This window comes from Haemaphysalis longicornis, unplaced genomic scaffold (genome assembly GCF_048455015.1).
Source record: "Haemaphysalis longicornis isolate Haplotype H1 unplaced genomic scaffold, Haemaphysalis longicornis Haplotype H1 scaffold_6, whole genome shotgun sequence".
In the NCBI taxonomy this organism is placed as follows: domain Eukaryota; kingdom Metazoa; phylum Arthropoda; class Arachnida; order Ixodida; family Ixodidae; genus Haemaphysalis; species Haemaphysalis longicornis.
In genome coordinates, this window is record NW_027526407.1 from 45,793,495 (window position 1) to 45,854,442 (window position 60,948).

Sequence of the window (60,948 nt, forward strand, 5' to 3'; positions counted from 1 at the left end):
ACCTTGGCATTGCAGAAACATTGAATACAATTACAGGTTTTGTTTGCATGCCAGCACACACCAACGCGCACACTTACTTCTCTCTGCGCTCTTCACCGAGGAGAGTGAGGAGGGATCATTGTAGATCACGATGCAGATCCTCATTTTGTTAAGTGTCGATGTCCTTTACGGTGAAAGGTGTTGTGACAAAAATTGTGAAAAAGGACAACATTGTGTCATTACACCTCATAATCTACACACTCACCCCAGGAAGGTACCCTCATATATTGTTATCATCACGGTAGCGATAAGGAGAGTGGGACGAAAAAGGTGATGAACAGGCAGTGACGTACATTGCTGGTCAGAATTTTCTGGATCACGCTAAAGTTTTTAGTGCCACAAAGAATTCAATGCAAAAGCTTTACGTTCAACTGCATCCAAATTATTTTACCCCAGTAAGAAACAAATGTGTTTTTCCACAGCTTCCAGGCATAAAACGTTTGAGCGTCGCTCGACAGGTAAGCTTGTACTTCGAGTTTTTGTGGCTTAGCACTTTGACATGGTCAAGAAAGTTTTGACCAAGACTACACCTAGCTATGGACGTACGGGCGTACTAACGGGTAAAGTTTTGCCTGGTGCTCTAAATGCCACATTGTGTTCTAAAACCAGAAAAAAAAGTTATACAATGACCCCGAAGCACTCTTTACGATGCAATAAAAGCGAAAGCATTAGTTACCAAGTGCTGATACTGTCCTCCCGTTATCACTCATCAGACTCCAATTGTCAAATGTACATTCACATTATCATCATCACCCTTTTTGTTTTAATCGTTTTGTTTGTTTGTTTTTTTTTTCTTCGCTCCGTTAGAATGACTCAGAATTTACCCGCGTTCGCATTCCTAACAAGAGACGGCCGTTCGCGAGAATGTAGTTCGCTACTTTTTATTGGCTACTTCTTTTTACCATGTTCAAATAATTATGTAGGCCTCTGCCCGTGTCTGTAACACACGCTTGGAAGTCGGGGGACACGACAAATTCATCAGGTCTCCTATTGCTCAGGTGACATCAGCGATTTTGGTGAGTCGAGGATGCGAGGAAGTTTCGGGAGTGAGCTTTGGCGAGGTGAGAATGCGTCTTGGTGTCGATACCTGGAGGCTCTTTTTTCGATTCTTACACAGATCAAAACCAAATTTTACCATTTCTTTCTTTAACTCAACTACTTTACTTAGTTATCTCGGAAGCGACGACGCCGTTTTGTCGACGTGCCGGCTTAACTAATGCTTTCGCACGGAAAGCATGACGCACTGGAAAATCGAGTTACGCAGAATAGGGTGAAATTCACTTTTTTTGTCTATTCAAAGAAAAAAAACTACCGCAACTGCGCAGCTTTGCCACATAGAAAGAGAGCAGAACAATTTCGCAGCAACACTTCATGTACATCTTGGCACTTCTATAGGATATTACAGAAGGGTCCTGCTGTTTGGGTACGTGGGCTTCGTCGTTGCTTAACCCTTTATTCACTTAGCGGCATCGTTGTCTGAGCTGGCGACCCCGAGTTTTCAGCATCAGTTTCTAGTTTTTGTTAGTTTTAAGCGGGAGTAATTAAAGCATGGATAACTTACTACGTAAATGACCGCCCAAAATTGACTCGGTCACTGACCGGTGCTTCAAATATGCTATCTGATCAGATGGTGTGCCGCAAAACCATCCACCTCTGCTTTACAAGAAAATGGATAAAAAGCTAGAATTTTCGGGAACAAGGTTCTATTGTCTTATTTACACTTCCTTCATAAAACTTGAGACCCCTACCACATGAAGCACTATACAGTAAAAGCTCGTTAACTCGAACTCGAAAGGGACCATAAAGTTTTCGAATTAAGTGGAGTTCGAAATAACGTGTGGGTGTTAGAATAAATCCAAATCGCACCACACGGCGCAGGCGCAACACAAAGAAGCCACCTCTGGACTCTTCATTGCGAATTAGACCCAATACAATTTTGTTTGAGGTGATTTCGTAAGTAATGTTCATGGAGCTTAAACATTGAATGGCGCCATTGGCGCGGCGCCCACTGCGGGAGCTAAATAAGCTGTCGTAGCAGCGTAGCGCGCACGCTACGCTTGTTTTTTTTTGTTTTTTTTTTTTGTTTTTTTTTTTGCATCTCTAGTAAATTTGGTTTGGTTTGGATTTGAAACACATTGTAATCACTCTGGGCCGACTACTTTTGCGAGGAGTGACAGAAACCAGAGGATCCCAGTTCGAAATACCTGTTCTGGATACCGACGCGTTCGAATTATAGGGAGGTTTTCCGCGTTTAAATATGCAGGGCTGTGCGCGGACCATGGCATTAGTTCGAATTAACCGCAAGTTAGAATTAGGCTGTGTCTAGAGTGCCGTCCGACGATTTTATAAGTACTCCGCTATATCGACGTCCACCGGCGTTTTATGACAAAATTGCCGCGTTTGGCAGTACATCGCTCTAGATAACATAAAGCTAGGCAACCTAACCTAAACATAACATAAGCTAACCTAACGCACACAAAGAAATCATTTAAAACATCAAAACTAACCTAAGGCACAAAAATTACACTTCCAATAAATAATGAAAAAAAAAAACAACCGAGGCAAGAGCCGGTGTCGAGCCACCGACTCGGGGATCAATAAGCTAAGTCGGATCCTCTACACTACCACGACTTTTTTTTCTTTATTGTATACACTACAACGACTAGCACCGCCCAAAAAGTCTGTCGTTGTCTACACTACAACGACAGACTCTTTGGGCGGTGCTAGCCTAATGCTAAATATTTGAATGTCGTCGGACGGCACACTAGCCATGCCTGTAGGGATCAGCTAGAGTGCCGTCGGACGGCACTCTAGACACTGCGTTAGAATTAACGACATTTCACTGTAATGCTACAACGCAACGTTCTCTACTCTAGATGAAAGGCGGAAAACTGTAAGCCATTCACTACGCATGAGTTCGCGCAGTATTAGAGCCCTAAGAATTCTTCATATTTCCGGTCACCGCTTGTGAGCCGTCGACACATCCCAGCGAGTGAACAAAAATTCCCCTGAGCACTCTTCTCCATGAACAACGAAGACAAAAATTCATCTGGTATAATCTTCAGCGTGGCTTATACTGCGCCGCTCGTACGTTTTGCCATGAGCCTTCCTTTACCCTAAAGCAGATTACATACAGCTTATTACTCGGTGACGGTTATACTAGAAGAACTTAGCGTGGCGCGTTGCTATAACGCTATGCTCCAGCGCGCAGCAAGCCGTTAGCTTGTCATCGATCGGCAAAAATGGCGCGCCATTAGCTTTCACGTCGCGCTCTTACGATATCAAGCAACGCTCCCACAGTCGGCCTACCACGTTCCGTTATCTCTGACGTCACTCATCGCGCCTCATTCACCGCTTCCCAAGGGAAAGCCTGGAGGCAGTCAGCCGCCAGTTTGCCTAACACGGCTTGAAAGAGCTGTGGGGTTAATGACACCTCATCTACAAGCTGTGTTGGCCGAAAAAGCAATAAAACATGATAAATGTACCGAAAACCTTTGACGTGTAACGGGACTCGCCTCCGCCGGCTGAACGCCGAAGCTGTAAAGCTCTATTCGCCTGTAATTATGGCTTTCCTGTACTTCTTATGATAGCGGTACCCTTCGTTCGTCACGAGCTGAGTTGCGAAACAGCTTCGAACTATTTTCGCACCACGTCGTTAAGTTAGTCCCCCGCAGTGCTGTGAAACATAGCGAACATTTTGTAAGCCTCAAATGTCAGTTAAAAAGCATTGTGACTGATGTCGGTATTAAGCATAAGGTACATGTTTACATTGGTTATGCCTGATTGCGCAATTTAAACCAAGACTTTTATAGCCGAGCTTTATATGCCTAGCTTTTCATACATTTTCCCCCATGCCCAAAACCACCTCCCTAATAAAACTTCCGAAGCTCCGCGTTCCTGCGAAGTGCGAGGAGCTCAATAAGCCGCAGCGTTCCATAGCCCGCGTTTTCACTCCGCAGTAGTGAATGGTAGTCGTCAATGTCACTACACCTCACTCACTAGAGAACAAACAGGCAGCAAAATACGCCCTCGTTGTCAGACTTTCCCAATAAGGAATGAGCAGGGGTGCAAGGCGTAGACACAGATCGAAGCCATTCGAAAGCGTAATGATGAAGCGGATTGCGAAGCAACTCGTGTCAAGAGGTAATAGGACGAAGCCTATTCAGAACGCCGGGTGGAAGCAAAGTATCTCAGCTTTTGAATTAGGCACTAATTCTTTCGAATTCAGACCCTTACGATGTTTCAGCTGTCCTCATAATCTCTTTGGACCATGGGTAAGGTGAGAGGACATTACCCCTACGGCAGTAGTCGGTGATCTCAAAGTGGATTTGTCGGGACCGAAAACGGAGTGGTTTACACGTTTCGTTGTGTAGACCTTTCGCGTCCGCTTCCACACCGATCGTGCCCAAGTGACCCCCCAGCGGCCGACCCACATCGCTTTGGCATTAGTCACGAATGCGTCTTCACTTGCGAGTTTGCCGATCAATGTTATCATAGCGACGACAAAGTCATTGTGACCGTCGTTACTAAGTGACAATAAGTGATTCATTTTAATCTTTACAACCACCTTTTCTTACCACGAAGTTAACAGTTCCACTGGTTGTTCACTTCTGTACGATATAATGGCTTTAATTATTTAACTTAGGTGCAATATTAATTCAATCAATGAAAGCTAACTATGAGGAAGGGCCACTAGTTTTATGACATTCTCCATGCTCTACAAACAAAAAATTAAAGCCATTCCATTCAATGTGCAAGCTATCGGAAGATCAGAGCAGTGATTCGACATAATGGAATGTAGCACCGTTATCCTCTCACTACTACCACCCAATGCAAATCAAATTTCCCGCCTTCGCAGAGCTCGCGCGCCCCCTGCCTGAAACTGCGCCAGCGGGAGTTTTGTTCTTATTGTGCTTGCTTTTCCTCCCGCACGTGCCGGCGTTGCACTGCCACTTTTTTAGCTTACTATCGTAAAAATCAACCCAACGAGCGTTCCTAACTAAATGAACGCCAGCGCTGCCCGTTAATTACGTATATTTTGCCTCAAATGTACCTGCAGTTTTCTGTGCGCCAAACAACGGGGAGATGTATGACAAGCGCCAGCGGTTCACGAGTTTCGAACGCTTATGACTATATAAGCCGCTTCGATTTCGAATCCTCTGGGTTACACCGCGACGACCGCGACTACGACGGAACTCCGGCTCTACTTGGGTACAGCGAGCAAGCTACGACGACAAGGCCTGGCCCTAAAGTGCCCTGAACTTAAAAAAAGCTATCACTCTGATCTACTTCCGAACATTGTTTCCGGTCTTTAATCCAAATGGTCTAGTTATGTTTCAATCCGATCTACCAAAGTAATGCCGTACATGGCAAACAAAAATCATTACCGAAGAGAGAACGCATGAAAAATACACTACAGTAGTGTTTTATCCGCGAGTCGTTATGTAAGTGGTCATACGCCAATTAGACACGTCTTTTTATTCTCTGGAGTTATTGTAACGCTCGCCTAACCTGCAACTCCAACGTCACATTCACTATTGCAAAGCGCTGGAAAATTTTCAGAGAGGTGCTCAAGGCTCATTACGTGTCCTACCTGAACGCTTACATCTTTATTTCATGTTGTAAGTACGCCCATATAAACTGGAAATGAGCTTGTGACGCAGTTGTCATAGTGATGGTATTTCCCATGAGCGCGTATGTGACAAAAGGCATGAGTATGTTGTCATCTCAACCAATGGGTTCTGTGGTACATCACAATCAAAACGACGATGCCAACGCTGGATTTTGAGGCAACGGACCATCTTGGAGAAGTCGCCTTAAAGGGACAGGCAACCGATTTTTGCGGAGTGCATGTCATCTAGCTCATATAGAAGCCATAATTTTATATACTGGTGTAACCGCAAGAAATTCTTAAATGAACAGGCGGAAATAATTTTAATTTGGCACAAAAATTGCTGAAGTCTCAAAGGTGGCGCCATGTAGCTTCTACAGTGCCATGACATTATGTTTCCAAACAGTTCCATCAATTTCAACGCGTGATTCAAAAACCGAATGAAGTAATATAAAAAGTTACACATTGTGGTTTTTTATGCGGGGATAAGTTTCTAAGTAAATATTTTATTCTCTCGTGCAGTTAAACTTGTGTTGCACAACTTCTTCCTGTCATGGTTGCCAGCATTCCTTTTTACGGAACACGTATTGCTGGTATATCTAAAAATTCCGATTTTAAAAGCTCTAGGGCGCTGTCGCCAAAACCGTTTCTGATTAAAGTGTTTCTAGTGGTGCCTTTTCATTTGGGATGACAAAAATATACGCGAAAAAAAATCGGTTGTCTGTCACCTCAACATGTCTCCTGAAGCACCAGTCTCGGCAGGCTGACTCTAACACCAGATTTCATGCATATGCTCAATTGGTAAGAGCTTCGTTACGCCACCCGCATTCCTTTAATCAAACCAATTTACAAGAATCTGACCAAAATAAAGCTGCAAGGTTCATTCTATTGTCACATGTTCGGCAGCGACATAGCTTCTCTAGTAACACCCCGTCCCCTTCCGCCTTTCACCATGCGCAAAAAGTTCTTCAGGCCGTGATACTCTCACGCTTGATATCCACGTGACCGCTCATTTTCACACCTATTTATTCTCCAGCTCATGTCTCATCTCACATTCATAAAAAGATTATCAATTAAGCGTATATTTATCCAATGTTCCATTTATTTATTTATTTATTTATTTATTTATTTATTTATTTATTTATTTATTTATTTATTTATTTATTTATTTATTTATTTATTTATTTACAATTCCTGACAGGCTCCTCGGAGCATTGAGTAAGGGGGGGGGGGTGTAAATACAAAACTATTTGCAAGACCATTAGAGTAAAATCAAATGCTAAAGACAACGTTGTACCGAAAATCAAGAGGACATAAATCTTTATGGGCATTATTACAGCGGATACAAGCATATCAACACGGGGTAATGAACACAAAAAGAAAACGAAGATTTCTACAATTTCAAATAAAAAAAAATAAAAATGGCCCTCAAACAGAAAAATGAACAGCCTTTCGTGCAAGTAAAAACGCAAACACAATCAAAAACAAACAAGGCACCAAATGTGACCAGATTGCAAAGTTGTTTTGTGCGCCATTAAGATGAAACATGTCGACGAGCATGTTCCCGAAATCTAGTACTGTCAGCTATGGAAGCAATGGTATCTGGAAGATCATTTCACATGAAAATTGTCCGAGGCAGTGCTGATGAATTAAATGCACGTGTGTTGCCATAAATGCGGGAAAAACTAAATTGATTATGAAGTCGTCTCGACAGGCACACCGTTAGTTTTTGGCATAACTAAATGAAGTCGTTCATCATCATCATCATCACCAACCTATCTACACCTACTGCAGGGCAAAGGCCTCTCCCATAGATCTCCAATTATTCCGGTCTTGTGGTAACAGGGACCAATTTATCCCCGCAAACTTCATGATCTCATCCGCCAATCTAACTTTCTCCCGCCCCCTGCCACGCTTGCCTTATATAGGGATCCACTCTGTTGCCCTTGATGACCAACGGGTTATCTTGCCTTTGCATTACATTCCCTGCCCACGCCCATTTCTTCTTCTTAATTTCTATGTCCTTAACACGCGTTTGCTCCCTGGCCCACTCCGCCCTCTTCTCGTCTCTTAATGTTACACCTATCATCTTCCGTTCCATTGCTCGCTGAGTCATCCTCAGTTTAAGGTGAACCCTTTTAGTGAGCCTCCAAGTTTCTGCCCCGTAGGTGAGTACCAGGAAGATGAAGCTGTCGTACACTTTCTTCTTCAGGGATAATGGCAAGCTGCCATTCATTATCTGCCATTCAAATGAAGTCGTTACCCAAAACTAACTAAACTCTAACGCCAAATGTTCAAACTTCCCATTTATCTTTACTCACAACAAATCATTTCTCATGCGTTTGCTCTTTTAGGCTGATTCAGCCATTTTGCGCCTTTATTCTTTTTTTTCTACGTTGAGATTGTTTCTGCTTTTTACACCTGTTTTTTTTTATTCTACCTAAAGTATTGTTAAGATGACTTTTGTGTACAATGACGCCCCGCATGTAACTTCTCAGGGCCCTTTTTCTGTGTATGCAGATGAATAAATAAATACATAAAAAATAAACCATTGCTATATGTAACCCTTGTAGTGAAGAAAGTTAGTCACTCCCACACTGCTTATTAGCATACGTAAGGTGTGTAAGCTAATCTCATGAATTAGTGCCTAACATACGCAGCCAGTCGAGCAAAGAGAAGCCAAATAAGTACACGGCTTAATATTGAAATACCAGAAACACATGGTTCGGTATGAACGTGCTGGCGCACAACTATTCAGCGCTATCTTTTCTAACCATTGCAACTAATTATAATCTAAATGTCTCAAGTTCTAAACGCGGTATATGCGCGTATGAGGTCTTGCGACCTAGGCATGCCCAAGTTAGTGTAATCGCAACGGCTAGATAATTAATGGCACTGGGTGCAAACCCAAATGCATCCGAACTTTTTGAAGCATTTCAGTAACTTCTGCTGAGTTTGCTAACCATATATGCATTGGAAAATGCTGCGCTGAGCTATAGACTAACACTAGCCATTGGCCATTCACAGAGTGAAACGCGCAGTTGCATAACGTCCAGTTGTTGTCGATGTGCTAAACCACAGCATCCAATAACTTCGGCAATGGCATATGGACATACGAACATTGCGCGAACATTCGACCATAAAGATGCCTCACTAGTTTGTGTACGTACAGGGATCCCTGGTCGTCTGTACACGCATTTGTGTCAGGATCTGGCATTGGCGTAGTGTCCCATTCCCCTGTAGCGGAGTCCGAATTGGGCAGTCATGCTGAACTAGCTGGCTTTTTGTTTTGTTTAATTTTCGCAGCCGGGGAAGCCTTGGCGGAGCGCTCGCTGCCGTGTTCTCGCGAGCTCTATAGCCCCCTTGTTTCCCCCATAAAACGGTTGCATCGCGTGTTTAACTTTCTGTTTCTTTTTGCAAGTAAGACTCCAGTGTGGCGCGGCTCTATCCAATATTTCGGCGAGGTTTTGATACATTGCTTGCTCGGCAGTCATTTCGAGTAGTGCTACGGCAGTTACACCCCTAACAACCTCTTATTGCCTAGCACATGCGACGTACTTGCACAGGACACTTTATTTATATTCCCGTAACGGCGGCATTAGCGCATTACCCGTGTCGTTGCATCGGCAATTTAGGAATCGTTCCCCAGTCTCGCGCGCTCGGAGATTCAGCAAGCTGTTTCCATAATTCTCGCTTGGCTCCGTTATTCAACAGATTGAAGTTCCACAGCTTTTTGCAGTGTTTCGGTAATGCGTTTTTTTTTTTCAATTTGTTCCGTGAATAACAATTCTGCAGGTTTCTCCGATTATTCAGGGGCCAACCGTGCATTTCCTTGTGGCATCAGTGCCACTACCTCGAACCCGGCGCGGTGGTTCAGTGGCTAAGGCGTTGCGCTGCTGAGCACGAGGTCGTGGGTTCGATTCCCGGCCGCGGCGGCCGCTTTTCTGATGGAGGCGAAAAGCAAAAATGCCCGTGTGTTCGTGATTTCGGCGCACGTTGAAGATCCCCAGGTGGTCAAAATTAATCCGGAGCCCTCCACTACGGCGCGCCTCATCGCCTGCGTTGCGTCGGCGCGTTAAACCCTACAATCAATCAATCAATTCTTCGGTAACTCTGTGCGGTGCTTTGGTAAGTGGAGGGTGCAGCGGTGTTATTGTAGCAGCGCAGATTATGCTTCCTCTCCGTATGTAGAGCTTTGTAAACACCGACGTCCTTCCTTTCGGGGCGAGGATTATTGTTCCACTGCTATGTAATTCCCTCAGTATGTCGCCTATTTCTTTCACCTGCCAATGTGGCCTTTGTAGCCCAGGTTTTATTCCGGGTCTTCGTTTTGCACTTCCGCATGGTCACTGTTTGCTTGCTCCACGTACTAGGGTTTTTGTTTATTTGATTGATAAAATCTATTACGCTAAAAAATGGCTGATGTCTCGGCGAGGGCCTGGGATGGCATAGGCAAGCGTTCAAGGGAAAACAATGACTGAATGCCGTACAGCCATTTAGAAATGAAACTCAATCACGAAGATATGAACCAGAACACACAATCAGCGCAATTTCTTTCCATGGAGGTCAAATTGTCACGTGGCTTGATAACAGTAATAAAATTGAGAAATGTGGCTTTCCAACTATGCCAGTACCGCATCATTATTGGACCTCCATAAACAGTGCTTTTCACTTTCGCTTGCCCTGGTTCGTAATTTCGTGTTGGCATTTCATCTTTCCGTGACTGTATCTTGTTTCAGCGGCTTGTATCGTCGTTTTTCTACCATCATTTGCTTTAGGTTCTGCGGTTTTTTGTTTTTTGTATGGGTTACCTAGGTTACCTCTTCGTGGATTTGTGCCCGGCCTATGAAGGCTTCTGATCACTCGCTTCGTGATTAGCGTTTTCTATGCTACTGATGACGCAAACTGGTGACAAAACTTTCACTGGCACGGGAGAGTGCTGAAAGATGAGGTTGGACACAAACGGCTGATTCCTTTCTGCTAATTTTAGTGCCCTTCAAGGAAACGTATTCGGAAGCACATGCTTCGGTACAGGGCAGTTAGCAGTTATTCATAGCAGTTATCATTGACAAGACACTTGTACACTAAGGAGAGAATATCCCTGCCTGCTTGCTGATATACCATACACTTTACGGCAGCAAACACCGAAACGAAAGAGTACTGTTTCCACGTATGTCCACATAAGTGTGACCACTTCGCAACATGCCCACTTGTTGCCGGTATAGCCTGTAAGGTTTCTCCAATGTATTCGCAACACTCGACAGTGGCTCGTATTATCGTGACAAAACACTGTAGAGCATCAAAATGGATCTACAAAAAAGTTCTCCACGGGAGACGAGACACCCTACGACGCATAAAAGAAGGAAATAAAATATATTACCACCATTTATAGGTTAGTTTGTTGATTGTTTTCTTGCATCAGGAGGTGTTATCCTGACAAGATGTTCCGGCAATAATTTTTACTCGCATGTATAGCTTTGTAATGTCGTTTTATAACTATCGTCACACTGCGCTTATACGTGCCAATATGGACTGTTAAAGTTTAGTACTATGACCGTAGTGTTCTTCACCCTGTATACAACGAAACCCCAGCTATAAAATTTCTGAATACCTTCTACAAGTGCCTTCTGTATCTATGCCCAACATTCTTGTACATTATGAATGCCTCTATTTGATACGTATATGCTGTAAATTTGCTGAAAAACCTCTACCTGTGCCTTCTGTTTTGATGTCAGATATTCTTGTAAATTATTTATTTTTTGCATTTTTATATCTGGGTATTAAAAGGCCAAGCTAGGCCGGTTCCTTGTGACTTTTTCTTTGTGACCCAGCATCTGTAAAGCCAATGCTGAATAAAGTTTCATTTGGTTTTATTTTATTTGTAATAACCAGCAGTGTCTGTGAAACCAAAGTAGGAATCGCAGCTCAATATACGAGTCTCTGGTGTCGAGGCTGAACCCTTGTTTCTGGGAACTACATTGTAATAAACATGCTGACAGAGACCATTGCTAGCAATCTTAGCACCCAGCGTGCGATCTTTTTTTTCATTTTCCGGTAGTTTTGATCCAGCCATTTTCACTTGCATACAGTACTTTCAAAAAGGATTTCTGCATAATTGCAGTGTATTGCTGCTAGCGCACCGACGACGAAATCTTGCAGCATGGGGAGCAATCCCAAAAATAGTCCTTGTTGAGGAGCGCATTCAATGTACTAGACGTAGTTAAGTACTGTGCTCTGAAGAAGAACAAATCAACGTTTTAGTGTGAGACTATTTGCAGCGTGGCAATTTTCATTCTGTGAATGATATATTGAGTTAGAATTAAAAAAACCTATCTACAAACGGTAACTTTCTAAGGATGAATCTTTGCATGCACGCTCGAACAAAGCCAGTGTATCTTTGGGTGCCGCGAAATATGGGCGTAATAAGATTGTCTCACTTTTTAACACTCACAAATAAGCGAGTTCCCCATTGGAAAATCGCCTTGCAAGTTCTTCTTAACTTTATTTCAGGTTATAGAAGCAAACAAAGTAGGATTGGTTCTTCATGATTTCATCACGGTTTGGGAGCTTCCATTTGTATCCTTAACTTTGCTTCCCAAAAAAATCGTCAATTACTTGAAATTATAATCACTGCCATTTCTTCTCATTTCAACGTGGGGAGGCCGATGATCCAACAGGAAGAACTAAGACATTGTTCAGGCTGCCCGACATTTTGGTTCCTGAAGGCGTTCTCTTAGACTCAATTTTTTTGTTCAAAAAGACTAAAAAATGTTGGTAGAAGCCCTGATTTTCCGCAAACTACATCGTCCAACAAAAAGTAGACACCTCGATTTGAATGACAATGCATTGACAAATGCACCACAGTTTATTTCGGCCCCTGTAGCAGGCATTTGATTTGTCCGTAGGTCCTTTTTAAGCAGCTGCTAGTCTTGGCATATCTTATACCCGAATGTCTACACGTACACCAAGCCGCATGCGATAGCCAAACGGGAGTTCAAACGCTTGTCCTTCTAACAGCGGCCCCACTCCACAAGGAGTAATAGCGCAACTCCACAAAGACCACTAGCTCAACTCCCCAAGGAGTACTAGCACGGTAAAACACCTTTTAAAGCAAACCCGGGATAGGCTAGGCTCTGACCAAAACTGTGTGCTTTGGTGAACAAACGCGGTTGCGCGAAAAAGACAGCACATGCAGGAGGGGCGGGACAAGCGCAATCGAAAGACATGTAAAAAGTTAGGGTTCCGCGCAGGTGCAGCGACACAAAGGCACGGAAAATTCTAGCGGCCCATCATATAAGGAAGAAGGGAGAAGATCGTGTAAGTGACACATGGGTGTTCCTTCACAAACACGAGCTCCTGTATCTTGACCCGTGTCTGTACAAATGGGATTGAGCTGCTTTCACAGATTGCTATGGTTTGTATTAAGTGCGCATTAGCGACATGACAATAACTGTGCCTATGTGTGTGTGGTCTGTCCAATAAAAGTTAGTTGTGAGTTTACGCGTGTCCCGTCCTTCTTGTATGTGTTGTCTTTTTCGTGCGAAATCCCGTGTTTGTTCCCCAAAGATGCTCCAGTTCGCCCAACAACCAGTTCTTCTAAAACTGCGTGCGTCCGAAGGAGGTGGGGGTGGGGGGGGGGGGGGGGGGGTAAAACGTCGCGTCGACGAAATTGAATCTTGCGGCTAAGCCAACTGCCTGGTGAATGATCTGTAGCTCCCGATCTAATGCAGGTATTTAAAAAAACTGATGCTGAAATTGGCCGCTAGGAATACTCTATTATTGCGCCGAGGTTAATTTGCCTGCCACAAGTAAGTTCAAGTGAAGTTTTAAACATTGCAGAATAGCCGGCAGCTGTCAATACGTGGCCGTGTACGGAGGGAGTAAGACTCCAAAAAACGGTCGTAACTCTTGTTTCAGCAAAACTATCCTGAAACAAACTATGTAAAACATTAGCCCCTAAGACGACTCTAACATTACGGTGAGTGTCATTTACTTCTTGTAATTATATACTTAACCCTTTCGGTCCCGGTGATTCCAAATGAAATCACATTGCTGTAGTCACTCTAGTGTATAGCGAACAAAACCAAAACTGCTGGTTTTGGGGGGAGAATTGTCCTTCAAGGGTGAGTTTTACGATATACATCCCCATTGTAGAGTTTTAACGGAGCCGGACGCTACAAAGAAGATAAAGCTCCAGTGAACACGAAATTATGATGTCAAGGCTAAAAAAACCAGTGGTCTTACTTATATTCCCAGGCTTGTAAATCTGTAAATATTTGCACTGTGGAGCTCATCTTTTGCTTGTAGGCTCATGGTGTAATACAATTTAGGAAAACAGCAAAAAAAAAACTTTTTTCTGCTCAAAATAACATTTTCAATTGCCAGATTTCTTCAATTATTGGCCTCATTAGAAATCAGTATTTACTTGCACTACCACCTCTATTTTTAGTTTATGGGCTTAGGGGAGCTGTAGAATTTAGCAGAACACAGAGAAACCATTTTTGTGCTTGATAAAAAAAAGTCGGGACTGAAAGGGTTCAGAGTGAAGCTGTCAACATTTTGAAATTTTAGTGTGCTCTCAATACATTAGTTCCTACGGGCGGGAAACGTACAGCCCCATGTTTGTCCACTTGAATAAAACTCTAGTCTTTCCACGTTTCATTGAGCTAAGAAGTACACTGAATCATGCATTTAAAACAATGTGTTTGATTTATCCGCTAGGACTGCGCCCAGCTCCGCTGGCGACCCTTCTTCACAGAGTGAGGGGCGCCAATTTGTTCTTTATTTTTTTATGGGGATGCATGATTGTTTCACTTCGGAAACAAAGGGGAACACGAACCCTTGGTTCACGTACGTGGTGTGACATTAACGTTCCTGCGTGTTTCTCTGCCGCATCCCTTTCGCTGGAACATCTCCTCAAAGCGTGTGACGTATACCGTCCCTGAAACTGAGGTAGCTGCTACAGTCCCTCTGGCTCACCACCTAGCCTTGATGAGTGGTCATGGCCTAATTTGATGCATTAGAAACCATTCCTTGCGCAGTGACAATAACAGATCTTTCAACGTAAAAATCTAGCGATTAAAAATCTGTCAGTATTTTCCCGCGCACGACAATATTTCTGGGCCGCCAAGATATTACGCACAATCTTAACGTTCAAGTTGCAACGAAATCACTTTTGGGCAGTAACAAATACTGCACTCTCGACAGCTTTCTGACATAAAACATTTTTGTCTCAACCTGAGGGAGTTCAAAGCTTGTGCTTTATATTCCTTCTGGCCTGATATCTTTCAGCATGGCCTAGAAACATTTGAAAAAGACTGTACTCTAATTCGTTTTGTAGGCAAATGAGGTCGTATAGGACAAGCGGGACGTATGTGTGTGTGACGTTTTTTATTGAAAATAATTCTTCGATTTATTTACAGATGGTTCAGCAGGTAGCACATCTATGAGCACCCTCCTGTCGCAAATTCAAGGAGTGGCACAGAAAAGTGCGGGGCTTGATTGGTACACCACGAGAATTCGCATGCAGGCACATTATCTCAGGATAAACCGGACGATACTCTCTCTATCTACGTGCTAAGACATGTAGGCACATTTCTATGCGAGAAAATATTTCGTGACCCATGGCCGCTGAGAACGCAGAGCTTCACCTATATCAATACCGTTCCGAAGTTTCGAATTTTTGAATTCGAATTCGAACTTTCTAATTCCAATCAAGTTTCGAATTCAAGTACTGTAGAATGCTTAATCTAGGCTACCTTCAAGTCTATGATAGTCAATACTACATCTTGATCTGTTTCACTTTTTTTTTCCTTTTTATTTGCATAAAAAACTTTTTTTACGCCGAAAAGCAAGGCTTTTCTCCTAATGATGCATTAACACTGCATGCCATGTTACTGGGCCTTTTTAGTTTAGCAGTGTTTTGTTCTCATCAGCCTAAGTAATTTCGGATAACTTCCCATGGGCCTCGTTAGGTCGCTAAGGAAGTGAAAAATATAAATTTAGGCAGACGTTTCTTGAATTCTAAAACGACCTTGTGTACTTCTGGCGCAATTTTGTTTCCACTACAAGTATCCGTGGGTTTGTACCTCCAAAGCCACTGTGCCCTCCCTGCAAGATAAAATCCCCCATATTAACCGGAGGCATATTCCCGCGGTTGCTCTGGTTCCACAGCCCTGGGTCACTTTAAAACAAAGCGGCATCTACAGGCAAAAAAGCAGGCTGAACAGCGGCCGTCAACGTCAAAGCGACGTCAACAGAGCAAAGACAGGGGAGAGACATGTATTTACACAGCTTCTTTTTGAATCAAGAAGAGGTAAAGACCGTGGTTCACTGAACACACCTTGGTGGAATTTACAATCTCCTGTGTCCGTTCACGCGATAAACGTCGAGAAAGATAAGACAGTTCGCAGAGACATGTAGAAGAATGACAAGATAAGCACACTTATATCACACCGTCCTCGGATGAGTTGTTGACGAGAGAGAGAAAAAGCCACTCACACACTGGTGAGCCAAAAAACTGGACAGAACGAGTGACTACTTGTGCTAAACACATGGATAGAGTACTGGCTACCATTGCCGTTATCAAAAGAAGCTGCTGTTTACAGCGCAAAACTCATTCAGTTCATACACATTATAAGCCTTGAAAGGCTCGTCTTTTTGTCCGTAGCCGATTAAAAGCTTGCTGTCAGACCATTTGTCTGCACTTTAGGTCGTGGGCCTACGGCCTTCTTTTTCGATTGCTGGCAGTGGCATAGCCGTGAAGACAGCCTGCCACGAAATGTTACGCTGAAGAAGCAAACATGGTAGTTGTTTTAGGTCGACTTTCTTTTTTATAACGAAGTAAATATTGTGCTGTGGTGACGTGAGTCACCAGTACCTGCAAAATCAGAACTCCTATCTTCTCGAGTGAACAACAGTGTTGAAAAGAACTCAAACAAAGGCTAGTTATTTGATACTAGCCGTAACGGTTGAATTGTCAACGACGTAAGGCAAACTTTCACTCTGGAAGTGGTGATCATTTCTCGGGATTATTTCCCGTCTCCTTGTCACAGAAATGCCTGAGGATGCTATCAGAAGCATTCAGTTCCTTTTTGACAAACAGCCATATTCATATTACATTATAAAAACGTCACTTTTATTATATACGACAGAACTCCGCGAAAGGTTTTGAAAAGATGTCATGCTGAAGGTTATACTTTTTGTTTATTTTCATGCTTTTGCCGCTTAAATACTTGCCGAATACTTGGCGAAAATAAAAACGACAACACGGGAAAGAACCTTAGCGTGAACGTGCCAGTCGAGACGAAACGCTTTCCATAATTACACGCGGTAGAACAAAGTGCCCACAGGCAAGTTTGTTTATTGTGGTGATTATCTTGCTTCGCATTATTTTATTAAACGCGGGCAAAAAGAACATGCTACGTTAAAGACCGCAATTAGTGCGCTGATTTACATCTGGTTGCCGCCGCAAATTTAAGCAGCATCCGCCTTAAACACATGCATTGTTGTCCCCCAACTAGCATTGAGTATAACTGCTACCCTGCTTGCTTCTTTCAGTCAGCCTGTGGTATTGGGCTGCTAGCCGAATTTCTCACACCCTAACTTTGCACAGGTCTCAAAATGGATAAAGAAGTGGTGCCAGCTAGCACTCGCACACGTTTACAAAAACACGTTGAGCCTATCGACATGGAAACAACACGTACTTTGGTGCCACTCACAGAGACCATAAAAATCAAAAACTTTCCTGAACTTCCGTACGTGTATAACACTACCCGTGTCCATGTCTAACCATACAGTCCAAGAGGCGCGCACGCATACACAAGAAGTAAATGCTTACAATCAATTCCACGCGTTGTGCTTGCTTTGTTGACACAAAGCTCAAATCCGCAGTGCTTCCGTTCAATGTATTTCAACACACATAATAGTTATTACACATGACACATCTGCAATCAACGACTGCGCAAACAGCACATGAGGGCACATTGAATTTTAGCTGTTCTTTGTCTAGATTCCGTCAGGAATAGGAAAGATCGCCAAGTTCATTTTCAACATTCCTTTCAAGCAGTATATTGGCACATGTTTGTCTTCTGGAGACATCTTCATTGCTTTCCACTAATTTCTTTCGCTCGCTGTTTCTATAGCACCCAGCGACAACTACAGGCGGGCATGTCGTTCCGATCGCAAAGCAGCACCGAATATGCCAGCATAAAGGATTTAGCAACACATACAATAGCAGCCCTTCAGCGTTCACAACTTTGTTAATGTTAAAACGCAATTGCTATACATCAAGACAACAGTGCATTCTTTCTGTTTTTTGCACTTCTGCATGTCGACTTTTACGAGGTCTAACCCTTGACTTCTCCATCATAAACAGGCCCCTTGACCGCTGCTACCTGCAAGTCATTTTCTATAACTCCAATGTGAGGGCGTTTCAAAGTACTGACCAAGTTATTAATATCGCTTGGAACAGACAAGTGAGTCAGAGTGAGTACACAGAGCTACGACACACAACATGCCTATTTATAGTATCACTTGCGATTGACACATTCTGCTTATGATAAGCAATAGTAGACCTTCTCTGATAAGGCTTCTTCGCTACTTAACATTACTCACTATGTCGAGAATGCAGAGTACTACACTCAAAACCACAAAATATTTCACGAAAAATACAACAGACCCATTTTGTGCTATATAGTTAGCAGGTATGATATGGAACTTCATTTATAGTACATTATATCGCTAAGCTGAACGCAACGCTCAAACGTATCACGACCACCACGAGAAATATTGAGTTATACTTCCGAGTTGTTTTATTGGTGGTTCTTCATTACTCGTAACTAGTGGTAGAGGACTGTACTGACAATGGACTGCACCTGTTCCTATGCGCCGACGCCAACCAAAGCTTGGAACTTAGAGGGCTGGACCCATAACTGCTGCTTTTTTAAAACGTGTTTTTATCTTCATGTCAGTCCTTAGTGTCATTTAACATCATTTCCGTCTGAAAACACACAAAAGCTGGTGAAGACGAATTAGGATACCTGTTTTCATTTTAATTATCGGCGCGAATACGTTTCAGGGCCGACGTAAGCGTTATCTTTTTGCAGGAAGACTTTACCATGCTTCGATTGGCGTACTTCTGTCGCGAGCGTAAATGCACTAAAGTAGTATATACAGGGTGTTACACAAGGGCAAATGACATATCTATCGGAGCGAAAATTCAGTACTGGTGCCACAAACATACACACAATTATTGATTTCCTTCACAGCATGTAACGTCACAACCATTTTTTTTACTAATGTTTTTTTTTTCAATATTTCGTATGCCGAAGTTATCCAACTGGCTTACGAAAGCTCCAAGCTTAAGATACACGCGCTGCCTAAATACGTTTTTGAAGCGAACCAGCCGTGGTTACAAAACAAGAGATTAACCGCCTACTAGCAAGCCGCAGCGTACGCCACATTTGGCCTATCGTATAGATATCTCATCTTCTGAGTGCATGGGGCACTTTGATAAAGGAAGATACGGGGTGGTTGCTCATATAGGAGCATCAATTAGGAACTTCCGTATAAATAGGGATTCCGCTCACTGGTAGCGGCGTCAACAAAGAATAAACTGTTTTGTCTTGAAGGCTACAGTATTTGAGCTCCCCTTTAGTTTATATTTTCCTCTTCTACAAAAATATATATTTAGAGATGGGCGTCGGGGAAAGTGAGAGCTAATATGATCCTTGCAGGACGGGGCATTTCTAAAAAAATTGGTGCAAAGTGCGTCGCCATCTATTTTCCGCGCAGCTAGAGACTTTGATAACCGCGGTTCAATACCACGATAGTTAGGCGACAACTTTTAGACTATGTATGCGGTTAACCTTGGCTACGCGTTAGGCCTACAGAGTTTTACAAACATGCTATTGATAACAATAAATTCGAAAATTAACGTAATATGTAATAAGTTTTCCTCACTGGCCAGTACGGCCTCTACGCTCACGGACTCATTTTCAGTTCTAGAGAAACCAACACGCTAGGGATTGTGGGTCGTAGCTTCGCATTCTACTGGGTACGGACAACAAGTGCACCAAACATGACTGTATTGAGATTACTCCTAGCCGCTGAAGCGATCAAGCGGGTCAGTTAACCGATAGTTAGGGAAATTTGTAGGGAAATGTATTGAAGATTTGGCACAACCAATGCTTTCTAGTAACAAGCGTTTAGAGAAGGCTGATTCATCTGCAGCTCATCACATTTGCAAAAGTCACGGGAAGCTAAGGTGGAAATATAGCGCTTTCAAAGTGAGCAGACCAGAAGGAATGATGCATTGATTCCCGTATAACAGAATTCCCGATATTGATGACACTTCAGGACATTCGCACAGACGGTGTCTCGTGCTTGTTTTTGTTAAAACTTGTTTAGCGGCAATAATCCTGAATGTTTTATTGTGTTCCAGAAATAAAAACATAGCAAAGTAACTCCGGATCCTAAACCTTCGCAAAACGAATGTTTTTAAGCTATAATTGCATATATTAGCATGCCCCAAAGTGTAGAGGGCGTTGCAATTATGCAAGAAAACTTTCAGTAATGTAATATCTAGTTCTATTCAGCATTATACAACTTTCAGCTTTTGATCGTTGTCTTCCTATCTTCTGATCTGCGCAAATACCTCATGAAGAGGTAAGCATTATAATTGTTTAGGAAACGAAGTGTTAGGAAGAAGTAGAAAATATATTTTAGTTTTTATATCTTCTTGTAGATGACGTTGGTTGAGCGTATTTAGTATAAACGTCTGTAGTTATATGTCAATGGGAACAACTTTTAGCGCAAATTTAGTAGCACTCGTGTTTCCTCGGGCATAACCAAGGCATGTAGACGAAACAGGATATATCGTACAATATACAAAATTTACGTCACAATAATGCTGAGTAACAACTTTTTTTTTTCTGTACTGAGCAAGTTTTGCCTCAGCTTGCAGGTTTCAGAAAGCAGTTTTGCGTATATAATGGCAGAAACTTCAAAAAAACGTAAAAGCCTCTATGCCTTCAATTTTGCTATACAGATATAGGCGCGTATTCGTACGCGCCGTAGGGACTGTGCACTCGTATCGCTGAAAGCATGATTTTCGTATGCACAACGAAGTTAAAAGAAACATAATACTGGTTTCGAAGCGCCATGCAGAGTTTTGGAGATTTAAATGCACAGAAGATTATTTACTCGGCAAATTATCTTCAGCACTTATTTTGTGGCCGTTACGGTCCACGTAAATAACATACATCCACCAAACATATCTTGCGTACCTGCACCTTAATCACTTCACAATCATATTATCAAACACCCATATTGCCACACCGAGGAATTAGTTCTCCGTATAAATAGGGAGATGACACTTCACCGTTTTTTGGTCACCGTTTTTTTTTTTTGGAAGAAAGTCAGGCTGTTCCATTTCAAATTGCTTGCTTGCGTACTCCATATTTTATGAATATCAACACTCGTCATCGCCTTCCAAACAAAGCTTCTACAGAACTTCGACACTTGAATAGTACGCAAGTAAAGTTTGTCCTTAAGATTCCTGGTTCATAAACAGATTACGTAGCACAAGCTGTAAGGGTAACTCACACGTCGTTTAGAAAACACGAGCTCTGTTACAATACCAGCATTCTGGCCGTCATAGGTGGTTGAATTCACTGGGGCTGGGATCGACATAGAGCCACAGCAGGGGTCACCAGTCCTTCAACCTAGGTGATGGTGCACCGACTATCATCGGGTCATTCGGCGGGGAGGATTCACGAGGTTGTTTGCAGGCCGCTCTCTCCCCGTTCGACTTCACCGCGTCGTCAGACCAAGGAAAGGTTTTCCAAGAACTCCGCCAGGTTTCGCCCTCGGATGCTTCAGTGTTGGTGTCGATGGCGATCCAGCTACTGCCCTTTCAGTTGGTCCAACTCCTCAGTGAGGCTGTCGTCGGCGAATCGACCGAACCTGGACCTTGTGACCTTCCCGTGCTAGATGAGAAAAAGAGAGAAAAAGGGAAGAAGGCTGCATTAGCACTTCGAATGGTCTTTTTATGAGCGAGTTATTGGGTCTTTGTTTGTTTGTTTGTTTGTTTGTTTGTTTGTTTGTTTGTTCGTTTGTTTGTTTGTTTGTTTGTTTGTTTGTTTGTTTGTTTGTTTGTTTGTTTGTTTCAGCCTGGTTGAAAGGGTTCCTTTATGCGGAGTTAAACGCGAAAAGGAAAGGATGGTTACTGTCTTTCTCGTATCATGCCCCTCGATGGCCGTTCGAAACCAAGCAAACCAAGTTCTATTGTCGCTTAGCATTATCCAGGTGGCAAAAAAATCTTTTTTGGTGGGTTTGGCGAAAACTATTTTCAATATGCGTTATCACGTCGTACTTATTTAAGAAAAATTCTCGACAAAATCAACGCGAGCGCACAAACCAACGTCCCGTAAGTATGAGGAAGTGTGAAAAGCCAAAATTACTATACGAAATATCCTTGCGTCATACCTTTTTTTAATTCTTGTTCCGGGTCAACAAAAATGAATATTTTATTTCAAAGCAAACAACCATGTGTTTACATCAAAATATTACAGTAATTGAGGGCCACTAAGACCTATTCGTAGTTAGCCGTATGAAGTCGGGACGATTGCACAAATGTAATACAAACCACGGCTTAGGTCTTTAGCAAAAAACAGAGCGATCAAAGGAATTCAATTTTTTATATAATTTAAATTCAACCATGGCTTAAAGGAGCCATGAAGAGAAAACACAAGTTCGGTTAATTCGAAAGATTGCCTCATAAGAACCATACTGACACCACTTCTAACGCAAACTTCGCTCAAAGAAACTACATAGGACAAATAGAATGACCATGCGACCAACCAGCTCATTTCCCGCAACAGAACCTATGATGTCATACTAGAATGCTCTGCGACTGGCGGAGGCCGGCAAAAGCAAACGCAAGTTAGGCAAGGCTTACCAGTTTGAATAGTGAGCTATATACCCGGGAAACATACTGCACATTACTTTTATGACACTAAGAATGGTGGAGTAAATAGTTAAAGTTCCCAACGAACACTCAAACATGTACGCCAATGCGTAAGAAACTACCGCTGGCCGAGCTGGACATCTCGCCGTCGCGCAGACGAATTTTCGGGTTCGAGGCTCTTCGGGGCCAACGAACCGTTCTAGCACACACAGCCGCGACCTTGCTTGGTATCTTAATTCCTTGACAGGAAGTTGGCGTCATATCGCCAACCAGAAAAGTTAAAAATGGAAACGAGGGGAGTAAGGAACAGCAAGTAGCGACGAGATAGTGCCACTGGTGCCATTCGTCGCAGAAGTTTCGGAATGGTGGTCGTGTTGGCTTGTTGCTGTCGTTACGAGCTTGTTTTCAGTTTACAACAACTGAAAACTTCAGTTTGTTCGAGTACTTTACAATAAAATTTCGGTGCTGTATCCTTAAATGTCCATGTAGTACGGGCAAATCGTCGAGGGAGTGCGACATCCCCGCCGCTGAAGACATATCCTTTCATGCGCTGCCCAACGACGAACCTCGGCGAAGCAAGTGGCTACGTTTTGCGAAATTTGCAAACGGAGGAGAAAGGTAGCCAAAGGAAGTACGAGTGTGCTCGCTTCATTTCCGAGGAAGTGATTACGGCAGAGACCCTTACGTCAGCTCACTCCTGGGACATGCCGCCGCTCGTCGCCGACTTCGTCAAATCGCCGTCAAAGCGCTCTGAGCTTGAAAAAAAAAATACCGCACACACCGCGCATTGACGCTCGTATCTTTCTTGTCGGAGCAGAGAGCTCGCGCGAACGGCTTTCCATACACGACACCGACCAACTGGCATAAGCGATACTTCTACTGAAATTGAACTATTATTAACCGTAAAATGTTGTTAAATGCAAGCCCGAGCTTCTTGGCGATAGCTTTGTAGTCCGAAGCAGGCGATTCCATGACTAGGACTGGGGATGTGCTAGGTTTAACTAGAATTTTAAAAAAGACCGCTGTCTCGGTTTCGGCACGAGTTCCGGTTCCTGCTTTATCCCCTCGTGTGGGTGCTATATGGAGTCGACATACTAAGTATCTGTTTCATGTACCAGCTCATATGACGCCATTGTTCACGTCACGAAATGAACAATTTAGCGGGAGATTTAAAAATTTGGCTTAAATTGCCTTATTTCTCAGTGAATAAAGCATCGTTTGCTTCCGGGAAAGCGCTGGGGGTACTATTAAACACCTAATATTTCGTATAAAATAAACTTCTGTTTTGTATTCATGGCTCCTTTAGGTTGGAGTCGATTGTTTTCTTAATCATGGCTATCCGTTCCTTCATGTGCTTCATATTCACTTATTTCAAATGGACGCTACAATCCCTCGCCTTTGCCATGCACTCGCTTTATCGTGGTTCTAATTTCGCGCTTTCAAGTCTCTTGATATTTTTATTCACAACAGCACCTCACAAAAAGCTGCTGCACCGCTTCTAACAGAAAATTAAATATTGATCGCGGGCTTTATTTCAAACACGTAACCCTTGGAAAGAAATAACACCAGGTTACAAAGTCTCCTGTCAGACCGGAGTGTTCCTGTCCTAGCAATAACATTAGTGTTTTTCTTGGCACCTTTTATTTAGAGCACGCATGTGTTGTCACGACGACAAGGACGCGCCCAGGCAAAAATATCGAAAAACGAGAAGCCCCATTTCGAGCCAAGCCAAGCAAAGCACAGAGCCGCTCAAACACAGGGACCACTTTGCGGCCAGCACACGCAAAAGGGGTGGAAGTGGCTCAGTCACGGCAGATCCTCATTTTGCAAATGAGGGGATAGACAGGTGGGGTCGCACGCGTGCGGGAAATTGATGTCCACGAGCAAAAGTGACGAGGCGGCGATCCCTCGTTAGGCCTAGCGCCACCCATGGGCCTTGTGCATTAAAAATGATATCGCTCTTCGAAGAGAATTTGGTCGATACTTGTAAGTAAGTCTATACATTGTATGAAAATCCCAACATAAAGAGATGTCACTAAAGAAGCACTGGAGAGGAATAGTATGTTGCGTGAGTGACACCTCGCGGCAAAAATAGTAAGTGGCGCATCGTTCGGCCTAATGTTGGGGATTCCGCCAAAAAAATGCAACTTGATGTGCCTCCCATTCCGGCACTTAAACACATCTCTTTCATCAAAGAATAAGGAGCAATGAAAAACGAATTTAGCTCCACAAAACGTCATGAGTGATGTATACCATGGTGTTAACTTTGTCAGCACTCAAGTTGTACAGTTGAGCCTAATTCGAGATCCCACTACAATCGCACCATCACGCTTCTTTGCGATGGCTTTGGTCGGTGGCTGCCAGCCGAACAATTCCCTGCAACGTCACAAGGGTTGGGCGAGAAAATGGCTGGGCAGACACTCCTGCTCCGTTTCTTTCATTGAGGGAAAGAAACGGAGCAGGAGTGTCTGCCCAGCCATTTTCTCGCCCAACCCTTGTGACGTCGCAGGGAATTGTTCGGCTGGCAGCCACCGACCAAAGCCATCGCAAAGAAGGGTGATGGTGCGATTGTAGTGGGATCTCGAATTAGGCTTAACTGTGTGCCAGCCGAACAATTTCCTGCGACGTCACAAGGGTTGGGCGAGAAAATGGCTGGGCAGACACTCCTGCTCCGTTTCTTTCCCTCAATATATATATATATATATATATATATATATATATATATATATATATATATATATATATATATATATATATATATATATATATATATATATATATATATATATATATATATATATATATATATATATATATATATATATATATATATATATATATATATATATATATATTGCTTCGAATTAGAAGTAACCATGTCATTGGTGTCAAGACAAGACAGTCTTTTTAATGAACCGAACGTTTATTTTGTCTTCATAGAACCTTTCAGCGGCTTTATTTAGCCTGCGTCATCGCTATCAACATTTCCGCCTTCTACCATATTGGGCGGCAAGCAAAAATAACCCATCTTTTCCGATTCCACTTAGGCTCTCAGCAACTTCCTGATATAACCTCGCGCGGATCCATCAAGCGAGCTATCTTTAGGCCGCTGTCCACCAGACCCGGCTACGCCGAGTGTAGAGGGAGCCCAGCCAATATCGAGCGGCATAATCAGGCGACAGGGAGAGTACAGCGTGGTCGTTTCTGGCGTGCTTTTTTGAGGCACGTTAACAATGGATGCATAGCTCCAAGCGACCACGGGCAGACATCGTGACACTTAAGGCCACGCTGCCTTCCGGAAGGCAGCGTCGAACTCATACTCCCTCACCCCCTTTCTCCCCTTCCGTCCTTTTACCATGTCCTCTAACTCTGACAAAGGCCTAGCAATTCATCGCAAACACCCACGGTTAAGCCTTGTTTCATCGTCGTCTGCAACGCTTTCTAGCGAAAACAGTTCAGCGCTTCTAGAAGGCAGCCCGGGAGCGCCTCACAGGAGGACGCCGCCGTTGATGGACTGAGGGAACAATAGATAACCGTAACCGCTAGGATAAGAATAGCAGCGCGGGAAATTCGGAAAAAATAGAGACGAAAAGATAGAGTGGGACGGCGGCCGGAGCCTATTAGTTGCTATTCATGTCTTAACCAGACCACCTCGAGCCGCTGCAAGAAGCGGCATGAACAAAACAAGCAAGAAATCTGCAGTGGCAGCGATACGCCACCAATCGTTTCTTTTCTTCTGTCCCGCTCTTACCCTCTGGCTCCGAGAGTAGTGCGCAATGTCTGGCTCTAAAAATAGCACCCACGCGTCGATACCGCCGAGCGGGGACGAAGGAGGCGGGAAAGAAAGAGCACGGGCCATTTCGGTTCAGCTCTGGCGACGAGCAAGGACCAGAAGTGGCATCGAAAGAAAAAAAAGGCCAGTGCAAATCACCCCTCGTCGTTACATCAGCCTTCGCTCCATCCGGAGATTTGGAAAAATCCATACTAAAAAAGTACCATCCCGTTCTACGCATCCCGAACCCAGCTAAGCCTTCCTGTTGGTTCCTTTCTCTCCCTTTATACTCCTTTTTATTCGACCTTTCCTTTTCCCAAGTCTCCTTTGCGAAACTGCTATCTTCATTGAACGTCCCTGAGCGTACGACCTTCTAAGCAGGGAAGGAACCGCGCGTAGCCACTTTTGGGAAAACGGGGAAGGGCGAGGGAGAGAAGGGAAAACCATGAATGAAAGCGGGCGCTGACTGGGCGCCGGGGGCGTGACGTGTGCGCTGACGCACGAGCCCTCGCCCATTGACGTCACGAGTGCCGGCTGCCTCCTCGGAAACTCCGTTCTTTTGCGCCCACTGGTCCCACCCGACGCCCCCGCTTTCGTTCCTACGTCGGAACCTTGGGCTTTTTTGCGATCGTATCTGCGACACAGCCGTCCACATTCTTTTAATACTCGTTTTCGAACCCGCGAGTGGTAAATCTCCGCCCACGCGTAGAAAATTCCGGAAAAACGTCGTGCGTACTACGCGCACATGGGCCCCCGTAGTTTTAACGTGCCCGTATATTATGCTCAGAGGGGAAGTTCCGTGTTCTGCAATGAAGGACAGTTTCTGTAGTAATCTGTTACGATGTTTTTTTTTTGTACTTCTGAAGGATTTTATATTTTCTTCGTCCTGGGAGCTCCAATTTTATACGTGGGCTGTGCTAGCGGCCCTACAGTTGGCGCAGTCGACAGGAAGATGTAACTGCGCATGCGCAACACAGCCCAGAGCATTCTCTTATTTTATTAAAGATTAACGGATGAAAAGGTTTATAGAACAGCTGTAAGTGATTAAGTCCGCCTTCGAATTGCGGGTCCTTGCATCTGTAGTTAGGACACAAATCAGAAAGTCGTGAAGCCCGCTTCTAGCATGGGTGGGTTTGTTGAATAAATGCAAAAAAAAAGCTATCCGGAAAGTGCAGAATAAGAGCAGCCCCTTTTTGGTGCTTTTCCGGGACCTTCAAGGGAAGACGATGAGATGTTGAGAAAATGTTGGCCCTGCGTCGCTCGACACGAATGCTGTAAAATTTTTATGACGTTGCACGTTTCTCGGCGGAAGGTGTTTTTTTACTGCCACTTATATTCCCACAAGCTTCTGCGTCATTTGGCAACTCCTCAAGCCAAAAGACATTTTTATTACGTTTTTCGCTGTGCTGTGCTGAGTGTGTCGAAATTGGTCTCCTAAAATACCCACGCGTTCACTTTGTGTCCTTTCTCAGTCGTAATATTTTTTTCCAGCTTCTATTGCGCCACCTTCCTGTTTGAAAGTCATGTCACGTACTTCACTGCCCCTAATAGTACCCCTAAGTTGGATGAGAGTTTGGAAATAGAAGGGACGCCCTTGCTTGCGACATGCACGCTTTCTTCTTTACTGACCGTGAATATCCCTAAACGTGACCTGAATTCTGATCAAAGCCTTACGACAGACTTAAAATACCAATCGGTCCTAGTTTCCCGGGGCGACTAGAATATTGCCAGATGCAGTTTTATTAGGTGTCCTTTTTACAGGCTGATGTTTTCTTCGCCACCATGCACAATTTCCTTCCAGATTTCTTTTGCCTTATTTTTTGTTCACGTTTTCACGGTTAACAGGGCGTAAAACATTAACAAACAATGCAACACAGGATGTTTTTACTATCAGTACAATTTTTCAATACAGGGCATCACCTAGTGTGGTTGTTAGTCAACGCGGCTTAGAATCACCGTGACAAAAAATATTTTGCGGTGGAATTAATTTTTTCACCACAGTGTTGATATCCAGAACATGCTAGATAAAAACGCGTCTATTGTATTTCATTTTTCACTAAAGCTATGGCAATGAGGTCAGCTCAAGGCTTCCTTGTTGATCCCTTCCATCTTTTTGTCGCCATTCATGGCGTTGTGAAAAGAATTACAAAGTAAAAATACATGTTTGGTTCAATGGAAAGATTTTCCAGTTAGAATAACGTCGACAACAGTTTAGCACAACGTTCAAACAATTATGATAGAAGATAATCAGACGAAAGAGTGGTAAGTACCCAACCACTTTTCTGCAATGTGCCGGTGACGCCCCAAGGATTAGGTTGGGTTATTCGCGTCCCCTGAAAAATATATTCCGCCAGCAAACGTGATCGCTCCATTGCAGTTGTACGTTTGACCCCATCAGATCGCACCGCTACAATTTTGGCATTTAAATGACACCCGGATCACTATTTTTGGTACCTCCCAAATACATCGCCGAGTTAAGTTTAGAGCAAGACATTTGAAAGTTTGTCAATACTGGCGACATTTCGTAGAAATAGGATCCTATTCTGGGCCCGATTAGAATTGAGCGAGTAATCCAAGGCTACTTCTTTCAGAGAAAGCCATGGTGGTTGTCTTCCTCGTGGTCTCTTCAGGTGGTTATTGAAAAAGCGTAGGCAAAAAACATGTAGTACGCATCTAAAAACGCTAGTCCTAAGCTAGAAAGCTAAAGTTAGCATGATAAGCCCAGTCATTCTATGTGACAGCAATGGCATATTTCCTTCACTCTAGCAATAGATCTCTGGCATTATGATACGCATTACTAGCTTGTCGTTTTTGTTCCTCAGTTTTATCTGCGAAGTGATCGACAAGCTAACATCTCGCGAGTTACTCTATGCATTTTCTTGAGAACTCCCAGCCGATGTTGCTTTATCAGAAATTGAGCATTTCTACCAATTTCTCTCGCTCCTAGACCGAAAACTTCTTTTGTAACTAGCTGTGTTCCACATAAATCTGCTCTTCGCGTAGGCTACAGTTATTTCACCCTTTAGTCCTAGGTTAAACATTAACGTAGAGCGCGGCCAGTCTGTTCATTTTCCTTGTTAAAAGCTGTTAACCTGGAACTGAGGAAGCATTCAAAATATAGAAGTAAGTTCGCAAGGCTCGTTTTTTGTGTTCGTGAAACAATATCGAGGCTTAGCTAGTGCTTGTTTACAGCATCTGATCACCTTATTTCAGAACTATCGTTGCGTATCTCGATTTTTTTGTATCATAGCAGTCCTTATTACTGCGGAGTGCCAGAATATATTACCGTCAATTTAGCCGTGCGTCCATTCGTCGATGCGCTTGTCCAACTTCTCCTACCCCGCCACTTCCCACGCTCAACAAGATCAGAGCCGACGTGCCTGCTCTCTCTATACTGATGACTCCTCGCCTAATCTGGCTTAAGACACGATCTATAGCCACAACGGATCCGTCTATTAGCCTAAAGTGGAGCACAGTTTTTCTACTGGTTTAGCGATACATAGAGCCTTCGTAACTCGTGCTTTTCCTTTCCCTTTCTTCCAACTCCCATTTTCCGTTACACATAGGTAAATTCCCAATCGCAATCTTCACTTCATACGAGAAATGCGGGGTGAATGTTCTTCTCCCTATTTTTCCACTTTTACAACTCCGCCTTCCTGCTTTGTCCCCCTTTCATTTTCTGGTAAACCTTCACCTCAATATCACTCTAACTGTGGCAGAGTACCCTTTACAGGCAAGATCGTTCCGCTCACATGATCCCAGGCAACTGATTTTGCCTGTAGAGGGTACTTCACCGCAACGTGAGTCTTACTGAGGGGAAACTTACTTGAGAGCCAACAAACTATAGAAGCCGGCTACAATTTTTACCAAATGTAAGAAATGTAAAGCTGTACACATGCCCAAACGTTGTTCGAGACATACGGACAGCTTCACCCACCCGTAGATTTGTTAAGCGACTGTATCATAGTACGCTACATTGGTGAGTTTAACATTAGTATAAAACTGAGCAACCATTTGCCTGTCTCTTACATCGTACGCATAAAATGTCGAAGCCTTCTCCGAACAAATATCGATGAAAATTTCAACAATCTTCGTATTTAAATACTGAAGGACCTTCCGTTTTTGTAGCTGTTCTTATTCAGGTCTGCAGATAATTTATATGGCAAATATCAGCGCCTGCTGAGACTGTCGCTTTCTAAAAATCGCATAAATAAGCTTATCTCGCTTTTCTTCTCTTACACCATAAAAATGCTTGCATAATACCGCGGATTAGATGGAACAGCAAAACTTTATAAGAGACTGGAGGGAATATTTGTGAGAGAACAAATGCAGGCTGGGAGCTGATGTAATTACACAGTCTAGACATTGGATTATGCCGCAGTAACGAGGAGTTGCATCATTGTCCCTTACATTACGTTGCGGTGACAAAGACCCGACTTTTTTGTTGCTCCCGCTAAATCCCCCCCTCTGTCTAACGATAACGATGGTTGAAATGGCCAGCTTTCTCAGCAGAGATTCGTTCGCCCTTATTAGGGTTGCAGGGGTTCACAAAGTTCTGGTGGCGGGACCGTCGCCACCAGCGAGACCAAGACAGCTTCGCTTTAAATGGAAACTGATTCGACCGTACGCAATAGGATAGACTTCGGCTTCATAGAGCGAGGGACACAGGTTCGATTCTGACCAAGGGAAGCGTTTTTTTCTCTTTACGTGCTTGATCTCCTTTCCTTTATCGACATAGTTTGTGAAAACCATTGTGTAAGTTGTATTTCTTGCAGTGCATTTTTGTGACGGTGCAGTCACCATCAATGAGGCATATAAACGTTCGCTTTAAAAATAGCGCTAATAAACTTACGTTTTGTGCCAAAGCCACCCAGTTGTGTCTTTAATCACTTGATAACCTGGTTTGTCCGCATCGAATAGTCCTACAAATGTTGACCCGGTCGTGAGACCTCACGTCGTAATCTCGCAATACAACCACCGTCATTTTTATTCGAAAATGGCGCAGATAAATTTTATAGATTTCATGTACCCGCTCAACTACCAAAGTACAGAACCTTGAAAATATGGACTAATCCAGAAAGTCCTCCCGACATCGCCACGTGTACAGACAACAAACAATTTAGAGATAAGCTTCAAAAGGCGTTCACATAATGTATTAACGATGAAATTGTACTGTTGTGACTTGATGGTCCTATTGATGCTTCAACTGCTTGTTTGTATTTTAAAATTCTGTTCGCTTGACTTCACTGTTACGTTTGTACATTTTTTGTGTAATTTTTAATTAAGGTATTCTTTGTTTTGTATTTTCCGGATTTTATGTTCTCATTCTTGTTTTAGGCCTGTTTTGTTCAATGATACTTCTGGAAACTCTGTTATCTCCACCCCCCTTATGTAATGCCTCCGGGCCATTTAGGGTATAATAAATGAAATGAAATTAAATTCCGGAAAATTTCACGCGTGAAAACCCATTTCAAAATGAGCAAACACAAATAGACCGAGACTCACCCCGGTGCCTGCGTTGGTCTGCTTCGCTGCTCCTGGCCAGAATGGGGGTCGTCTGCTCTCCGCCGTGCCCACCGGTCGGAACATGGCGTACTCCTTCTGTCCACCTTCCTGCCGAACCGGAACTGCCTTATCAGCTTGCCTAGACGAAGACGCCGACGACGATGAGGCAGTGGGCTGCGGAAGTGACGTCACCGCTGAGACTTGCGCACGCGCATCCGAGGCCGTCTTCTCGCCAGCCGCTACCGTGGCCGCCATGTTAGGCTTAGCGGTCGTGCTGGTTGGCTGAACTCCGGCTGGCACGTACTTCTTGGCTGACGTGGTCCGCCTGTCAGTGTCTTTCTCAGAGGCCGAAGCTCCACTCGACTTTTTCGTCAAGTAGTTAGCGAGGAGGTCCTTGAACACGGCCGCTTCTTGAAGCTCCTCCTGTTCCTGTTGTTGCTGCTGCTGCAGGAGCGACGGCTGCGCCCCCTGGGCGCCGTACCAGTCGTAGCCGAAGTTTGGCGCCGCCGGGAACTCAACGCCTGCTGGAACGCCTGCGTCGTATTCGTCGGCGTAGTCGTCGTACTGGGGGCCGGCGACCACGGGCAAGACGGGGGCGACAGCTCCTATGCCTCCTGCTCCGTACGCCTCGGCTCCAGTCCAAGGCGCAGGAAGGAACTGGCCCCAATCGGGGGAGGCCGCGGCCTGCGCGCTGCCGCCGCCAAAAGTGGCGTCCCTGAGCACGGCGTAGTAGTTGGCGTCCGAATGAGCGCCACTCCCTGGGTACGAGACAGCGTTTCGCTGCAGCCGCCCGTAGACGGGACTAGACGGGTACGATGCAACCCGTCCGCTTAGGACGCAGAGCACGATGCCGACGAGGGCCAAGATGGCGTCGGCGGTTGACATCATGGCGGCGGACCTGTAAGGAAACGCGTGAAACCACGCACCATCGGATTAGTTCACATGTTTAAGCAACTATGGTCGAACATTTACGTTTTCATTACTTTCGCTAATCACTAAAGATATGTTAGTGACTGATGGTTTAGCCTATTTACATCTTAGAAGTTTGAATAACCTCACCAACTCCGTTTTTTTTTATTTTATTATTTGGTATGCAACGCCTTTTCCATACCGTCATGGTTTCTGAACCGGTTATTACCACACTCCGCGCGAAATTGATTTTTCGATTTATCTATATTGAACAATACTATCACTTCCATTATAGCTGGATTTTCATCAGATATCGGCTCCTAATAACCCTTCTAACATCTCGAACCGAGCAGTTCAAAACCAAACAATTCACTGCATAGTTTCGTAATTGTGGTTGCTCTGATTAAACCGATTTCACTTAACATTATTTCAGCACTTCACACTTGTAGCACTGGTCGCTTAAGTTTCGTTAAAGTTTCTTCCCCATTTCGTATCAGGTTTACCCTTACATTTCGAATGGGAAACCTTATGTTCACAAATTTTCTCCTTTGCGTTCATTGGAGGAACAGCAGGAGATGGAATACGAGGAGATAGCACGCCCCTAATGAACACATACTTCTGTTCATGTGGAGTGAAGTCCCCTCTCATGTGCGCGCCGTAGGCGGGTGATAATGTCAATTGCCGCTGACCTTTTCTTGGCTACTTACGTGGGCGCTAAGGTCAAGTGTGCCTCAACTACGACGTCGGCGTGATATCGAGGTAGGTGGAGTTAGCGTACCTGCCATGCGTGTTCCTACGCTTGCGCTCTACCATGCTTGTTATACCGTAATTCGATTTCACCGCGGATGATCGGCATAAAATTACGCAGAAATAGACAAAAACGATCTTTTACTGCCTATACTTTGCCTCATCACTGCAACTGTGTTAGAACGCTCGCAGCGAAGCATTAAGGCTTTGGTTTACCCGCGTTTCCGAGGTAGACTAGGCATGTTTACCATCGTTAACATTTTCATTTTTGTAAGGCATGTTAAAATTAACAAGAGGCACGTTCATAGAAAATAAAACGCTTCCATTTTCTTGCCTTTTCCCGAAAGTTATGCTGAAAACGAGACGACATTTTGGAAATTGTGTGCACTTATTCCAGCCGATATGCCACAATCAGTGCGCTCTGTCTACTCGAACTCTGGATTGTAAATAAGACAAGTAATTTTCCTTACGTGATAAGTTATAAAGCTCTTATAATTTAACGGTTAGAGCAAGATAACCTGGCTCCGTTTCTTCGATAATTATTTCCTAATGAACAAATACTTGAATAATACTCGCGAGGATTTTTTTGAAGATATTTATGTACTGTTTAACTCATTGGCAACAAAAAACCAGAAAATGAGCGTTACCAAGTGTTCTCATTCTACGCATTTCTAATTCTCAAAGGCCAGAGCCCCCCCCCCCCCTTTTTTTTCTAAGCAACAGAAGCTTCAAACAAACAATGCGAACAAACGCGCAAATTTAAACGTATCAGTTTTACGACTAAATATTTCAAAAATGGGCCGTCAAATGGCCGTAAGATATACTGGTATGATGACATTTTCTCCAATAATGCTCCCATTGCGTACAACACCTTTCTCGATGTTATAATAAATTTAAAAGGTTTCGATATTTCGCCTTATCGAGCCACCTAAAGATTAGTTAGTGCCTGCAGCGATTCGAAGCTTTCTAGCAAAAACAGGGAAGCGTAACTTTTCAAAGAAAAATATTGCCATAGCTTTTAAATCCCAAAAAAAAGGCACGTTATGGCCTGTTCTACGTACAGCAAACGTAACCGGCCCAAGCATTTGTAACCGCAACTCTAGCTAAAACATTGAACACGGTAAAAGCGCAGTCAGTTTGCAACGATATCTACAGAGATTACTCTGCGGCTGCTTAGTGCCCATTTTGTCTGTTTGTCCAGTGAAAAAAGAGGGAAAACTTCAACATGGTTTCACCCATAACCGTAACTCCTAGTTCAATGGACCTTCGTAATTTCAAAACTCCCGCCTTTCGTCGTAATGCACTTCAGCGTCATTCGCCGCTTCGCGTGGCGTAATGACATGAAGAGGGCTAATGTGCAACAGAAGCTGCTACGGGAAATGGGAGCCATTACGGACAACTTTCAGTGTTTTATAGTGCGCTGCATAGCTCTCGATGCGATTAAGAGTTTATCTGTTCTTTTTTTGGTTATAACGCAGCCGTTTTGTGTTTCCAGCGGTACGTAGAAGGGCAACAGTTGCTTAATGTTCTCCTTTGAAAGGTTTCGCTCGACGATTATCGCCAGTGCATGGGTAAACAGCGAAGGATTAGATTATGTCCTCGTCCTTCATTCCCAGATGTCCTCCATTAGCATTTCCTAACTGCTACAATCTACTTTATGAGCCATTCACCAACATTAAATGTAATCGGTAGTAAACTGCGATGTACAGCTAACCGTAATGATTTTTGCAACTCCAGAGTGTATGCTATCCCGTTTTGCTATTTATTTGTCGTATTTCGGTCTCGTTTTTAAAGTGCATTTTGCTGACGCACAATTTATAGGTGAGGACCAGACTCTCCTTCCGTAAAAACACCCAAATTTTAAACACTTATTCATGTTTAAAAGCGCAGCTGTTATAGGGCTCGCAATGTCCGTTGATGCTCGTCACGCCAGGCGAAGGTACCCCGCTAAACCGACAGATGGCGCCACAGCCTCGACAGCCGTCCAATGCGCGATCTCGACTCGTGCGCCGGGGCAAGCAGCCCACGTCCACCCTCCTATATATGCACCGATGAACTACCAGACCTCCGATGGTCAGCTTCGAGTACGTGCACCCTTTGTCAAAACTTTGTGGGCCAATCCTAAGCCTTCTCGACCCCAAAGAATTCATGAATCGGCCTTACCTTTGAATGTGACAAAAATATTTTAAGGCAGTAAGAAAAAAAGGTGTTTTCTGTAGCTTCCCTGCATAAAAAGCTTCAGCCTCGCTCGGGGCGTAAGCTTTTACATTGAATTTTTTGCAGCCTGTGGTTTTCCGCCTTGGGCCACGAAATTTTGACAAAGACTGTACCTACCACGGCGAGTGGCGTTGTGAGCGACCCCCGTTTCTGCGGGAGGTGGCCGTTGGGGGCCAAAGTCAGCACCGCTGTTTAAGCCGATTTCACAGGCGTGGAACTAGTTTTATTTTTATTTTTTCCTTTATAAGTTGAATATGCCTATTGGCTGCAACAATTTTATTCAAAGTTGTATTAAGACCGGAGCCAATTTAGTTCTGTTGCTCTTACCAATACATTCATCGCACGTGCTGCAATCAATTGGTATTTTATTTATGCATAGGCGCATGGAAACGTATTGCGCGCATAACATTTGTGTGTTGGGAAAAGTGCAGGCTGTAAATTTTGCGCGTATGGGGTGTAGCATTGCAATCACAATCAACGCATCTTCAAAAAATCATGCACCCTTTTGTCCAACGATGATGATAGCTGAACGCGAATCTTTCTCGGGAGGTATTTCTTGGTTGTCGTCTGGGTTTGGACACTCCACTCGCAGACGCTTTGGACTTTGACTCGTTGAGCCTTCACTTTGACTCACACGTATTTTCGGCTTTTGACCGCACGGGCTTTGACTTTAAAGGGACCCTGCAACACCTTCGATAAGCGCTTTCACTCTTTCCTTCACGTCTGAAACCAGTGCGAAAGCTATAGTTATCGCCAGCACGGAGCGGCACTGCGTGATTTTCTCGTCGCACCAGATAGATGCCTTCCATTTCTGATCTGTTTTTGTAGCTGTTTTTTTTTAAGTTGCTATCGAAAAGCGTTCATTGCTGCAACTGAAGGAAAACCGGCCAACAGCCACTACATGGCCTTAGTGACGTAATTCTAGCCGTCGAAGAACGTCAATACCGGGAAAGAGAGAAACATCTTTTGAGCGATTTCCAAGTTATCTGATTGGCATGGAGCAGTAGTTTTTGTCTGAGGTGCTTTGCGACCCCTAATCTAAGTACTGGGTGTGTTGGGTGACTACGTTCTGCAAGCATTTAGGATTTCAAAAAAAAAGTTGAAAAAAGTGCTGCAGGGTCCCTTTAATCCTTCCCCATTTCATTTCGCAAGAAGACAGCTTCGTGTTCAACACCCCGCTCCAAATCCAAACTGCTTCAATCGTGTCGGAATGCCGCAATCGTATAAGCGTCGGCTTCACAAAGCGAGATACCTACGTTCGATTGCGACCAACGGAAGCGTTTTTTGTCGTCCCTCTCTCCCACAACCATCATCATCGTCAAAGAAAGTTTGCTTTCTTGCAACGCGTTTTTACGCCTCATACGCAACCAGTAGGACATAGAAAGCTTCGCTTTAATAAAGGAACCTCGTCTGGGATTAAAAAAAACGGCTGCCACACTTGCCAGCAGTTTGCTGTATGAAGTGACTGTGTAGCTATTTTTATTTGGTGTTTTGTTTCTTTAATTCTTGTGTGTTTGATGCAATCAACGTTACCATCATTTTGGAAGTACCGTGATACCACGGTAAACGTAGCCCGCGTAAGCGGAGTTGCCGCTTCAGCAGAGAAACAACTTCAAGGGTTTCTCTTTTTTAATGGCAACTTACCAGAAAAAGCCCTCTTCTTAAACTAAATTGCGGTTAAGTGGGCACACTTAAACCGCGTTACAGTATACGAGTGAAACCCTGTTTGACACTGACGCAAAACAAGAACATAATTGCTTTGTTCGATGGGCAAGCTAAACAAATACCCTAGCACGGATTGCCGGGAAAGGTCGAGGGGGTTGGCAGAAAGAGGAAGAATGTAGCAGACGCCACTTGTCGGCGAACGCATAAAACGAAGGGTAATGGAGCGTTGTGCGTCCTTTGCGGGCACGCTGGAAAGAACAAAACGGAACACAATGCTTCGGCGGCAAGAAAACAGGCCGGCCCGCCGCAGAGTTCAAGTCCTCGAACTGATTGGTCGAGAGTGCGAAGCGTTGTCATGGCAACGGGCACACCCGGGCTACTGGGATTCCTGGGCCCGTCGGCCGCTCCGAACGGGATATTTAATCCCGCCCACCTTACAAAAGCAGCCCGGCGACAAACTCTTGACAAAAAACGCAAGCACTACAGCTCCTTCAGCGAATCCTCGAGCGTTACGCAAGTTATTTTCCATCTACACCGCCAGATTGGTATTAAATTGAAAACGTGTTGTCTTACGCTTTTAGAGCAGACGATTTCTTTTCGAGCAGACGATTACGCCGGGACAGGTGAGGGCCAAACAGCGCCAAAAGGTCACCGCGTGCGGTTTAAGCGGCGCGCACATCACACAGCCGCTGTTTCGTAAAAACCGTTTCGGCCGCCGAATCAGAAGAGGAAATTAGAAACGACGGTTATGTCCGCCGCGTTATGTGCGACCTCTTGCTCGCGGATTCTTCTCAGTTCCACTTAGTGTCAAGGTTATGTAAGCCTTAGATGGTTTGTTTTGTTACGAAAGCAAAACGATGTTTATACTTCGTCCGAGGTATGGACGTAACTGTAAGGCAAGACAGTAATGTATAGGCGTAAAAAGCGATGACGTAACCGAATTGGTTCGCTTTTCAGATGTCTTCAGTTTTATTTACTTGTTACTGCTTACGTATAGTTCAGCCAATGTCTCGAAATCGAGAAAACAGGTGCGATTTCCGGCCTGATCGCATGGCACAGAGGTAATAATAATTCCTCTCGTTGATTTTTTTTTTAAGATCTGCAAACATCTCTAGTGAAACGTACGCAACCACAATGCAAAATTTCTTTCTCTGTGTTCGTCAACCATTCGGCGACAAAAACAACTAACAAGGCTTTGCTACCTGAATTGACCAGTGACTAGTGCCAATTAGGTATACCGTCACAAGCCCAGTTTCCATTAAAACTATGATATGTGTAATTTGAAACGAAGTCAACCACAACAAACCCTCCCCAAAACAAATCCAGAGCGAGAATTAAAACATTTTCGGGCAAAGACAAGTTTCTGTTAAATAATGAACTTGTTCGTTAACTCCGCATTGTTTCCGCAGCAACAAGTCGACCACTTCCTACTTGTCTGGTTGCATCCGAAAATGGGAGTTCAGTAAACTCTACACAGGTACAGCTGAGTGCGCAGCGAAGCCCCTTGCTATATTAGGCACGCTTCCGAAGCGACCGCTCCCGGGAGGATACCTGTTGCGCCAGCGCCAACACCTACTGAAGCCCGGCACAGATACCATCCGGCTTACTACCACCTTGTTTTAAAAAACAGCCGTACAAAGCCTCTTTAAGTCGTAATAAGGTACAAATACAATCGCCGTCAGTCAAGAAACTTTAATAAAGCGAACGAATCAATTTTTATAGTCACTCATCGTAGATCTAAACCCTGCTGAGCAACAAAATTCAAGTTGGAGTGCCCGCGCTACTCACCGGTTCGCTTCAAGGCGTGGCAGCAGTCTTTTCCAGGTAGAAACGAGGTCCAGTCGCCACTCACAAACAGTTCAAACGGCACCGCTTGTAAAGACGATCAACCGACCAGCGAAGGAGAACGGCGTCCTCGTCGAAGCGACGATCTTCTCTCGCTGAGAGCAACGGAGCGAGTGGGAGTCGGCCACTTAAATACCGCGGTGCAAATGTCGCGCTCGCGGTGCACCCTGGGTAGGCCCGAGTCTTGCTCGCATGAACGGAGGCCTGCGCAGCGTATACGGCCAGCAACGGACCAACGCCGCTTTTCTTTTTTTTCCCCAACGCTCCCTCTTCCCTCTTCCGTTCTCCAAACCCTCCCGATTTTCTTTCTCAGCCTGCGTTGATCTGCCTTTATGATTCTCCCCTTCCCCCTATTTTCCCTTCCCGCGTTGGCTTCCTCCCCACTTCCCCTTTCTGTTCCCTGTCGGCGCAACGGCGGCGCGATGACGTCACGACCGTCGCGCGCGCCGCGACCAATCGGAGCCCGCGGAGAGTGTAGTGGCGCTGCGGTCGGAAGCACGCCTGGCATGGCTGGCACTGGGGTCGGTGTCGGCCGGCGTGCGGGGCTATTTTTAGAAACTAGACGCGAGGAGCATCGGTTCGTCGCTTTCCCAAACTGCGCGTGGGAGAGTCGTCCCTACGAACAAAAAAAACGGGAAAAGAAACACGCGTGATCAGCGTTGATGGGCGTAATTACAGCTGAATCTCGCAGTGCCGAGCTCGGGAAAAACAGGACAATGGATCGGTACAACCCCTCAATGCGATATAATCGTATAGTTAAATTCCGTGTGATAAAAGAAAATTGGCGGATCCCGCGCGGAGGCGGGAATTAACGAAGTGTGAAGCCTGCACCGCGACGTACTTGGGTTGAAATTAACTGGGGTGTGGCATTTTGCTGAATGTTGTTGTGCTTGACGCAGTTGCTAATCATTCAGAACGGTGATAAGGTCCGACTGCGTCGAGAAATACGAGCGTAAGGACAACCGTTCAAAGTGCCCGTCTCCCTGGCTAAGACGTCACTGGCTCAATTGGATTCCCTAGTCTCTCCGTTTTAAATATCGTTTCCCCAAACGACCCCACGTGCGAGGGGCCGGCTGCCAGGAATCGAGCGTTATCTTGTGTAATACCCGTGCCACAAGGCCTTAGGACACCGAATGACATTAGTTGGGCGGGCCGTGCTACACGCCAAAACGCAAAGGCGCTAAACGGGTTCGGCATGATGGTGATCATGACCAAAAAGATACATTCACTCATATTTTAGGGGTATTTAACGTAAATAAAAACGTCTTACACGGGTTAAAAATGCCTTTGTTAAAGAAAACGTTATGAAAATAGTGTTTTCTTAAAAATGGTGTCAGCCGTTTCTAAAAGTAGCTTCAGCAGCTGTCGTCGCCGGCCAGCGGCAGCCCAATCTGCAAAATTCAACACGACGAGTAACACGATCTCTTGCTTTTTGCCGCTGTTGTTGTTGTTGTTGCTGTTGCTCCTTTACATATAGACACATACCCAACCAGGTGATCGGCCAATCAACAGGGGACGATTAAAATAAATGGAATTCTTATTTAATTACGAGGCGCTTAGAAAAGATCATTTAAACCGTTTGGAAAGGGTTTTGGCTCCATAAACGACAGATAGTGAATTTCGTCTTCTTCACAACTTCGCCACCAAGAGTGCCCAAAAAAATCGTCTAATTTCGAAGTTCTGCTACGTTTCCGCGTCAACACTCTGGTGCTGAGAGTTTCGTTGGTTTCACTTAGTGCTCACCGCGTTTGATGGTAGCCAGATTTAAGGCGTTCGTGAAGGTGAATGAGTTGTGGGGAACTCCTTAAACCTTAAAAACTCCTTGTGTGTGGAACTCCTTAAACTCCTTAAAAATGACAGAGCGAATGGCATTAGATGTTAGGGGCGAAGCACCTCAGGACCTCGGTTTGTCCGTGGCTTGTCCCTTGGCGTCCGTGTACAGTGTTGCGCATGCGCGAGGAGCGTTGAATTGGATTGGATTGGATTGGATTGGATTAAATTGAATTGTATCGGATTTTATCGGATTGGAATTGTATATACTGTACACACGCGTTGTCACTCATTTACATGAGCGAGTGGGCAATGCCACGGGTGATTTACGGTAAGAACGATCCCCAGTGCTTCGCCCACTCGTCATGATTCACTTCGTGGAGATGCGTGAAATGATTACAGCGAATTGCATTACATTTTTGCGTGTAGCAGCGAATTCATAGAATTAAAACGTGACACATTAACCACTTAATGTCATTTTTCGAGTATACCTGTGGCACGGGTATAACTCTGCCAGGGTCCACACCCCGAACGCCCACTACGAGCCGCTTGCCAGCCCCGCAAGCGCGGTAAGTGAAGGCTAGTTGGCTTTTTCTGGTGTAAGATAAAATCCAGGGGTGCACGAGCACTTGTAGTAGCAGTAGCGCCCTCCAAACCTGGCACAAGAGCCAAAGACAGCTTCGCTTTAGAAAGAAGCGGTTTTTATGCTAGCGGCTCGTTTAACAAACTTGATGCTCTACCCGAACTAGTTATCCAAGTAGTGACGGTTTCTTTTTAGGTAGGGTCTGTTATCATAGCACCCTGAGAATTTCCGTCATAATTTCTCACGGCAGTCGCTTCTCATTGGCTAAGCACGCTTCCCGGAGATTCTATGGGGTAAATATTCCCGAAAGAGCCGTATTTCTCGCAGCTGCCCCTCTGGCGCTGTGGAACGGTACTTGCTTTTGAACGAGAAGGCTTAGGTTCGAGTCCAACATTGCGAAGTTTTACTCTTTTTAGCTTTCTGAATTTCGTCGGTGATCGTGATTTTGTTAACGCTTTTTTTACTGTGGTTTTTGCTATATCAAAAGATCGACGCACAGGACTTCTAGAATGGGTTGTATTACCTTTAATATAGGTTGTGTTCTGTTTCGTTGGGCTGGGTTAGATTAGGTTTGTGGCAGTTAATTGGGCTGGATTTGGATAGCCTATGATGCGCTCGGTTAGGTTACGTTAGGTTCGGTGAGGTTATGTTATGTTAGGTTACGTTGGGGCGTAATATTTTTCAGCGAATTTTAGGCCAGCCAGCTTTTATGGAAACTGCCATGAGAATTTCCCGGAGGTAATTCTCCCGGCTGCCGTGAGATTAGACGCAGCCTTCTTTTTATCTTATGGTATTTTTGAAGGCCGTTTTGATTGCGGGGTTTAACGCGCCGACGCAACGCAGGCGATGAGGCGCGCCGTAGTGGAGGGCTCCGGATTAATTTTGACCACCTGGGGATCTTTAACGTACGCCGAAATCTCGAACACACGGGCGTTTTTGCTTTTCGCCTCCATCAGAAAAGCGGCCGCCGCGGCCGGGAATCGAACCCGCGACCTCGTGCTCAGCAGCGCAACGCCTTAGCCACTGAGCCACCGCGGCGGGTTTGAAGGCCGTTTTATCCTATTTATGTAATCAGCGTTCTGAAGTGTACCCTGCCACTGAATTCCGAATGGCGTAGCACCCAACCTCAATGAGATTGATTGATTGATTGATTGATTGATTGATCGATTGATCGATTGATCGATTGATCGATTGATCGATTGATTGATCGATTGATCGATTGATCGATTGATTGATCGATTGATCGATTGATCGATTGATTGATCGATCGATTGATCGATTGATCGATCGATTGATCGATTGATTGATCGATTGATCGATTGATTGATTGATCGATTGATCGATTGATTGATCGATTGATTGATTGATTGATTGATCGATTGATTGATCGATTGATTGATCGATCGATTGATTGATTGATCGATTGATTGATTGATTGATTGATTGATCGAGGTGTTTAACGCTCCGACGCAACGTAGGCGATGAGGCGCGCCGTAGTGGAGGGCTCCGGATTAATTTTGACCACCTGCGGATCTTTAACGTGCGCCGAAATCTCGTACACACGGCCGTTTTTGCTTTTCGCCTCCGTCAGAAAAGCGGCCACCGCGGCCGGGAATCGAACCCGCGACCTCGTGCACAGCAGCGCAACGCTTTAGCCACTGAGCCACCGCGGCGGGTAACCTCAATGAGAGCTATTAGCGTTTCGCGGAGTGTATAACGCTTAAACACAACACAACGAATATCGGATATTCGAACATATGCCGAATCACCGAATAGCGAATTCGAATATATCGAATATCGACACCGAATAACGAACCCGAAAATCGGCTAGCCAGGAAGCAAAAGGCGGAAAGATGACCAGGCGTGTGACTACAGCAGTGGCGATCGACGGGTGAGAAAACTTAAAGGAAGGAAGGCGTAATAGGGCTTCATGTACGGCAGTCGTAGTAGGGCGTAATAGGACCACTGTTTACTTTTTGCTAAAATTCGGCCAAAATTTTCTAGGGTTTGTTTAGAGCCAAGTGTTGGGCGTTTAACGAAATTTATTATCGCTAACTTCCGAATAGGTTGAACTTTATTTATTTATTTATTTATTTATTTATTTATTTATTTATTTATTTATTTATTTATTTATTTATTTATTTATTTATTTATTTATTTATTTATTTATTTATTGTCAGATGCATTAAAGAGGGATAATTGTGTGTATTATTATTGTTTCGTTCCCGTGGAAACCAAAAAATGAAGGAAGCTCGCACTTACCCGCAAGACTTGATGATAGCAAAGCTGTACGCAACCTTCAGGACCATCACGACGGTTTGTTGTTGTTGTTGCGCCTTTAGTATGGCACATACCCAATCAGGGGATCGGCCAATCAACAGAGGATGGTTAAAATGAATGGAATCCTTATCTAATCACGAGACGCTTAGGAAAGATAATTTCAATCCGTTGGAAAAAGTTTTGAAAAAAAAACCCTGAAAAATCAAAGCGAGGGCGACCAATCGCAATCATAAAGAGAATCGTTTTGAATTTTCAAACCGAGGCCCTCGCTAAGCTTTCGCAGGATAATATGGTTAGGAAATGAGGGGAAATACCTAACGAGCCCCTCATTTCCTAACCATATTATCCTGCGAAAGCTTAGCGAGGACCTCGGTTCTGGCAGCCTTGATGCCAAGGTAGCATAAGAGGGTTTCCCGCCAGTTACCCGCTTATAACAGGCTGTAGACGTTCGCGTCACGCCCCGGGGGTTGAAAAGAAGGTCCCCTTCTCCCCGTGTAGTCTGAGTGGCGCTGGCTACCACCCTCAAGCGTCAGATACAGTTGTAGTAAATATAAATACCCCAGAAAGTGAAACGGAACACAGTCGCCCAGATAGCCGAATTGGTAAGGCATTCGAGATCTAATCGAAAGGCGTGGGTTCGGTCCCCACTCTGGGTGCGTGTTTTTCTTTCTTTCTTTCTTTCTCGCTTCAATTAATATAAAAGAAATATAATTTCACTAACGGTAAAAAATAGTCCAACCATTCCCCTATGCCTTCTTTGGCGTTGTAGACTGCCGACATTTCGTTCTGTATTTCCTAACGAGCCCCTCATTTCCTAACCATATTATCCTGCGAAAGCTTAGCGAGGGCCTCGGTTCTGGCAGCCTTGATGCCAAGGTAGCATAAGAGGGTTTCCCGCCAGTTACCCGCTTATAACAGGCTGTAGACGTTCGCGTCACGCCCCGGGGGTTGAAAAGAAGGTCCCCTTCTCCCCGTGTAGTCTGAGTGGCGCTGGCTACCGTGCACCCTCAAGCGTCAGATACAGTTGTAGTAAATATAAATACCCCAGAAAGTGAAACGGAACACAGTCGCCCAGATAGCCGAATTGGTAAGGCATTCGAGATCTAATCGAAAGGCGTGGGTTCGGTCCCCACTCTGGGTGCGTGTTTTTCTTTCTTTCTTTCTTTCTCGCTTCAATTAATATAAAAGAAATATAATTTCACTAACGGTAAAAAATAGTCCAACCATTCCCCTATGCCTTCTTTGGCGTTGTAGACTGCCGACATTTCGTTCTGTATTTCCTAACGAGCCCCTCATTTCCTAACCATATTATCCTGCGAAAGCTTAGCGAGGGCCTCGGTTCTGGCAGCCTTGATGCCAAGGTAGCATAAGAGGGTTTCCCGCCAGTTACCCGCTTATGACAGGCTGTAGACGTTCGCGTCACGCCCCGGGGGTTGAAAAGAAGGTCCCCTTCTCCCCGTGTAGTCTGAGTGGCGCTGGCTACCGTGCACCCTCAAGCGTCAGATACAGTTGTAGTAAATATAAATACCCCAGAAAGTGAAACGGAACACAGTCGCCCAGATAGCCGAATTTGTAAGGCATTCGAGATCTAATCGAAAGGTGTGGGTTCGGTCCCCACTCTGGGCGCGTGTTTTTCTTTCTTTCTTTCTTTCTTTCTCGCTTCAATTAATATAAAAGAAATATAATTTCACTAACGGTAAAAAATAGTCCAACCATTCCCCTATGCCTTCTTTGGCGTTGTAGACTGCCGACATTTCTTTCTGTATATATATATATATATATATATATATATATATATATATATATATATATATATATATATATATATATATATATATATATATATATATATATATATATATATATATATATATATACATGCTTGTATCCAAACTTTTCTTTCTGCTTCAGGTCGCTTGAATTGCTGAAGGGTAGGAATTAATGGGTAATTCGCGCTTTAATCATAACGAAGTTTCGTTTTACGGTCTCGTTCTTTCCGGTAATAAATTAGTATTTTGAGGTGAAACACAACACCTGGGGGCCAAAGGAGGCACTCGCGAATTTCAGCAATTGAGTTAGCCCTGGCCAATCCCCCGTTGTGGGTACGTGCCGAAAACTTTGCGGTTATCATCATCATCATCACCATGTCCACTCCGTGGTCGTGGCCCGATTGCGGGCTGCGGGGATTGCCGTCAGTGTGGTTGCGCCGAGGAAAAAGAATCGACAAGCCACACGAGGGAACGACGTGGGCCAATGACAGGTGGCCACAAGCAAGGAGCTGGGGAGGTTTGGTGGAACGGGAGAGCGCCGGGAGGAGTGGACGGAGCAGGATCGACGAGAGTGACGTCCAGGCGGAAGTCCCGAGCTCGTCGGGTTTTCGAGACCAGATCTCGAGAAGAGCCCACCGGGCGCCTTGGCATCCTGGGGCCGAGGCGCGGCTCCTGATTCGTGAAGGCGCGCGCAACTTTGGCGTGACCCGGCCTTGGACGCCTAGCTTCCTCCTGCTCGTTGCCTGCTGTACCCTGGCACCCGGTCGTGAGCTGGTGGCGAGCAGAACATTGTCTACGAGGGCAACGGAGCGCCTTCCTCGTCGACATCCCGGTACGCTAGACGCCGTCACGGCCGTAGCATCTCACCTCGCATCGTCGTCAGAACCCACGACGCCCTGTGGACACCGCCTCGACTCAGCGAACATTTGGTAGGGACTTTTCTTCGTGCGTTCTTTGGGTTTTGCATACTTCAGAATCATGGAAAGTTAGTATGAGTTTGAGTGCGGCAATTTCTTAGCATTTATAACTGCGGACACGAAAAATTACGATTTTCTTAACACCTTAGCTCTTAAAGGGACCCTGCAACACTTTCGATAAGCGCTTTCACTGTTTCCTTCGCGTTTGGAATCACTGCGAAAGCTACAGTTATCGCTAGCACGGAGCGGCACTGCGTGATTTTCTCGTCGCACCAGATAGATGCCTTTCATTTCTGCTTTGTTTTTGCGGCTTTATTTTTATGGTTGCTATCGAAAAGCGTTGATTGCTGCAACTGAAGGAAAACCGGCCAACTGCCGCTACATGGCCTTAGTGACGTAATTCGGGCCGTCGAAGAACGTCAAGACCTGGAAAAAGAGAAAAATATTTTGAGCGAGTTTTCAAGTTATCTGATGGGCATAGAGCAGTAATGTTTTGGCTGAGGTACTTTGCGACCCCCTCATCTAAGTACTGGGTGTGTTGGGGGACTACGTTCTGTAAGCATTTAAGATTTCAAAAAAGTTGAAAAATATGTCGCAGGGTCCCTTTAAAACGAGAACACGGTAATTAAATGCAATGACGCAACACATTTAGGTCGTATTTTTCGCGCAACATGCATGCGGCAGTAATACGCATAAAATTAAGCCCGTAACTTCAAATGCGCAGCCGTTCTCTCCACTTACTACAACAGGCGTTACAGCTTTCTGTTGCAAACACAGGCATATTTAACAAGGTTAGGCGTCACTAACGTCAACCCCCTCTTTGCTGACCACTACTTGCAGCCCCATAAATGTCCCCGGACATCTGCATTCAAATCTGAAAGCGCTGAAAGCCAGAGAATTCGGAGACGCGTAACTGGATATCAAGGAGCGCGATCTCTGCGATGTCAACAACTCCGGCGGTTCAGTAGCCCACTTAGCGCGAGAACACGTCATTGAGCTCCCGAATATCAGCCGTGTCAACAAGCGCCAGCTTTAAAATCGGTTCACTGTACTTAAAGGAGCCATGAAGACAAAATACAAGTTGGGTTTATTAGAAAGACTGCTTAGTCTCGATAACAATGATACCAATATCATTGCAATCTTCGAACAAACAACGGAGATATTAAAGAAAACATGTGAAGCAGTCGCGACCCCCTAGCCAATTTCCCGCAACTCTCCTATGACGTCACGGAACCTTGTTTGTGCGATTCGCGGCCACCTAACTGACCTGTCGCGACGACGCATGACTGGACGTCTTTAATGGGGCCTCTAGTTCTATTTGACCGCATCACGTGAATGCTAACGTACAGTTAACGCACTGAAAAATTATGTTTTATTGTTGGCCCGTATGACGTCATTCTTGCTCATAACACGTCACTGTGGAGCAAAATTTTGAAGTTTTTAAATACTCCTTGCTTTTTTTCGTTAAAAAAAATATCTTTTAGGGCTGTAATGAAGCTGAGTGAGATACTGAATCCTAGTTCTTTCAAATTAAACGAAGTTGTATTTTCTCTGCATGGCTCCTTTGCACGAACGGATCGCAATCGGATACCCCTGCACAAACAGGGTTCACTTGTGTATGCCAGAACTATCGAAAAGGCTTTGTTGTCAATTCTAAGAAACTCGTTCTCATCCTGTCCTGTATTTAGTGTAACACTATTTTTCTATTACATAACACGTTATTACATTTCATTATAGGTTATTTTTTACAGCGAAGGTGCTGTTAGCTTCTTGTTCGTTGGGACCTTTTGTGTTCATCCACGAACACAAGAACAAAAGCTTCGCGGAGCACAGCTTGTGAAGATAAAAGGTTTATGTGACGTCATATGACAACAGGTTCACCCCAGCCACAGAGAGAGAGAGAGAAAGAGGAAGAAAGAATTTTATATTCAGTAAAACGAACAAAGATGGCGGTGCCGAAGAGATAGAGGGAGAGCTTTATTTCAAAAGTCTGGGTGCCTCCGCCCAGGCTCCCACTGATGGTCTTCTGGTTAAATTCCACCAGGCCACGTTGCTCTTCCCTGGTCTCCTGGGTGGCCACCAGTCATGGGCACGTTACCAGTAAAAAGTAACAGTGTTACAGTTACAGTTGCCTAAGCCAAAAAGTAACTCGGTTACAGTTAGTTACAGAGTTTCCAAAAGTAACAAAAAAGTTGCAGTTACTGTGAAAAGTAACGTCGTTACTTTTCTGTTACTCTATAAAACTAATAGATCTCAAGCCAAATGATACTTCGTTTATTAGAAACGTTAGAAATCATTCGGCTAGTCAAAATTCCACGTGGTAAAACCCTAGACGAAGGGAACCTAAAATGGTCCCCACTCAAGCACAATACGAACAATAGTTGTGTACGCCTCATTTTGTCGCATCAACTGTGCTGTTGGTGCACCCTTGGTGTCGGAGAATTTATTTGCAAAACACATTGTAACTTACGATAAGTTAATTCTCAAAGCTGGCATGCGAGAGCTTCCGTCTTTCCGGAAGTGTAAATTGCCATTTTCTTTTTTCTTGTTTCCACTCGATTCAAGATGAAGGAAAAAGTTTTAAGAAATCACCTGAAAGACCAACCTCCGACCTCGGTCTTCTCTGGGCAGCGACCGCCTCTCATAAAAGGGAGGAGAGCCATGTTGTGGAACGGAAAGGTGGAGAGGATATGGAAAATAAGAGCCCAAAAAATAAGAAAGCGCGAACTGTACGTCGGGCTTTAACGAGTGCTGTTGTTGGAAATTTCTGTATAAAAAATGAAGTAACTGTAACGGCATTCTTTTGCAGTTACTGCGTAAAAAGTAACAGTGCTACAGTTTCTTTAACCTAAAAGTAACTAGTTGCTTTATTTATTTATTTATTTATTTATTTATTTATTTATTTATTTATTTATTTATTTATTTATTTATTTATTTATTTATTTATTTATTTATTTATTTATTTATTTATTTATTTATTTATTTATTTATTTATTTATTTATTTATTTATTTATTTAGAAAATACTGCAGGCCAAGAATGGCCAAGGCAGGAGTGGGGGTGGTACAATACAAGAAAACATGACCAAAAAGGAAACAATACAGAGGTGGAACGAACTAACAGGTAAATATGCAACATTTTATGGTACAAGATCTAAGTCGCACTTCACAAAAACTTTCAATACACCGTAGCACGTTTCCAGATTCAAAAATGTGATGTGGTAGTTCGTTCTATTCTGTTTTTGTGCGAGGGAAGAAAGAGTATTTGAAATTGTTAGTTTGAGCAAAGATGGGAGTGAAGTTTTGGGAATGATAACGCCTTGTTGGACGCGAAGATAACGGAGCAAGAACGTTTGATAGGTCTACACTTTTTTTGCTGGATAGGTAGAAAAGAAATGTTAGACTTGCTGTTTTCCTGCGATATTTTAAAGTTTGAATTTTGTTATCATTCATTAGTCCAGTTTGGGAATCCGACTGGCGAAAGCGATTGAAAATGAAACGGACGGCTAATCTTTGGATTTTGTCTAGATTTTTAATATCTTTTTTTAGTATGTGGATCCCACACCTCACATGCATATTCCAAACCAGACCTGATTATTGTATTGTACGCGAGCAGTTTAGTACTGGGGGGGAGAACTTTTGAGTTTATGCCTTAGCATGCCTAATTTCCTACGTGCGGATGAACAAATCTTATCAATGTGGGAAGACCAAATTAGTTTGCTAGTGATTGTTACGCCAAGATATTTGTAACTTTCTGCTAGTAGAATGGGGTTCCTTTTCTACTTTACAGGTAAATAAATGGCTGTTTCTTGTTAGTGATGCGCATGAACATAGTTTTATCAGGGTTTATATTCATTCCCCAGCGGTCACACCACGTAGTTCGACAGATTGGTCAAGTATTATCTGGTCATTTAAGGAGTTAATTGAACGGAATAAAAAACAATCATCAGCAAATAAACAAATTTAGACACCTTGTTTAGCACATGTTGTAATATCATTAATATAAATAAGAAAAAGTAAAGGCCCAAGGAAACTTCCCTAGGGAACACCGGAGTTAACAGGGAGAGAGTTAGAATAAACGCCGTTTATGTCAACAAATTGCGTACGTGAACTTAAATACGATGCAACCCATTTAACAATTGTAGAGGGAAAACCAATCAAATTAAGTTTGTGAATTTGTTTGTAGTGCGGTATCGAATCAAATGTCTTGCTGAAGTCAAGGAAAATTACATCGGCTTGGCCTGATTTATCTAGAACCGATGAGAATCAATGGACACAAGAAATTAATTGGGTAGTTTTAAAAGGCCTTTACGGAAACCGTGTTGGAATGGCGATAGAATATTTTGCGTATCTAAAAAATTGATCATGTAATTTGAGATTGTGTTCCAGCAGTTTACAACATGTGCTTGTAAGGGATATCGGTCTGTAATTGGTTATGAGAAGATTATTTTCTTTTTTAAGTACTGGGACTACTCGAGCGATACGCCAGTCTGCGGGTACAATGCCTTGTGATAAGGATAAGCGAAATATAAACAAGAAAGCGGGAAAGAGATTCAGTGTAGCGGCGTACAAAAGCATTTGGTATGTTGTCCGGACCACAAGAAGATTTTGTTCTAATGTTAGGAAGCATAGAAAAGATACCCTCGTATGTTGTGAAGTCAGGATCAATTTCTGCGCAGCTTCCACTGGCATTATCGAACACGCATGGGTTTGAAAAGACGGAGTGAAAGTACCGGTTGAACTCTGTCGCTATTTCTTTCCCATCTCGAATAATTTGATTGCCGAGCAAAACGCAGTTTGCATTTTTTTTGTTTATTAGTCTTTATGTGGCCCCAAAACTTGGCTGGATCGTTCTTAAGGATTTGAGGTAATTTTACTGAATAGAAAGTGTGCTTGCTAGACCGTATTTTTTCAGAAAGGGTTGTTTTTAATTGTTGGAAAAAGCGACCTTGTGACTTTCGTTTTCGCATGCGCTTAATTTTCCGCGCTATATCAATAATTTCTCTTGTTGTCCAGGGATTTTTGAAGGGTTGCTTTTTAGGTTTGTTCGGGATGAAAGTTTCGAGGCAATAGCAACAGAGTGACCGGAAAGTATTCCAAAAGCAGTTAACATCAACACCGGTAAAGCGATCAAAGGCTAAATCGAGGTAATCGGGAATTGATTCATCATTTGCTTTACAAACATTTTTAAACACTCTTTGTTTTACAGGCATTTGTTCAGGTTGATTGACTACACGACATGTAAAAAAAACCAGCTCGTGGTCAGACAGACCATCATCAACAGATACATGTTCATCAGAAAGGCATTTGCTATGGAACACAAGGTCAAGAATCGATGCTGTCTGCTCCTGTATGCGTGTTGGCAAGCTCACGGCTTGGTCCAGATCACACGCTAACATCATATCAAAGATAATCTGATCACTTGAAGATGAGAAACTTAATTTGGACCAATTAATGTTCGGTAGATTAAAATCCCCAGCAATTATAAGACGGCTTTCAGAGTATTTGACAGAAAAGTTGTAGAGTTTGCTCAGGAAATCGGCATCTGAGGGAGGAGGGCGGTAAACGGCAACTAAAATAAAGAAATGTCCAAAGATGTTTAATTTCAGACAAACTTTCGTGGTCTTCTATTTGTTCTAAAGGGGTAACGGTTACGTGGGCACTAAAAATGACAGCGACGCCTCCTCCACGTGTCGACCTATATCTCCTATATATTTTAAAATTTTGAAGAACAATTTCTGTATCATCGATTCCTTCGTGAAGCCTAGTTACTTTGTCTATTGTGATTTGGGGACAGTATGTTAACAGTCTATTTTCAAGTTCAATCGTTTTGTTAAGAATGCTTCGGGCGTTGATGTTAATAAGGCGCAATGTTTTATTGAGCAGAGAAGCCTTCGCTCAAGATGTTGCTGCGGGCTGCAATGTAGTTGCTAAATTAGGAGGAGTGATCATTTGAACTTTTACGCGCCTGTTACTGCTGTCGTCCCACATGTACGTGTCGTCATCGATCCGCAGCTTATCATGCAGGAGGTACGGCTTCTTTCCATTCGCTTTATCTATCTTGGCACTGTCCCACAACAGTTTACGCCTACGGAGCGTGCAGCGAGAGTAATCGTTTTGAATGAAAACATCGGTACCTTTGAGCATTTCTTTCTTCTCATTATCATCCTGGAGGTACAATATTACGGGACGGTTGCCAGATTTTCTTCCAAGTCTGTGTATGCGGCCTATTGAAGTGCACTTAACTTTAAGTTTTTTTTGTCAAAGAGTTCGTTCACTACCTCATTCTTTAAGTCATCTTCTGTTTCATTTACTTTTTTCCGCGAGGCCATATATGACCAGATTGGAACGGTGGCCACGGTCTTCGATATCGGCAAGCTTTTCTGACGTGTCAGCAATTATTCACTTAGTTCGTGTCAGTTACAATTACAAGTTAATGAAAAAAGTAACTAGTTACCTGTAACGCGTTACTAGAAACTCATTACTACCCAAGACTGGTGGCCATGAACTCTTCAGTGTAGTGCGGTCTATTTTGTGCGTATGTGTTTTTGATTCTTGTTGATTGGCGATGGCATTGGAGGAGCGGTACATGGGGATGTATTTGTCTTTCTACCTTGCAGAAGCTGTGATCCACCTGGTGTGTGTTGCGTACCATCTTTCGCTTGTCTGAAGTAGTCTGTTGGCATCTTTCTGGCTGTGGGTGTGGTTGCAATAACTCCTGTCCGGCTTATCTGTAGTCTTTTAGGTGAAGCTGTTGCGGACTTGGTTCTGTTCTGCGATTTTCGCCGCCGTGGCTGGGAGCCCGGTAGTGCGCTGCCCGGGGTAGCTGATTTGCTCTTCCATCCATTCCCCAGTACGCCAGCGTGACCTGAGATGTAATGTGTCTTTACGATTCCGGCCAGGGAGAAAGCTGACTCTGGGTAATAGTGGCGGAAAAGAAATGTGACTGCGTTTATTTACTGATAACTAAATGAAGAACTAAAATATTTCGATAATCATCAGAATAAAATAAAATCAACATAAAAACTCGAGTGTAATAAAAATGTTGTATTTCGTACCCCACTCTTCTTATCCACACTGAGGGCATTCACAAATAAAAAATTTTAAAAAATTCCTTTCCTTGTACAGGGTGTTTCAGCTATCATGCACCAAGATTTTTTAATAAGAGTAATGGCTTTACTCGAAAAAAAACCTAGTGCATAATGTTTACAGCACAGTGGAGTAGCAGCCAGTAATTTTTTTCGTTGATGATATATAATTAAGTAACTAATTCAAATTAATTTTCCAACCCGAGAAGTACTGTCCTAATCATAACAGCGTCAATGAGGCACTTATAAGTACCCACGAGGGGCACCTAACTGCGGTATTTTCAGCAACGAACTAATTGCATACTCGTTTATTCTGCCTTATAAAAAAACCGCAAAATGTGAAAAATACCACGTGACCACGCTCCCACACGTATCATAAGGCAGCTCCCTGAAATAAGCTGATTGAAAAGCAACCGCTTTGCCTGTCACATGCCCGAAGAGACAGTTAGTTCATCACGTTGACAATGGCATGGAAGGAGCAGCTTCAGCAAGCTTCCTGGGGCGCGTGTGGCAGATGGTTGGTTGGTTTGTTGCTTCAGACCATGAACATACCCACGCGGGGGATTGGCCAAGAAGCTTTGTACCTGATGAGGATGTGACCTATATTATTTTAGATCCCAAATTTAGAAAAGGAAATACAGAACAGAAAGATAAAGCACAAACCCCAACGCAATTTCTTTTTTTTTTTTTTCACTCAGGATAACTCAGAGGAAGCGTGTTCGAGGGCACTGCTTTACGATGCGGGCGGAAGCGCCATCCCGTGGTATTTTTCATATTTTGCGGGGTTTCTTTATCAGTCAGAATAAATGAGTACACAATTCGCTCGTCGCTGAAAATACTACAGTTAGATGCCCCTCGGGGGTACCTACAAGTGCCTCATTCACACTTTAATGATTGGGACAGCACTTCTCAAGTTAGATAATTAAGTACATTTAATTAATACAACCTAATTAACAAAAAAATTACTGTCTCCACTGTTCTGAAAACATTGTGTACTAGGTTTTCTGCCAGTAACGCCATTGCTCTTTTTTGCAAATACGGGTGCATGATAGCTGGGACACTCTGTATATCCAGGCATCTAAAACAAGGAACCGCCTGTGTAATCCTGACTTACATGTAGTTTATCTTGATCCCCACCTTGTTAGTTCCGAGGATATTGGGGATTACGTCGCCCCCCTTTGTTGCGTCCAATTAGTCACGTCTGCTGGGACAGCTCATGATGATTTATATTTCCTCCTTTTCTTCCCACCAACTCGGAGGAAGGCCACCTCGTAACATTTTCGCACTACCACTCCACGGTTTCGGTAGAAAGCTCATTAGTACACCTGCTGCTGAAATCATGTCAGCCGCGTCTCGGGACGTCTCAAGAGATCTGCTTCTGTGACACCTCTGATTCGGTGTAAGACTGAGCGTCACAGTCTACCATTAAAGCCGTCATTACGACAATATTAAGGAAAATTCTCAGAACTTTCTAAGCACGTGAAGGCGAAAGCCTAATTGGACGTTCCGTTGATCTGCTGTTGAACTTTCTGTTGAACTTTCACGTGGCTCTCGTCGAGCCGCGGCCGCAGATTCATCTACACTCGAACTGCGGATGACCAGACTTCTTGGCAGAGTGGAGGATCACTGAATTTCTTTCAGCACGAAAGGGTTTTATTCCCGGACACACTAAGGTTTCGCTGACGTCATATCCGTCACGGAGGTGACGCCAGTACAACGAAGCAAGTGGCCTGTAAAGGGTGTACCCCTGCACACAGGGTCTTCTTGCGGGGAAGCAACCTTTAGTACTAAAGAGTACGTTATACCAGAGTACTTCAATGCTTTTCTGGTCACGAAACTCCGGCCGAAGTTTCATTCAGGGACAAAAGCTGCCGCTAGGATCGCCCCTGTTAACGTGAAGGCTTCGCCGGCGGTCGACGACGCTTCCTGGCCGGCTGTTTCTCCGCCGGCACGCGCCTACTTTCATCTGCTCTTCATTTCCACCAGTAAAAATGCGAGCGAAGTTTTTGAGTCAGCTTTTGAGTGAGTCAGTTGTTGTTTTTGAGTCATTTGTTGTCCCGTTGCTCAGCTGTGAAACTGAGGCAAGACCACGGGTGTTACTGAGGCGCATATGTTGCAGTGTTCGTTCATTCCGGCAAGCACCGCTACATTCTCGCTTTGAAAAGGCGGTCATCTGGCGTTTTCAATTTTTGACTAGCCTTTGCAGCCGCCTGCATGATTTGAGTCAACTAGCGCCAAAATTAAATCTGTATTTACCCCTGGGCGCGACATGCTCCGCTGAGCAAATAGGTGTGCAAACGTACAGCACGTTGGGTTAGCACTGTGTCTGCGCTATTTTATAGCGCGCTAATAATGTAAAACTATAATCGAGATTCGGAAAATTAGCGTGTACGGCAGGGAAAAAAACGCTCACGAAATGGAAGCAGAATAATGGGCGCGCGGAGGGGCCAGGGTATACAGTTTTGAGCTACTTTCCCGGCTGTTCTCATAGGCATATGGTGTCAACAGATAAAAACTCGCCCGGTCAGTGCCTGTCACATCCCTCCCTCCCAAACGGCAAGTTAAAAAACATTGATTGATTATGATGTTTAACGTGCCGACGCTACACAGGCAATGGGGCGCGCGCCGTAGTGTAGTGCTCCGGATTAATTTTAACCACTCAGGTATCTTTAACTTGCGCCTAAATCTCGAACACACAAGCGTTTTCTCTTTTCGCCTCCATCAGAAAAGCGGCTGGGAACCCGCGTCCTTGGGCTTATCAGCACAACGCCTTAGCCCCTGGGCAAGCGCGGCGGGCAAGTAAAAAAAAAAACATATGCAGGCAAAGATAGCCATGCTCCGCTTTCCAAATTCAAAATATCTGGTTGCAGCTACTGTGATTTTGGTTGGATAACCAAAATCAGCTACTGACTGCAGACTGTAGCTACTGTGATTTTGGTTGGATAACCAAAATCACAGTAGCTGCAGTCCGATCTTTGTGCGGCGACGAAACGCGAGGACGTTTAGCAGACGGATTTTCTTGTGAGCGCGATCGTGGCTTGGGCTTCGTAAGATACGCCGGCAGGTTTTCAAATATCCGGGGCAACGCGGAGCTTGAGCTTCTCGCGGCAGAAGCACAGGTTGTCCACTTATTTTGAACTCATCGGCTCGAATAACGTCTGTGGGGTCGAAATATTTCCCGAACACACGAACGGCCTTCCACTCGAAGCTGAAAGCGTCCGTCTCCTGTCGTGGAATGGCTCGCTTCCACCTGCCGCGTAGTTCGCGGTCGCTTGGGAGGCAGAACAACGAAGCCTTTTCCGTTGTATTCCGATAGCCAGAGCGGCAACCAGGTACACAGAACGTCAGAGGCATGGTAGTTCACATAGTTTGCCCATCGTGATGAGTTTAGAAAGCTATATCACACAACAAACACCAGCAAGCTCGCGCTCCAACGCACGGCAAATACGGCCGCCGCCGTACAAGCCGCCTTCACCAGACTCGTAGCGCCACCGTGCGGGAGCGTTGGTCCCCATATGAAGCTCTCCCATAGCGTTACGGAGAAGTTTCGTGACCAGAAAAGCATTGAAGGACTCTGGTTATACTTACGGTTGTTGGTTTTCAGGTTTTGTATTTTAACACGAAAGTGCTTTATGCCATGATACCCCAAGATTTCACTGACATCATATCCGTCACGGAAATACGCCGGTACACCTTTGTCGAAACGACCCGCCAGCAGGACGTCGCTCGCCAAGCACACCCACAAGACAGTCGCCGACCCGCAAATCATGCTCAGCTGGAGATTTCGCTGCACATTTCGCTTTCGTGTCTTATTGATTCCTATGACAGAGGAATTAACCACAGTTTTTTTTTAGTTTTGACGAAAATATTGTGCAGAGAACAACATATCCGAAGTTAGCTGCCACGAAAAAAAATCCTTTCTAAAAAAATTAGTGCGCTCTCACTCTGTGAAGGATGACCAACGAGGCTGGGTGCAGTCCAAGAAGTGCATGAAACAAGACACGTTTGTTTGTAATTTGCAATTAAGCATGCTTTCTGGGAGGACTCGAGCTTTATTTTCGCGGACAAACATGGGGCTATTCGTTTCCCTCACGCGTCCTATTCATGTCACTCTATGTGTAACATGCCAACCCCAGCCGCTTAACCACGGAGGACCGCAGACAGGCCTCATCGGGCTTCGACATCCACGTTTAAATCTCCCGCCAGTACAACGGGCATGTCATCGGTGAAGGCATGAAGCCTGGCTGCGCGTGCATTCCCCCACGCCTCTCTCCACCCGCAAACCGTGCACGCATAAATCAGCCCCGCTAAAGTGAGCGTCCTGGACGTGAAAGACACCAGCGAAAATACCGACCCGAAGGCCCTTCTAACTGAACCAGAATTATTGGCTCACGTCAGCGTTCCGAGCGGACAAGTTGCTCTTCATCCGGGAGGGATTTGCAGCTACTTCACGAGGTAGAACTTGAGGCGGCAACGGCGGCAGCTGCACGTGCTGCGGCAGCGGCTTTTCGTTGTTTATGAACCTATTCTCCCTTCTGTGTGTGCCGACGCTCCTTCAAATCCCACTCTTCTTCCTCCGAGCGAACAAGCGTATGCATCCCATAGCGAGTTCAAAAAGCGACTGTGATAACGGCGCTAGCGTCGTTATCAGCCTTCTGCGCAACTTGTGAGAGGCACTGGTGGTGGCGAGGGATATAAAACTTATGAAAGAAGCATCGGCGGTGGCGAGGTTTATAAAATTTTTGAAAGAGGCGTCGGCTGGGAAGGGAGAAGTGGAACCGCGGCGCCGAGTAAAGCGGATTAACCGGAATGATAACTGGGGGTTAGATATGTATATATCGGCTTCGCTGTAAAAAATGCGTGTTGGGCGAACCGTACAAAATTTGAAACATTTACCACTGTAAAATAAAAATGTTGCTACCCTTTACTTATTGCAGCTGTCGCAGCAGGTTTTGTAAGTGTGCGTGCACTTCGCATACTTTCAAGTGAGTTTGCATACATTTTTGTTGATCAGAATGAATTATTTCGAATAAGCAATTACAATTCTTAACGTACATTTTCAAGAAGTGCCAAAATCCCAGGCCTTGTTTCTCTACATATAGACAAGCTAGGGATGACCTTGCGGATTTTGACCCGGAGAATGGTGAAGAAGGCGCTGCTCTTATGCTGAAATTCTACCCGTCTTTATGTATTTAATCGACGTAACGCCTTTTAACAGCGAATCTGTTTAAAAAATCGAAATTTCTCGTGTCAGTAGTTAAAAATACCAAGAAATTGCCGAGCGCGCGCGTGGACGTGAGCACGCACACGTGAGCGCTGGCCCCGCGGCGACCGAGAAAAGGCCTAGCGCTCGTGTGTGTGCGGCTCGCGATGTGCGCCCAACGTCCCTTGCGCACGCTTGTCAAGACAAGCATACTCACTTAGAGCGACTGGCCGAAATTGCGGCGACCACCCGGCAGTTCAAAAAATGCCAAGAAAATGCCGAGCGTTCGGGTGTGCGTGCCTCGCGGAGACCACCCAGCGTCCCCGGCGCACGTTTGTCAAGCCAGGCATTCCTGCTTAAGAAGATTGGCCAAGATACGCCCAAAAACTCCAGCATTCGCCGTAATCGTGGCAACACTTTCTCGGAACGAGAAAGTAACGTCATAGCGTACGTCCCTCCAAGGTGATGTCCAATGATAGGTGCTGTAGGAAAACTGGAAACTTGAAGGAGGGTGAGGGAAAACAGGATGATCCGCGCTTTTAAGCTAAAAGTGTAGCAGGGGGTTTGTGCTGTACACAGGCGGACATATCTCCACAGTATATACGTGTGTGTGTGTGTGTGTGTGTGTGTGTGTGTGTGTGTGTGTGTGTGTGTGTGTGTGTGTGTGTGTGTGTGTGTGTGTGTGTGCGTGTGCGTGTGCGTGTGCGTGTGTGTGTGTGTGTGTGTGTGTGTGTGTGTGTGTGTGTGTGTGTGTGTGTGTGTGTGTGTGTGTGTGTGTGTGTGTGTGTGTGTGTGTGTGTGTGTGTGTGTGTGTGTGTGTGTGTGTGTGTGTGTGTGTGTGTGTGTGTGTGTGTGTGTGTGTGTGTGTGTGTGTGTGTGTGTGTGTGTGTGTGTGTGTGTGTGTGTGTGTGTGTGTGTGTGTGTGTGTGTGTGTGTGTGTGTGTGTGTGTGTGTGCGCGTGTGCGCGTGTGCGCGCGTGCGCGTGCGCGTGCGCGTGCGCGTGTGCGTGTGCGTGTGCGTGTGCGTGTGCGTGTGCGTGTGTGTGTGTGTGTGTGTGTGTGTGTGAATGAACCGATTACTTGCCATATCATTATATGTTCTTACCTATTCCTCTGGAAGAGAAATTATATCCAATATATTTAACACGGCGCTTCGAACCAAATACCGGCGTACCGGGTGCTGCCATCTCGTGGGGATTGAAGCAAGGACCCCAAGAGCACGGTTATTTTGACTCGAAGCGCGGGATCACCTCGGCCTCTCCGCCTGTATTTTGAGGGCACTTTTACGACTTCGCAGAATTTCTGGTCCAGTCCCGAACAATTACTTTCAGAAGTTCATGGCCCTGCTTCCTGATGACGTATATGTGTCTGAGCGTGCCGAATTTTATCTCGTGTTCTTTCTCGTTCTTTCTTTTTTGTACAGTTCTTAGCGTGTTTTGTAATCTTTGTAATAAACTAGTAGCGCACTTGTGTCGGTTCTTTTCGCAGTCCCTGTCTATTTTTTTCTCTTTTTTTTTTGCGCTGAACTGTACAAACTGTAGAATACCAACTAGGCCAATCGATCACATAACGAAGCCTGCTTCCGTCTTTCCTGTCGCAAGTTCCCTGTGTTTTTTTTTTTTTCGTTCGTTCTAACGGGTAAGTTGTCATGCAGTAATCTCCAACTACTCCGCATTTTATCGGGATTGTGAGCCCAACGAAACAGGCCCCTGCCTATTTTCCTGGTGGCGAAGGGCCATATAGTACTGCGCACGCCGGATTTCATTTCGGGGAAGGTGGGGGGGGGGCAAAACAGGGGAAGGGAAGCGTGAATTCTAGAAAATAAAACAAGAGAATGAGAGAGAGAGAGAAAAAACGTTTATTGAAACAATAGAAGAGAAAAAATAACAAGGCAAAGCAATATATGAACGCAAAAATGAAAATCCAAAGACCTCAATTGAGACTTCGTAAGGATGTCGTATATCCATTGTCGACTGTTTTGTTCATCTCTTAGATCAATAAAATAGCAAAGCTCGCTGATCGGGATGAGAACGTATACATGGAGGCCGCATCTGGTTGGTGC

General features: G+C 44.4%; 1 protein-coding gene across 1 annotated transcript; it reads right to left on the minus strand.

Annotated features, from left to right (window-relative positions):
* Nucleotides 1-15,022: 15,022 nt before the first annotated feature.
* LOC144142562 (uncharacterized) lies at nucleotides 15,023-39,424 on the minus strand. The gene is made up of 3 exons (XM_077674153.1): nucleotides 39,223-39,424; nucleotides 31,897-32,794; nucleotides 15,023-21,639 (listed from the first exon to the last, which is right to left on the minus strand). The coding sequence occupies exons 2-3, from the start codon at nucleotides 32,782-32,784 to the stop codon at nucleotides 21,556-21,558; spliced, it is 972 nt and encodes a 323-aa protein (XP_077530279.1). The 5' UTR covers nucleotides 32,785-32,794; nucleotides 39,223-39,424; the 3' UTR covers nucleotides 15,023-21,555.
* Between the last annotated feature and the right edge of the window lie 21,524 nt (nucleotides 39,425-60,948).

Bases quoted from the DNA above. Each gene is read 5' to 3' on its own strand.
- LOC144142562 (XM_077674153.1), bottom strand. From the start codon at position 32,784: ATGATGTCAACCGCCGACGCCATCTTGGCCCTCGTCGGCATCGTGCTC. The intron at 21,640-31,896 runs GTGAGTCTCGGT...TTTCTCATCTAG, and splicing joins AGACCAACGCAGGCACCGGG to CACGGGAAGGTCACAAGGTC.